The sequence below is a fragment of the Mesoplodon mirus genome (genome assembly GCF_964341445.2).
Source record: "Mesoplodon mirus genome assembly, chromosome: 7".
NCBI lineage: Eukaryota > Metazoa > Chordata > Mammalia > Artiodactyla > Ziphiidae > Mesoplodon > Mesoplodon mirus.
This window is the reverse complement of record NC_138983.1, coordinates 71,079,536-71,150,716: the sequence shown is the minus strand read 5'-3', so window position 1 is coordinate 71,150,716 and position 71,181 is coordinate 71,079,536. Positions and strand designations below refer to the sequence as shown.

Here is a 71,181-nt window from a genome sequence, read left to right as displayed (position 1 = left end):
AATGGACATTTAGGTTTTTTCCATGTCCTGGCTATCGTAAATAGTGCTGCAATGAACACTGGGGTGCATGCGTCTTTCTGATGAATTGTACACTTTGTATCACACATTAATGCCCACCAGAGGGCTTCTACTGCAGGAAAGGCATGAAAAAACCAAGTGGACAGGATCCAGTAGATGTTAGCCAGCCTCTGTCCTTGGCCACCCTAGTGTTGGTGAAATGGGATCATGAGTGGAACAGCCATGGTGACAGAGATGGAGGTTATGCACAGGCCCTACAGCACCATCTCTCTCTCCCCAAGGTTGATCTGGCTACTGCTGCTGCTGATATCCAACCTGTCAGCAACAAAGACCAACACTCAGGCCCCCAGTATGGTATCATCCTTCAAGGAGGCCAACCAGCCACCTATGGCCATGTGGGCCATAGCTGGAACCATCCATCCTGGAAACGGCAGCAATTCACCTTGACTAGGATTGGCACATATTCTGGGTATGTCATTTGCCTTTCCTGCCTGGAGTGTCTCCATTAACACCATTATTTGAAGGCTCACAGAGTCAGGGCCTGCACCAAGGTGAAGCAGTACAAAAGAGAACAAAAGAGTGAGTTTGGTACACTTCAGGTACTCATCTTAAGGTTTGCACCCTAGGCACCTCACTCTCCTCACTGTAGTCCCATTCCTGCGGATTATCTGATTTACCATCATGAAACCATAGACAATTCTGCCTTGGACCAAGGGACCCTATCAATGGTCAAAGAAGAAAGCAGTGGGCACATGGAATCCAGTGGTCTTATCACATACCACATCATCCAAAAGAGGCTAATCTGATACTGGTTAAATGACCTCTTCAAGATGCATGCAAGGTGCCAGGTATCCTTAAACCAATGGCCAGTATAAGTGGAATGTACTCCAGGGGTAGAATAATCCATCTAGGAACCAAGAGATGAAAATAGGAGAGGCCCCCGCTCACCTTTATTCCCTGTGACCCCCTTAGGGAATTTGTGCTTCCCATGCCTGCAACTCTGGACTCTGGGCGTCTAGAGGTCCTGGTCCCCAGAGGGAGCTTGCTTACAACAGGGAACAAAATAAGAGTCTCATTGAACTTAAAAGTATGGCTGCCTCCTGGACACTTTGTGCTCCTTGTGGCAGTACACCAGCAGTCCAAGCAAGGCCTCACCTTACTTCCAGCAGTGATTGACCCTTACCACCATAAGAAGGTAGGATGCTGCCAAGAGAGTGGGGGCAGGGAGGAACATGTTCGCCACTGGGTGTCTCTTCTTGCTCTCATGCCAAGTTTAACTGTAAATGGGCAAAAGAGAGCAACCATGGCCCGATAAGGACATGATAATAAGGGGTTCAGACCCCCTGAGGGTCTAGGTTGCTCCACCCGTCAAGCCACCTAGACCAGCAGAAATGCTAAATGGAGGTGAAGAGAATCTCTAACGGGTGAGAGAGAAAGGAGAAGATAAGTGGCAATGGCAGCCCGAGGGCCAGCTACAGAACTGAGGGCTGTGACTCATCCCATTCCTCTCTTGTAACTTTCACTGTAAGTTACAGCTATCCAGAATCCTGGAGAACCTGAGACAAGATGAAGTGAATTCCATCTGAGATGCAGGTGGATCTAAGTGGTGGCAGAGGTAGACTATAGCAGACGTTATTGGCGTCCCTGAGATCTTCTTGTCCAGTTCGGTACACTTATGCCCCAGCTACCAACTGAATTCCTACTAAGAGCTTACCAACCTCTGCCCAAAAATTGTCTTTGGGTGATTGCAGGCACCTCACAGTTTACATTTCCCCCAACCCAGGCTGCCCCTAGCCAATGACTATCCAGTGCAGGGGCTATGCAGAAGCCCAGCTTCCTTGACCCCAAATGGGGCAAGCTCTGTGGTACAACTTGCAATTCCAAGCAATCTGCAAAATCATGCTGAGGCTAGACTTGGCTGAAATCATATTCTTGCTCAGCTTCTTCCCCTCCCCTTCCTGGCTTGCCCCATTCCCTTACAGGCTTCTCCTGAGAGCACACCTTAATAAATCACATGCACACGAATCCCCATCTTGGACTCTGCTTTTAAAGAACCTGACCTGAATTTACAAAAGTGATTTCAGTTTTCATGTGAATACAAAATTTAAATGAAGCTTAATTTTAAGTAATGACAAATTCAATTTGAAAGTCATCCTCTAGACCAGCGATTCCCAGACTTGTGACTGAAATCACATGGCAGATTTCTTAAAATGCCATTTCTAGGTCCTATCCTGGACCTCCTTAACCAAAACTCCAGAAGTGTGACTTAGGAGTCTCAATTTTTTTTAAGTTCTGCTGGTATTTCAGCTCACCAAAGTTTTGGAACCCATTGGTTTAGACCAGCGGTCTCCCACCTTTTTGGTACCAGGGACCGGTTTTGTGGAAGACAATTTATCCACAGGGGGTGGGATGTAGGGTTGGTTCAGGCAGTAATGCGACCAGTGGTTCAGGCGGTAATACGACCGATGGGGGGGATGCGAAGTGGCAGATGAAGCTTCGCTCACTCACCGGCCACTCACCTCCTGCAGTGCGGCCTGGTTCCTAACAGGCCGCAGACCACTACCAGTCCGAGGCCCGGAGTTGGGAACCCCTGGTTTACACAACTTAACTTGTATTGGATGGTTGCTATATACCTCTCTATATACGAACTTGTGAAATGTGCAAGATAAAACTTTGAGGTCCCTCCCAATACCACATGTCTGTGATTCAGCTAACCATTAATTACAAACCAATATCCCTTAACTGAAAAAAAAAAAGTGATCTTGATTTTAAATTGTTTTTTTTTCTCTTTTGCGGTACGCGGGCCTCTCACTGTTGTGGCCTCTCCCATTGCGGAGCACAGGCTCCGGACGCGCAGGCTCAGCGGCCATGGCTCACGGGCCCAGCCGCTCCGCAGCATGTGGGATCTTCCCAGACCGGGGCACGAACCCGTGTCCCCTGCATCGGCAGGCGGATTCTCAACCACTGCGCCACCAGGGAAGCCCGATCTTGATTTTAAATCAATCTTAGTTGATTAGTCTTTAAAATATAATTTAATATAAAATTGGACATAAACATTTCTGATTATGGTACAGGTTTGATTATGTTTCATGAAATGGTAATACTTCTTTTTAATATATAAGTTATATATAGTATATAAATTATACATGTTATTGTATTAGTCGGAATAGACTAGGTAATTCTGGGGCAACAAACACCACCAAAATCTCAGTGGCATAACCCAGAAAAGTTTATTTCCTTTTAACACAAAGTCCACAGCATGTCTGAGCACCTCTTCAGGGCAGCTGTCCTCCTGGTCCACCGCTCAGTGGTGCAGGAAGCTTCCATCTTAAGACACCTCAATCTCAGTACAAGACTTGGAATTCTCTGGTGCTAGAAAGACTTGCACTGGAAATTAAATGCAGTGGCCCTGAGGCAATCCTGGCCATTTCCTCTGATCACATGGGTCACCACTTATTGGCCAGAATTGGTCATATGATCCTATAATAAGTGCAAGAGCCAAGGAAGGGTAATCCTGCTTGTTGCATGCCCAGAGGAGAGGAGAACTGCATACAGGGAAGACTAGCAATCTCTACAACAGTTATTTTTTAAATGTGGAAGATTCACTAAAGTGGAAAAAAAAATGTGTGTGTGTGTGTTCTATCACTGCTATTGGGTTTTGGTTTATCTCCTTTGAGTCACTGAAAATACAAGTTCTTTTGAATAATGGTTTTTTTTACAATTATGCATCCTCACTGTAGAATATTTTTAAATACATCAATGCGTACCAAAGAAAATTTAAAACCCTTGCAATCTCATCTCCAAAAGATAGTCACATATGACTTCTAATCAAAATTAGAATCACATTATCCACACTAATTTGTAATATGTTTGTTCTCCTATCAATACATACAAATTCAATTTTTAATTCCCATTTGCTAATGATCATTGATTGTGACTTCAGGAAAGGCATTTCTCTCTGGGTCTCAGTTACTCTGCCTCTAAAATGAGGGTGTTATCGCTAATTCACCTATCGCTAATTTATACTAAGATTGATTTAAAATCAAGATCACTTTTTTGTTTTTTTCAGTTAAGGGATATTGGTTTGTAATGAGTGGTTAGCTGAATCACAGACATGTGGTATTGGGAGGGACCTCAAAGTTTTGAGAAATGCAAACAAAAACTACAATGAGGTGCCACTCACGCTGGTCAGAATGGCCATGATTAAAAAGTCTACAAATAACAAATGCTGGAGAGGGTGTGGACAAAAGGGATCCCTCCTACACTGTTGGTAGGAATGTAAGTTGGTGCAGCCACTGTGGAAAACAATACAGAGGTTCCTCAGAAAACTAAGAATAGAATTACCATATGATCCAGCAATCCCACTCCTGGGCATATATCCAGACAAAACTATAATTCAAAAAGATACATGTACCCCTATGTTCAAGCAGTACTATTCACAATAGCCAAAACATGGAAACAACCTAAATGCCCATCGACAAATGAATGGATAAAAAGGTGTGGTATATATATATATATATATATATATATATATATATATATATATATATAATGGAATACTACTCAGCCATTAAAAAGAACGAAATAATGCCATTTGCAGTGACATGGATGCAACTAGAGATTATCATATTAAGTGAAGTAAGTCAGGAAGAGAAAGACAAATATTATACGATATCACTTGTATGTGGAATCAAAAATATGACACAAATGAACCTAGCTACGAAACAGAAACAGAATCACGGACATAGAGAACAGACTGGTGGTTGCCAAGGGGGAGGGGGCTGGGGGAGGGATGGAGTGGGAGGTTGGGGTTAGCAGATGTAAGCCTTTATATATAGAATGGATAAACAACAAGGTCTTACTGTATAGCACAGAGAACTATGTTCAATATCCTATGATAAACCATAATGGAAAGGAATATTTTAAAAAGAACATAAATTAACACAACACTGTAAATCAACTATACTTCAATTTAAAAAATAAAATAAAATAAATAAAATGAGGATGTTTGAAGAGATCATCTCGAAGATGTCTTCCAGCTCTGGTGACTTGTGAATATATGCAACTCCTGATGCCTATACATGTTCCTCTTTCACCTCTCCTCCCATCCACAGGCTACACCCAGGACTAATTGTACCTTGGAGAACAAAAGCCTTGAACCAGCCTCTCCACTTTCAGAACTCAGAACGGCACCTAGTGGTTGGGCTCCTGTCTGTCAGGGTGATGTCCAGAGGTCTCAACTGCTCTCACTCTGATATACAAAATCTCCTTAGGTCCCTGAGCCCCTGGCCAAAATCTGTTACCAATGTTTGCCAAGCAAGACTACCATTACTTGGAATTGCTGAATCTGAGAATCTCTGATTAGAAAATAACATTGGAGGTTATTTCCCCCATTAAAATGTAAGCTCATAAAACAAGGACTTTGTTTTGTTCACAACTTGTACATCTGTCTTTTAGGAAGTTTCTGAGATATAGTCGGTACTCAATAAATATTCGCTCATTTGAATCAGTGAATCTAAACTTATACCTAGCCTTTTCTAACATTCCCAAGAAGGACGCCTGCAACATCTGCTTCTACATCTCCAACAACAGAAAGCTGATTATCTCCTGGAATAATTGATTCCACTGTTTCACCGAGAGACAGGTGTAACTAAAGGATGGCCGTGTCAAACTCAATATATCCTCTACCCCAATTACAGAAGGGTGGACACGCCAAATGGGCAAAAGTTGGTTCTGCGAGTGTAAATACAAGCTTCACATATATAACCTTCCCATTTGTAAACTATATAGTACTTTACAGGACATATATGTCCATTTTTTTAATCCTGCCTTGAAGGTTAGGCAGAGGCAGGATTTAAGTTCAGTATTTGTTGAATGGCTGAGCCTTTCTGCAATTTTTACATAGATCACCAGGGGGCGCACTTGTTGCTTAAATCGTCACTTAATCATCCCTGCAGCTGGAGACCGGCAGAGTCTGAAGGGCAACACTGGACTTGAAAAATAATTAACCAGAGACATTTAGATCCTGTCACTGGCCCTTTATATAATAAAGGAACGATGCTAAAATGCTGATAGCCGGGGCACGTCACATCTACTGAGAAGAGTGGATAGAAATCCTTCCTTTACCATTGATTAAATAGCCAGAGGAGAGAAAGCCAAAGACCTACAGCTGAATATTATGGCTTCAAGGTGAAGGGGTCCCAGAGCCTTGCTGACCTGGAAGGAGAGTCGTAGAGACATTACCTGCTGGTGCTACCTTGTTCTCTAAATCCCTGGCAGTCTCCTTCTAAAATATTAGGGCTAGAAGGAACTACAAGAGCATCCAAGCATTTCCTCCAACCTGTTTTACAGAGGGGGAACTGGGGCCCAGAGAAAAAAATTATTTGTCCAAGGTCAAATGACAATCGAGTGGTGGAACCAGAATTAAAACCCCGAAGGTCATTTCACTGAGTATTTAATAGTTTGGCTGGTGGGGGGTGGTCTTTAGGAATTACCCTTTGGATTCAGGACAACCTAAACTCTATTGGTGATTAAGATTGGTCTTTCTAGAAGAGGTTATTGATTATGATATCTTTGCTCAAAAGAGAAAAAGAGAGAGAGAGAGAATGAAGGAAGGAGGGAGGGAGGGAAGGAAGAGAAGGGAAAGAGGGAAGGGAGACAAGAGTTTTCTGATGGCCTTGTCTCCAGGCAGCCTCTGTGGCTGCTCTTCCTTCCTAGCAACTGCATCTATGCTGCATTGTTTGAAGTACGCATTTTTTTTCCCCAAAATCAAAAGATGAAGGATAAACTCCCAAAACAAAAGGCATTTTTCTTCCAAGGGCTTAGATAAACCATAATTCAAGGACAAAAGAGTCAAGGGTGAGCAATCCCTCAAAAACCATCTGCAGAACAATTAAGCATTGTCAATAGCACAACTCATTTCTGAAGTGCAGACTTGGAGAAGCTTGCAAGCCAGAACTAGAAAGGATCTTGGAATCATCATATTCAAATACCTCACTTTACAAATGAGGAATGTGTGGTTCACAGAGGGGAAGCGATAGGGTCATAATTCAAATGCTTACAGAGACCAGGGAAAGCAAGCTGGGGTCAGATAAGAGGTCTCTTAGGTTCCAGGAAATATATGACTTTCCCCTTTAAGAAAAACAACAGAGCAAGCATCCTGACAAATGGCAAATAACACAGGCCCTCAGTAAAGGCGGTAAGAGTGGAGACCATGGCAAACTGGACATGGTCTGCCTCAAGGGAGCAACGGCTACCCAGATTCATTGGTCGCTGTCACGTAGGCATGTGAGCCTGAACTTACCAGATCTTCTGTTATTTTTATATGGATTTGTACTTGCAACGTCCTAATTTTTTTTAACGATGGCAACTGATTTGAATTAGCTGTAGGTCAAACAGAGCCCTTCTGGAGTCTAGACTGAGCTGCAAGTTTCCTGTGTGCACCCTCGGGACCAGGGTACTGGTAGTGGTAGGGAGAGGGCCTTCAGCTCAGACATCTACTCACTTTGTGACCTTCCAGAAACCACTTTTCTCTGGCGTCTCTTTTCTCATCTGTAATGTGAGGGGATCTCTCAAGTTAGATCTGACAGTCTGTGGTTTCTGAGTGTTCTTGACAGATCGAGATTCTAAATTAGCAAGGCACTGTGGGTACAGCATAGGAACTGGAGGCAGAAGGCCCACAAACTCCTGTCTCTCCATGTCCTTGTCCCCTGGAACTTCCAACACCACTTGTCCAAAAGTGAGCGTATCATCTCCCTACCCAAATGGCCCCTCAGCCAGCCTTTACCCACAGTATATGGCACCACTCCTCACCTAGTTGCCCAGGTCAAAAACCTTGCCCTCATCTTAAACCCCTCCCTCCCCCACCACCCTCATCCAATCAGCAAGTCCTGTCAATTCCACTTCTCTCTCTCGACTGTTCACTTCCTTCCACCTCAAGGGCCATCATCCTAATCCAGGCAACCACGATTTTTTTCACCTGAATCACTGCATCAGCCCCCTAACTATCTCCCTACCTTTATTCTTACCCCCCTCCAGTCCATTCTTCATACTGCAGTCAGAGTTGTCTTCATAAAACACAAACTCCCGGTTTAAAGTCCTTCCGTGGTTGCCCTCAGGATGAAGTCCAAACTCTTTAACATGAGTCCCCTGGTTTGGTTTGGTTTGGGGAGGGGGCGTCACTCCATAGTAAGTGATTTCAACCTACCCATAGGCCTCTTTGCTAGAATCCATCTTGCTTAGAGATGCCCATGCACACAGGGAAGGATCCTGAGATACAACAAATCTGGACTCAGAACCAGGCAAAGCAAGATGATTGGCCAAGAGAAACCTGGAAGAAATGCCCCATATAAGTGATTCAAACTACCACGAGGGCACGACTCTCTCTCTGAGTCCGCCCATGTGTCTATCCACATGTACCCTTTTTCCTCCTAATAAACACTTTACTTGTTTCACTACTTTCTGTCTCTTTGTGGAAATTCACTTCTACAAAGCCGATGGGCCAGGGCCTTGTCACTGGCCACTGGCCCTGATGGTCTAGTGGCTAGGATTCAGCACACTCACTGCCGCAGCCTGACCTCAGTCTCTGGCCAGGGAACCAAAATCCTGCTTCAAGCCACTGCAGGCTGAGGCCGCCTGAATCAGCTCCTTCTTGTAACTCAAGTCCTGTTCAAATGTTATCTCCCCTGAGAGGCCTTCCCTGAACCCCCAATCCAAAGTGTCTCCTCTCCAACTACACTCCCCATCACCCACGCTCTGTTTTCTTTTTCTTCATTGCCCTTACCACTGTCTGAAATGATGCTTTTATTCATTGTTTTCACCCAGTTCCTTGGCAGTGTGTTCCCACTAGAATGTAAGTTTCGTGAGAGCAGAGAAGCTGACTATCCTGTTCTCTAACGTGTACTCAGCCTCTGGAACAATGGCTAACTCAGAGGAGGTGCTCCATAAAATACTCGTTGAATAAATGTGCTTTGCAGGAGCCCACAGCAGTGACCACAGGAGAGACAAAGTTCTGACTCCCACTCCTCCTGAGGCAGCCACGTGCCCTTGGCCTTCACCTTGAGCTGACAGGCTGGCGTCTGCGGCTCCCGGAGGCTTGGCCAGGATCTGTGGGCAGCTCCTAAGCAAGCTCACATCACACCCACACCCACACACACCCCAGCAGTTGGTCTCAGCTCAGGTTCTCCTCTGATAAACCTCGCTAACGACCTTGGCTTTTCAATCTTCAGGCTTGCAGACAGGAAACACAACTCGGGGAGGTGAGCTCTTAGGAACACAAGGATGTCCTCCCTTTAAATCAATCGTTTCACACAAAAGCTCTGCTTTTTTTGTTTTCCCATCTCCATCTCCATAGCATCTGCTATAAAACCCAAATCTTGGGAATGGTACTTGGACACTATTCTTAGACCACTGAAAGGATTACCTTTGCCAACTTAAGTGTGGGGACAAGGTCCAGCTTTCACTGAGAGACTCCACCAAAACCAGCATCATGAATCCCATTTATGCATTTGCTGTAACAATGACACAAAGGTCACTGGCCATAGGGACCCTGAGGGTCTACCATCAGAAAACCCTCAGAAGACTTGCTCTGAGAGCGAAGTGCTAGAGCTGCCTAAATTCATCAAGGAAATGAGTAGAGAAAAAGAAAAGGAGAAAAGAAAGTGGGAAGGGAAGGAAAATATGAGCTGGCAAAAAAGAATGACCTACTTTGCCACTTTAGGTATATTGTTCTGTCCTTCCTCTCTGAAATTATCATTCACGTATTCAGCAAAAATGTATTGAATACCTGCTATATATCAGGCATCGTCCGTGACACTTGGGATCCAACGGCAATCCAAAGAGACCATGATGCTCCCCCAAGCGGCCTGGTATTCTAGTGGAAGAAGACAGACAACAAAACAGTGAACAGATTAAACAGATAAAGTATCTAATTTGTAATTCATAAGGATATGTATTACTATAAAATATATAAGAGAACCTCTTATGTGCTATATAAAGCATATAACATATTTGAAATATATAACATAGTTTATAAATCACCCAGTACTTTGGAAGGTAAGATGTGCCATCATAAAAGCAAAGACAAAGGGAGATTGGAACTGCTGAAGAGGCAGGCAGGCTCCAGTATAGGTTAAGAAGAGTGGTCAGGGTAGGTCTCATTGAGAAAGTGACATTGAGCAAAGACTTGAAGAATGTGAGGGCATTCGTTCTCTGTAACTTGTTGTGGCCTTCCTTTTTGATATCCAAGAAAATTAGAACCAAATTTGAGACTCAAACCCAGTACTCTAGAGGCCCCTGTGGTCTGCAAATGTGTGGTCTTCTGTCCCCTGGAGAGGCAGGACGGGACAGTGGTTAAGGGCATGCGTTCCAAAATCAAACTAGATTTAAATACTGGCTCTACCACTGACTAGTTACATGACTTTGGGCATCGTATTTAATCTCTCTGAGCCTTGGTTCCCTATATCCCGAAATAAAGGTAATAATAGCACCCACCTCGTAGGACTCTTTTAAGGATTAAATGAAATAATGTACACAAATTCCTTTGCATGCCGGAAGAACTCAATAAACACCGGCTGTAATGATTAAGCCTTGGTCTTGTCTCTCAAAGTGTATTTACATTTTCCTTGGTGCTGATTCTCCATCTTTATTGATATTTTAACATTGTTTTATGGTTTCTACTCCTGTGGTAAGCAACCTCAATTCCTTTGTTGATTGGGGTGGGTTATAAATAAGTTAAGTAAATAAATAAAAATCTGGATGGGGGACATTTTCACTGAAGCAAAACATTTCGTTACCGATAGAGTGAATTGCAAGTGAGGTCAAAAGCGAGAAATACTGACTCCAACAGTGCATCAGAAACCACCAGCAAGCCACGCTCTGGTTACTCAGACCATCTTTCTCTCTCCCAAAGCCTTCTTCCTCCCCTCATCAAGAGAGGGTAAATGAGTCACACAAAATGACTCAAGAAGCCTAAATCCTCCCAACCTCACAATTACTTCATTGCCGTGGACCTCACAGAACACTCTTTCTTCCCCATCAGAGAAGAGAAAGGAAATCGATGGGGTTGCTTTCCATGGTGATGGGGTTAAGGAAGAGGGGTGCTTGCTGAGTGCAGAGTCAGACGTAGGTTAGAATCTCATTACTGCTATTAATTAGTGAGCGCTGTGGCCATAGGGAAGTCCCTTGCCCTCTCTGTGCCTCAGTTTCCTCATCAGTAATAACAGAACCTCCCTTTTAAGGGGCTTGTGAAGAAGAAAGAAGAGAGTCCATGGAAGCAATGTGAATAGCTTATTTGTAAAGCCCTCAATAAATGTCAGACTTTCTTTCCTTATCTGTACCCGAGGGGAACACTCAATGGACTACAGGAATCTGGAACATTTAAATAAGAGGGTGTACAGGGCAGAAACGGGATGAGAAGACAAGTTTGGGTATATCTCTATGTGATAGAAACTCCCTACAAGAATCAAAGGAGAAAGATCATTTTTGATCCCCTACTATTTTCTAGGTATATTATCATTCTCCTTCCTCACCATAACCCTTTGAGATGGGCATTGTTATCCACACCTGACAGCTGGGGCTGGGCTTTGAACCCAGAGCACACAGGTAGGAATGCTTAGGAGGCAGTGCTGGCCTTCCAAAGTTGACTTTATGAAGGACAGCAACTAGCTTCCACCATAGGACATCACAGGCACCACTGACAGAAATCTGCCAGCTCCCACCCTCCCTGGAGAGCCACGCCCTTGTGACTCCCAAGCTGGCTTCAGCAAAAATCTGGGCCAGGGCTTCCCTGGTGGCGCAGTGGTTAAGAATCCGACTGCCAACGCAGGGGACACGGGTTTGAGCCCTGGGTTGGGAAGATGCCACGTGCCGCGGAGCAACTAAGCCCGTGCGCCACAACTACTGAACCTGCACTCTAGAGCCCGCGAGCCACTACTACTGAGGCCCGCGTGCCTAGAGCCCGTGCTCCGCAAAAAGAGAAGCCACCACAATGAGAAGCCTGCACACCACAACAAAGAGTAGCCCCCGCTCACCGCAAGTAGGAAGAGCCCACATGCAGCAACGAGGACCCAACACGGCCAAAAATAAATTAATAAAAAAAAAAAATCTGGGCCAGGGTGACCTTGCTGAGGCTCCCTCACTTCATCAGTCACCAGGGTCTCTGCCCTATGAGCTTGGGCTTTGGAATTAGCTAGATCTTAATTTGAAACAGGTACCCCTCACATATCAACTGTAGGGCTGTAAATAAGTCACTTCTTTCTGGTTCCTCTTCTGAAAATGGTGACACCAAAATGCCTGCCTCGCAAAATTGCCATGAAGATTAAATAGTGCATTGAAAACATACAAAACAGGGCCCAGCACATACCAAACGCTCATTTATGGTAGCTGCTCTTGTTACACTGACACTGTCTGGGGAACATCAGCCTTATGCTGAGTGACGGAGATGATACTTTCAGGGAGGGAGAGTGGGCCCTTGAGCACTGGCTGACACATCTACCCACACTTTCCCCATTATCTGACATTTGACCCTTCACCTTGTTCCACAAGAAACAATTTGAGGATAACAAGACCCAGCTGGGCTCTGTGCCCCTCCTAGAAAAAAAAAAAAAAGATGAATCAAGGCCCAGCCCAGGGCCTCCCATTCATTGCCCTTGATCCACCAACATGGACTGATGGTCCCTTCTGTGCTGGGAACTGGAGAGAGAGGAGACTCAGGGCTTCATAGGGCACTTGGGGTAAAAGACAAGGAACCGTTACTATAGCAAAGAGAAAGGAATGAGGGCTGAGTGTCCTTGGGAATATGAGAGAAGCCTCCATGGAGAAAGAGGTATTTGAACTGGAACTTAAAAATTAGGTAAGACATGGCAGGGGATGGTATCCCAGGCTGAAAGCACAGCAAGAACAAAGGCTAGAAATGGGAAAATGCAGTTTGTTTAGAGAACAGAGCAGTGTGGTAAGGCTGGAGAACTAGGATGTCAAAGGACTAAGGTGGGAGCTGGAAGTGAAGGGCCGGTGAACCTTACAGGCAAGGAACACAAAATAAAGGTCATGACTACCATGGAGAGAATGGGGGGAGTGGGTCTGCATTTAAAATAGGGTGGTCACAGAAGGCCTCTTTGAGGTGACACACTTAAGAAGTAAAGGAGCAAGCCATTTGACTATCTGGGGGAAGTTTCCAGGCAGAGAAAATAGCAGTGCAAAGGTCCTGAGGCCACAGGGTGGCTGCCATGTTGGTGATGCATTAAAAAGGCCCGTGTGACTGGAGTGGTAGGAAGTGAGGCTACAGAGTTAAATAAAAGGGAGTCAGCGCATGAGAGGCCTTGCAAGCCATTACAGGGGCTTTAGCTTTCACTTGAACGAATGCAGAGCCATTGTAGGATTTCCAGTAAAGGAGCAACGCGATCTGACTTACGTTTTAAAAGGATAGCTCTGACTGCTTCGTAGAGAATCAACTGCAGGGGGCCAAGGGTGGCAACGAGGAGACCAGTAAGGAGGCTATTGCAGAGATCCAGGCGAAAGAGGACGGCGGCTGGAACCAGGGTGGTAGCCCTGTGATGGTGCGCCTCGGTTTCCCCATGTGAAAACGAAGCTTAGGATGCCGGCCCTGTATGCCTCCCAACGTCTCAAAAAGCCCCCATCGGGATGGAATGCCAGGAACCTCCGGCCAGCGGGGTGCCAGCCTGGGTAAAGTGGGACTGTGGGGCGCGTGGGCAGCTCCTTGCGCGTCCAGGCCGCCGGTGCCCACGAGAAAGCCTAGACAGGTACACGTCCCGTGATGCGCGTCAGGAGGGTGAGAACTGGCGGAGGAAGGTCTTGCTCCTCAGAGACTGAACAGGGAAGGGTGGGAAGGCGAGTGCCTCTCCCGAGTCCTGGAGCGGGTCCTGGGCATCCGGCACTGTGCGCGCCGCTGTACGCAACCACTCTGCTTGTGCAGGTGCGGCAACGGCATCGTGCGGGCATCATGCGGGGAGCGCCACAGCACCCCCTCCATGCAATTCCCCCCCATCCCCCGGCTATGACCCCTTTGTCTCACTTTCCCCTACCCCCAGCTGTCTGCCTGGCGGTCCTGCGCCGGGTTCGGCGCGCACGGCCCCGCCGGGGTCCCTCTGGCGGCCGCCGTAGCAGCGCAACCCGGGCCTGGGGCTCCCGAGAGGAGAAAATCATGAATGAAGTAGATGCGGTGCTCCCGCTCCCCCCGCCCTCCGGGTCCAGGCAACCTCGGCGTGGGGGCGGTGCCTGAGGGGACTCCGAGCGGAGCTGCGGGGTGGGGGCGCCCGAGATCCGGGTCAGGGAATAAGGGTCCGCGACCCGGCCCCACCTGGGCCCTGGGCGCCACCGGAGCTCCCCGCCCCCGCGCTCGCCAGCCCCGCGAGTCCTGCGCAATTCCCGGGAAGCGGCGCAAGCCCGCCCGGGGGCGGGGCGGAGCCGGGACTAGGGGCGAGGAGCCGACCTGGCAGCTGCGCCCGAGACTCCGCAGCCGAAGCGCATTTGGTGAGGCGATCTGAAGAGGGAGCGCGCACGGAGCGCGGGACTGAGCGCCGGGCAGACGGACCGACGGACGGACGCCCCCGCACACGCAGACGCACAGAGCTCGGCGAAGTCCCCGTCACACACACACACTCACACACTCGCGCAGACACACACAGGAACACACGCACCACTCGCGCGCGCACATCCTCCCGCCAGCCTACCCGCCCGCTCGTCGGCGCCCGGAGCCCGCTCTGGCCGGTAAGTGCGGCGCCTCCGTCGGCGCCTTTGTGTGGGGAAGCTGGAAGGTGGAGGGCGCGGGGTCCCTCCCAGGGAGCCCCGGCAACTGAGACCTCCTCCAGACCCCCAGGCGTAGAAGCCAGCGCCCGCCCCCGCCACGCCCCCATGGGGCTCCCGGCGCCCCGGGACTGGGGGAGGGGTCCCCCACGCCTGGGAGGGGACCCGGCGCTGGGTAGAGGGGAGAGAGCAGCGGCCACTCCCCACGAAGCTCGTGCGCGGTTCCGGAGAGGGAGAGGAGGGATCGGTAAGGTGGTCCGGGGTGCGAGCCTCTCTGCTGCTGTGGCTGGTGCGCGGCCCTGGCTGCATTACCTACCTCTCCAGGGTCTGAAGCTCCGGAGGAAGGTTGGAGATCGCCGCTAGCCTGCTGGCCTGTAAACCGGGGCTCCCAGCCTTCGCTTCGCTTCGCCTCGCCTCGCCTCCCCCGGACTGTGTAGCTTAAACCACCAGTTCCCCACCCGCCCCCAAAATAAAAGCCCAGCGTGTTCCCCTCCCCCAGCATGCCCCTTTTTCCTGGATGAGGCCCAGGCTCCTGCAAAACCTGGAGATTGCTCGGGTCAGACTTCTGAGGGATTTACCTTACCAAGGATCATGTACCTTAGAGGGTCAAGACCAGGTGAATCTTGGGAACTCATTCAACGCCCTCATTCTACAGACGGAGAAACTGAGACCCAGTGAGGTGGCTTGACCAAGGTCACAGGAGAGTTAGTGGCAAAGCCTGCATTAGAATCTAGCATCCCTGGCTTTCATACTCATGTCCTCTCCTATACAATTCCATCCTTATCCTTGTTGAAGCTCCAGATCCCAAAATTTTACCTGAGCGTATCAGGAAAGTCTTTGTAATTCCAGCCCTGCCCCCTTTTGGAGTGTCAGGTGCCATTCATTTGCTACCATACTTACTGTTTAAAAAACAAAAAAAAAGGCTGGCCTTTAATTTGCCTCTTTCAGCCTCAAAGGAGATCTTGAGATTTAGTTTGGGAGAACGAAGCAGTCCTGAACAGGAGATCAGATTCCGGGGTGTTAGTCCTGGTTCTCCCAGGAGTCACTGAACCAGTGTCCTTAGTTGGACCAGGTAATGTCATGGTCAAGGAGTCATCCCCCTTCCCCCACCCTTGACCTGACTGTGTGCCTTCCCCCTCACTCTACCCCCCCTCCTTAAGGGTCTAGGTCTTCTAATCCAACCAGGCTCCCTTCATCATTCCTTTGTAGAGGTCTCTGAGTCTTTCCTGTTCGGCCACCTCTCCCTCCTTGATGTTTGTTGAGTGTGGCCTCTTGGTGTTGCTGACAGAGCTGCTGGGGAAGCTTGAGTTACAGCCTCACCAGGCTCAGGTGATGGCTCAGGCAAGGCTCCCTCAAAGGCAGCTGGGTATCCCCAGAGCCGAACCCGATGTCTGGTGCAGAGAGGGTGCCCCGAGAGGTATGTTGATGGAGTGCAAGCTGGATGGCGAATGGATAAAGTCAGTCATCTTTGAGAAGATTCTGTTGGATGAGGGAGTTGGCAGGAGGACAGTGTCCAGTCTCTAGGGGCCTGAGGCTCTTGTCTCAAGAACTTCCTTCTTGGGTGAGCAATCTGGCATGGAGCAGAGACAGGGTGACCAGCTGGCATAACTCCAGGGCCACCACTCACATTATTGTGCCTGTAAATGGCGTTGTGCTCCAGAAGCACCATTTACATAGACTTCATAATGAGCGGTGGCCCGTGGATTATTGTAGTGCCATGGCTCTCATCCTCAGAGTGAAGAGATCTGGCTGGACAGTTGCAGTGAATGCTTATAACCTTTCTGGGTCTCAAAATAAGATCATTGGATTGGTGTCAGGATATCTTTCAGGTCTGAACTGTTGGGGGGGGTTGGGGAAGGGAGGGGAGCACTTATAGTTTTCCTCTTCTGTTACTCTGTGATGAAATCATTTATGTAGGGTACTTAGCACAGGGCCTGGGGCATAGAAAAAGCTCCGAATAGGTAGCTGTTAATACCATTAAGGCCCCAGCCTTATGGATATACCCTCCACTTCTTTCTTTCTTTCTTTCTTTCTTTCTTTCATTTATTTATGTATGTATGTATGTACATACGTATTATTTTGGCTGTGTTGGGTCTTCGTTGCTGCATGGGCTTTCTCTAGTTGCGGCAAGTGGGGGCTCCTCTTCGTTGTGGTGCACGGGCTTCTCATTGTGGTGGCTTCTCTTGTTGCAGAGCACGGGCTCTAGAGTGCAGGCTCAGTAGTTGTGGCACGTGGGCTCAGTAGTTGTGGCACACGGACTCAGTAGTTGTGGCTTGCAGGCTCTAGAGCGCAGGCCCAGTAGTTGTGGCACACGGGCTTAGTTGCTCCGTGGCATGTGGGATCTTCCCAGACCAGGGCTCGAACCCGTGTTCCCTGCATTGGCAGGCGGATTCTTAACCACTGTGCCACCAGGGAAGTCCACCCTCCACTTCTTCCCTTCTTCAGATTGCCCAAGGACATGAGATTTTGAATCCTGAAAGTCCCTCTCCCTCAAAAAATCCCTCCTCCACTGATCTATTCCTGGACTTAGGGCTCAGCCAGCATAGGGCATCCATGAAGTTCCCTGGGAGAAGTTACTTTTGTTTATCAGTTATTTCTCACCTAAGGGTGATTGAATTTGATAGTTTATATACAGTCAAAGCTTTTCTTACACACTGTCACTTATATTTAATCTTCATAACACACCCACGATATCAATAGCATTATTATTCCCATTTTATAGATGCGGAAGTTAAGACTCAGAGTTTAACTTATCTAAGGATTTGTACTGTAAAAGTCTCAGAGCCAGAGAGCTGTGCCTCCAGCTCAGAGCTTTTGACCCCAGATTCTGAACTCTTTCTTCTATGTCACGTTGCCTGTCCTTTCCTGAAACCTGTCCGAAAAGAGAGACAGATGACCCCTTGGATAGAATTGAGAAGGAGGGGTTTATTCTTCTGGAGGACAAGGAATGGCTTCTTGGAGAAGCGAGGAAGCATTTGAGCTGGGTCTAAATGATTTGTACAACGGAAGGAAGGAGGAAAATATTATTAGTGGAAATAACATGAGCAGAGAGCCGGCGGTGAGGGCTTCTAGGACGTGTGTAGAAACTGGAAAGCAATTCATTCCAACTGGGCAAAAAGGATAAGAGAGGAGCCGTGAGAAGGAAGCCTGGGTAGGAAGGTGGAGGCAGTTGCTGGGAGCATTGAGTGCCAAGCCACGTGATCGTCGGCCTTTAGTTTTTTTTTTTTTCTTTTTGCGGTATGCGGGCCTCTCACTGTTGTGGCCTCTTCCGTTGCGGAGCACAGGCTCCGGATGCGCAGGCCCAGCGGCCATGGCTCACGGGCCCAGCCGCTCCGCGGCATATGGGATCCTCCCAGACCGGGGCACGAACCCGTATCCCCTGCATCGGCAGGCGGACTCTCAACCACTGCGCCACCAGGGAGGCCCCGGCCTTTAGTTTTTGAGTGGGGGAGAGACATGATCAAACGTGGCCATTAGGAAGCTCACTCTGGCTGCCCCGTGGAGAACAGATTGGAGGGGGAGAGCCTGCTGGCAGGGAGCCCAGGTAGCAAACAATGACAGCGGTATAGGTAAGAGTTAAGGAGGGTTTGGATAGGGGAGGTGGGGGGCAGGGAGTTGTAAGAATGAAGAGAAAGAGGAGTTGATACAGGAGGCCACAGTGTCACCAGAACTGGCAGCGGATTGGATGTGGGAGTGGAGGGAGGGAGGAATGAGAAGTGATGGCAAGGTTTGGAGCCTGAGTGGCTGGGCATCCATTCACAGACAGAGCCCAGCAGGAGGGGGAAGGGGAGGCTCAGGAGTGGGGGCCATGATCTGACAGGGTACCAGAATGACTCCTGCAAAGCTGGCTCACCGAGCACCCCAAAGTGTCCAGAGCCAGCTGCTTTCTTCCTCCTTCATTCATTCACTTATTATCCAAATACACAGAAACATCTGTTACGTGTGAGGTTGTTCTAGGCTCTAGGGATACATTGCTGAAAAAGATGAACTTCCTGTCCGAGCTTTACCAAGGGAGACAGAAAAGAAAACGTAAGCAAAGTATAACATTTCAAGAGGTGAGCAATGCTCTGGAGACAAATAAAGCAGGATGAGGGCTGACTGGGGGGGAAGAGATTTACCTTTAAAAAGAATTGTCTTCAAGGAAGTGGTATTTGAACAAAGACCTGAATGAAGTGAGGAAGTGACCTTGGGGAAGAGCATTCTGGGAAAAGGAGAGACCGCAAGTGCAAAGGCCCTGGGGGTAAGAATAGCTTGGTGTTTTCAGGGAACAGCAAGTGTGGCCGTAAAACATAGGTCAAGAGGGAGGGTGGAAAGGAAAACGGTAGGAGAGAGGGGCAGGCCCAGATCACATAGGTGCTTACAGGCCTGAGGAATAAGAGATTGTATGATGTTAATGAGTACAAGAGAACTGGAGTCCTATTCCCCTTGTGTTCGTCATGCCTAGAAAACCAAGCCCGACACTCAGCAGCGGCTCACTAAATAGTTGTCTAATGAATGAATGTTGGAAACCACCATTTATGTACGAAGCCTCCTATCTTGGACTAAATAAAGATGTTGTAACATAGTAAGGGCATAGTAAGCTATATATGATCAAAATGATAAAGCTCAGATGATTTGAATCTCTGTGATGTCATTCAAGTATGCAAATGTGAGTCACGTCTGTATATTCAGTATGGCTGTTGACTAAGGCGAAGTAGTAAAACATACCCGAAATGACTGTAAAAAAATTAAAATGGTAACATTTTTTGGTCTTCCCTCATCCCCTTTCCAGTGCAAATATACAACCTTCTGGCTTCATTTCAAATTTTCCCTTGTGCAACTCTTATGCCCTCAGCCATTTCCCTTGTAGAGATTTTAAAGAAACTCATCTCTAGCACACAGACCCACATTTGCAGGACAAGGAATTATCATCTTCAATAAATTGACAGATTCCCAAAAAAGGCAGATAGGGCAGTGGGGAAAGAGAAACTATTTATAGAAGTATAAATTCTTTAAGCACCCAATTAATTGTTTAAATGGATCTATAAGTGCAAATGGAAAAATTCCAGAAGATGGTTAATCGTTTAAAGCTTTTTGTCTGCATTCAGTTGAACACAGGGTATGTGTGAACATTTCAAAAATATATGACACCCTTTACCAAAAATTTAACTCACACACCAGGAAATATGTTCTTACCAGTGTGGGTCAGCACAGCTATCTGTGTGTAAGTACCTGTGTTCAGTCCAAAGTTTACTCATGATTAAGTGACCTGGGGCAAGGTCCTTCCCCTCTCCCAAACTGTTTCCCCATCTCTAGGAGGTAGGGCTTGGGTTTCTAGGGCCCCTATGGCACTAAGCACTATGGTCTGTGATATCTGTAGGCCCACACTGTTGTCTTCCTGGAGGACAGTGACCACTGTCACAGTGTGGGACTGTGGCTCCCTGTGGCACTCAGACAATTTGGTGGATGGGAGGTAGACGGGCGGTCCTGTCACAGAGGAGACGGGATGCTTCCATCAAGCAGACAGAGCCAGATACTAGGCTGGACCTTCTGAGAGGGCAAGTTGACAGGTAGTCTAAGTCTTCTTAGAATCATAGTCTCTTTAGGTGCCCTGGTCCAAATTCCATCTGATTCTGCATGTTTTGTCACCTCTAGGAACTGGAAACTCAGGTCAGCTGAAGAAAAAAACTAAAAACCCTTTTAGTTTTTGAGCAGTACCATCACCAACAAGCTCTTCCTTACCTTAAACCATGGCATTACGGAAAATATGGTCTTCCCCCATTCTTCAGTATCATCCCCATCTTTTTTGCATCTGGTGAGATGTGGGACAAGCACCTTGGCCACCAATATCTGACAAAGCTCCAGAATTCCTGACTCTTAGACAGAAGAAAGCTTTTCCCACTCAGCTGCGGCACATAAAGTAAAAGCCACCCTCCTTGCTGTGTCCCCCTTGAAGCAGCCTTGACGCAAGTTTCCATACCTGGGGTGCGGCATGCTGAGTTGGGAAGGGGTCTCCTTGAGCTAGATGCAGGGGATCCACAATTTGTAAGCGAGCAAGCATCTTGGTGAGAATTCCTAACTTTGAGCTAATGTAGGGGATAAACTGTTCTTGGCCAAGTCTGGTTACTGTTACTGTGATAGCAGAATACAGACCCTAAATTGCCCTTCCTTTGCATGGTGAGATGGTTGGTTGATGTCATTAGAGAGACATACCAAGGTTTGATATGTCTTTCTTAAGAGTGGAAATGTTCCCTTTCTCCCCCAACTCTCTGGAAGCCACTCAGGAGGGATTCAGTAGACTTCAGTGGTGGGTGGCATGTGGCTGTCTGAAGTGGACTCCAAAGATTGTACATTTCATCATCTGCCTAAGGGTGTGACCCAGCCTTTGAAAAATAAATTACACTGTAAAAATAACACAACCTACTATAGAACAACTGTAAGATGAACCATGATTTTATATGTCCCATTCTGTTTCTTCTACAGGTCTGTATCTTTTATAGTTGAAATGAGTCCACATCTAGTTTTGTACCTAGCATTTTTCACTTAACATTTTCTCATAACTTCTGTACTCATACATGACCTTCTTCTATCCTCAATGGGTTCCATACTTTACTTAATCATTTCTTAATTGGTGGACATAGTCAGCAGTGAACATCTTCAAGCACACAGCTTTTCCATCTCAGATTCTCAAGGCATCTGATTTAAGCATCCCCATTAGGGTATGACAGGACCCGGGGGAGGGGGAAAGAAGAGCACAAGGTTAAAGTACATGTCGTCTGTGGACAGATGCAGGTTGATTTCATGGATACAAATGACGTGGTCCTGGGTCCTGGGGTAGAAAGAAAACAATGGACACCAGAGCTGGAGCCATGGAGAGGATGGAGAGGGACATTATGGGCCGGGAGGCCAAAGTCACAGAGCGCTGAGGGTGTGATGGAGGGGTGTCAGATTTCAGATGGAGTCCCTCCAACATTTTATTGATTTGTTTTGCGGTACGCGGGCCTCTCACCGCTGTGACCTCTCCCGTTGCGGAGCACAGGCTCCGGACGCGCAGGCTCAGCCGCCATGGCTCACGGGCCCAGCAGCTCCGCGGCACGTGGGATCTTCCCGGACCAGGGCACGAACCCGTGTCCCCTGCATCGGCAGGCGGACTCTCAACCACTGCGCCACCAGGGAAGCCCTATTGATTTGTTTTGGTGTGCCTTTTAAAAATTATGGTGCAATACATAAAATTTACTATTTTAACCATTTTAAGTATATAGTTCTGTAGCACTAAATACATTCACATTGTTGTGCAACCGTCATCACCATCTACCCATAGAGCTCTTTTCATCTTGCAGAACTGAAACCCTGTACCCATTAAACAATAACTCCTTCATTCTCCCCTCCCCCCAGCCTCTGGTAAACTCTCTTCTACCTTCTGTCTATGAATTCACATGTTCTAGGTACCTCATGTAAGTGGAATCATATACCATTTGTCCTTTTGTGTCTAGCTTATTTCACTTAGCATAATGTTTTCAAGCTTCATCCGTGTTATAGCGTGTGTCAGAATTTCCTTCCTTTTTAAGGCTGAATAATAGTCCGTTGTACGTATATAACACATTTGCTTATCCGTTCATCTGTTGATGGACACTTGGGTTGCTTCCACCTTTTGACTGTTGTGAATAATGGAATAATGCTGTTATGAACGTTGATATACAGGTATCTGCTTGAGCCCCTGCTTCCAGTTATTTGGGGTATATACCTAGAAGTGGAATTGCTGGATCAAATGATAAATGTGTATTTAATTTTTTGAGGAACCACAGGGTGCTTTTTTTTTTTTTTTGCGGTACGCGGGCCTCTCACTGTTGTGGCCTCTCCCGCCGCGGAGCACAGGCTCCGGACACACAGGCTCAGCGGCCATGGCTCACGGGCCCAGCAGCTCTGCGGCATGTGGGATCCTCCCAGACCGGGGCACGAACCCGCATCCCCTGCATCAGCAGGCGGACTCTCAACCACTGCGCCACCAGGGAAGCCCCACAGGGTGCTTTTTATTAAGGATTTTTGTGTACTCATCAAAAAAGACCACTAAGTGAAGTCTTAGGACTGGAGGGTCCAGGAAGAAACCATTAATTTTTTAAAGCAAATTTTGTGTAGGTTTCTGCATGGCATGAGGGAGAAGACAGACAAGGGAACAGAATACAAATGAATCCACCCTCCATTTCTGAAGAATTATTATGATTTAGAGGCATCGTGAGTGGGAAAAGAAAGCTCTCAGGAGAGATCTTAGGGATGGAATTCATTCATGCAGGCAGGTATTCACTGTGCCAGGAAATCCACATGCCATGAGGACCTTGCCCACAACGAGCTTGTGTGTGTCCATTGGGGGCACCAGAGAGTAACTGGGCAGCAGTGATCTGTACTGACACTCACTACAGTAATCCGAAATACTAGCTTTTCTGAGTGCCTACTACGTTATCTCATCTAATCTTTATCACAGTTCATTGCACAAGGTTTTTATTATCCTCAGCTTATAGATAAGGAAATAGACTCAGAGAGCTTAAGTAACTTGCCAGGAGCACACAGCAAGTAAGTGGCAGAGCCAGAATTCACACCTAGGTAGTAATTGTGCTTTGGTGATGAACTGAGGGCTGTGGGGACACAGCAGAGGCACCTGCCCAGCGTGGTGGTCAGGGAAGGCTTCCTGAAGGAAGGGGTCAGGCAAGCGTTTTAGTGTAAGTTGGCTGTGTTCGTCTTTTGCCCATGATTTCAGAGCATGGCTTTTGGTAGCAGCAGCAGCAATATCCAGCCCTGCTTCCCGTGACTCTGGTCCCCCAGGGTGCCCCGCCTCCTTGAGACTGCATTTCAGAGGAAGGCGATCACAGTCAGCATCCCTGGTGCTTATCGTGAGGCAGGGAGGCCAGAGGTGGGATGTGTCCTTTTCCCTCTTACATTTGCCGCCTCTGACTTCCTTAGCTGGCCTCCTTCTGGGATGCCTTAGAGGGACATCCCAGGGCACCTCCTGGGCCCGGGCAGCTTCGGGCCAGTGGGCTGGAGTTGGCCAAATATAAGGCCCAGGAGTGGCAGTGGAGGTCATATGTCCACCTCTGTGTCACTTCACACCCAAGATACCTGGACCTTGTGGGCTCTCATCACCTCAAAAGCCCCGTCTTCCCAGAACCCAGATGTAGCCAATTCTTTCTGCTCTTTGAACCCCTTGTAGCTCCCCGTGGCCTACAGCAATGTTTCTCAACAGGGACCCTGCTGGCCTTTGGGTGGGGGAGTTCTATGTTATGACAGCATCCCTGGCCACTCCCCTGAATATTTCCCAGGAGGACCCTTCAATCATTGTGACAAGCAAGAACGCTCACACGCATTTTTAAGGTCTGTTTTACGAATGAGAAGATGTACAGACCTTCAGCGTTCCATTCAGTGAGTTTCAACGATTGTATGAAGTTGAATAACCGTCACCGGGCTTGACATGTGGAACATTTCCATCATCCCGCCAAGTTCCTTCTTTCTCCTTCCCAGTCAGTACCTGCCCTCAGAGGTAACCGTTGTTGCTGTTTCTGTCACTGAAGATGAGTTTTGTCTGTTCTCGATCTTGGTATAAGTGGACTCATGTGGCATGCGGTCTTTTGTGTCATAAAGTAGTTTTTGAGATTCATCTGTGTTGTTGCACCCTCACCCTCCCTGACACACACACAGATCTCTAAATGCCAACTAGAATGGCGGTCCCTGCCTTAATCTAACTGAGGAGAAGTGGGCTGTGAGTTAAAGTCAGTGTGTGTTCGCCAGATGCGCGAAGCCCTCTGCCGTGTGATGTGAGGCCCCTCACCTGCCCGCTGTCCAGTCACACTGAGGTGCCCGCCTTCTCCCAGCTCGCCTTGCCCTCTCACCTCTTCCTGGCCTTTGCCCCCGCAGTGTTCTCTGCCTGGAACATCCTCCCCACTGTCTGGTGAACTCTGCTTGTCCTTGAGATGCTCAGACATCACCTCCCTGTGCAGCTTCCCGGACTCTCCGTTTTGCCCTCCCAGGCACTAGCGTTACACAGCCTCTGTTGACAGTTAGCACAAATTTGACTCTGTTCACAAGACTGCAAGCTGGTTGAGGGCAGGGACTACGGCTTAGTCATCTGAGGATCCTCGCAAGCCCAACATACAGAGCCTGATGGTAAAGACACGGATCTAAGATTACAGCAGGTCTTGTCTCAAGGTTACTTAGAGGTAGGTTGGGTCTAAAATAACTGTGCAAAATATATCCCCAAAATACTCTCTGAAATTGTCCAAAGAAAGGTGATGAAAAAAGACAGTGTAATCTTTGACTACAGATGATAAAGGTAGCATTAAACTCACTGCCAGTGAGGCAGAGACCTCCAGCCCTTCCCCCACAGGACCTGGCATCATGGGAAATGGATGGCCATTGATGAGTGCGAAGTAGTACGGCTCAGGGAGCCAAGGGGATGGGCAAAAGAGTAGAGTAGAGTCAGTCACGGGAGGCTGCCTGGAGGAGGTGAGTTCCAAAGGTTTTTCAAAGAGGAGTCTGTTGAGCCAGAGAGTTACATAATCGGGAAATGTATAGAGAGCCTTAAAGCATGATCCAAGGCAGCCTGGATCATGGTCTGATCTGTCCTCTTGTGACTGTGGTCCTGAGTCTCACGTAGCTGCCCTTTCCTCCCCTTTCACTCCTTTTAACTCACTTCTTCCTTCCTTCTTTCTTCTGTTTAGTCGCTCCTTCCCATCTTCCTTCCAAACTTGAATGTGCAGAAAGAGCTGGATGTACATTGCCCGGCCTTCCATCCCTCCTTCTCTGCACTGGACTCCCTGTCTTGGGGGTTATAGAAGGAGGCTCATCCCGTGCCCCCTCCCAGCCTGGGCAGCTCACAGAAGCCAAGTTCATGGAGAGGAGAGGGAGGGAGCAGCCCAGGGTGGAGTGTGGTCCAATTTGAGGTGCCGAGTTACAAACGGTGGGGGAAGAATTCAGCCAGAAGAGAGGTCAACGTGCACTAGACTCCCCGGGGAGGCTTCCTGGAGGCAGCATGAGCTGAGGCAGGCCCTGGAGGAGCAGCGGGCCACAGCTCAGAGGAGAGGAGCAGGGAGCCCCGTCCAGGAAGGAGGAATGGGGGAAACGAGCTGAGAAGCAAGAGTGAGCGTGGCTGGGAGGCAGGGCTACATGCATGGCGGAGGAGGATTTGGGGAATCCTACGATTGGGTTTCAGTTCTTTGCGCCCCACCTTCCTGAGGGCTCTGGGTCTGACCCAGGGGACCTGGAAACAGCCCAGGGCTCTCCAGAGGGGAGGGGATGGTTCTCCCCGAGAGGCCCTGCTCATCCTCCAGCTAATCTCTCCTGCGTCGTTCTCATTAGCTCCAGAACACCTGGCAGAGCTTGAGGAAAAAGGAAACAGAGCTTTGTAGCTGATGGCACTGCCTGGTACAAAGGGCAGGAGTGGCTCCCGTGCTGGGTTGACTTAGAGGGCACCAGGAGATGCAGCTTTAAGCCAGGTCAGCTGTGGTGACAAGGAGGATGTCAGCCCTGGGTCTCCTCGTACTTTCTGTGCTTCAGTCTCTTCCTCGGTCATTACCACAACCCTGCGGCCAGCAGCTCCTATTGCATCCATGGCCCAGAGGAAGAAACCGAGGCTCAGAGAAGTTAGGACACTGGTCCAGGGCCCCGTGGGGAGAGGGTGGCAGAGCACAGCGTTTCAGCCACGTCTCTTGGCCTCCAAATCCATGTTTTTTTGCAGAGGACCGTGGCTGCCTTAGGGTATGCAGCCCCAGAATGGCCAGTCTGTTGTGTTTTGAGGCATTCCACCAAGGACGGAAGAGTCTTGACAGCCCACCCCAGGCCCCAGGTTTCCAGACCCTTTTCAACCTTGATTCCTGGTCCTCTCTGCTTTTTTTTTTTTTTTTCCTCTTTCCCATTCCATTCAGCTTCCTGGTTCACACTCTATTCTCTCTCCTGGCAAAGGTGCCCCAGACCTAGCTAAAGTTTCCAAACAGCCTCTGCCTCCCAGGCCCTGCCTCTGACTGTTTGCCTGATTCTTTTACCAAACCCTGAAGTGCCAGGATCTTCCCAACCTGAGCACAGAAGGGTTAAATCAGAGGCTGAGTGTGAAGGCCCTGATAGAGGACTAGACCCCCCAGTGAGGTATGGCAGGAGCTAGAGGTTTCCCTAGCTGCAGGTGGGAGCAGACCTAGCTCTGTACCCCAGCTCTCCCCTCTGTAAGCGCCTACAAGCCCTATGAGAAGTGGTTTTGTAAGCGACGAAGAGCAGAGCAGATGCCAGACAGGATCTTCATGGACGATCCGGACCAAGGCACAAGCAGCCCTGGCATCGAGGCCCAGGGTTGGCATCAGGGATGTCTAGGGCTAAAACCAGAGACAGGTAGAGACCAGAAGCACAGGATCATTTGGGATCAGGGTGGGTCTATAACCAGCACTGCCCCCTCCCAAGTGGAGGGGCCAGAGCTGTAAGAGTGGACAAGGCCTCTGTCCTAGAAGGCAGATGACCAAGACAGAGACTCTGCCTGCCAGAGCATCAGGCGGAAAGCCAGGGGCTGGGATGGGGCCAGTGTCTGAGCCAGACAAGCAGCAGTGAGACCGAGTGTTGTGAAAACTCTTGACAGTGATATTAGTTACCACTTACATGGCACGCTCTGTGCTACGAACTCTTAGAAGAGTTTTATGTTTTCTCATCTCAATAATATTTCAAGTTAGGTACTACTACTGTGTACCTATAATATTTTGAGTTAGGTCCATTTTACAGATGAGAAAACTGAGGCACAGAGACTTTGAGCAAAACTCCTGATCTCCTCCAAGACTGGCAGCATGAGCCTTCACATTCATAGCTTGAAATCAGCCATAGTGGGAGCATTTACACCCGGGAAATCAGCAAATGCCACAAATCATGGCTTTTTAATTTTTTATTTATTTTAAAAGATTCTCTTTTCTGAGAACCAGTTTACTAGCACACCACCAAACTCACCCCAGAGCCTCCGTGGACCTCACCTATGGGACAGAAGTCCTGTATTAACTGAGAAGCAGTTACGCCTGACACACTAGACGACAGCATTCTTAGGAGCTTACTGGGCCCTATCTAAGCATTTTGCATGCATCTCATGTAAAAACTTCATGTGAGGATCAAACTTCATTTAATCTCCGTAAGAACCCTCTGAAGTGTAGACACTGCTTTCCTTATTTCACAGATGAGGAACCTGAGGCACGGAGAAGTCAAGTATCTTGCCCAAGATCAGGCAGCCAGTGAGGGAGCCTTGATTCAGACTCAGGCAGCCCAATCCCAAAGCCTGTGTTTTGTGGCGTTTTTAATGAGCCATTTATAAATGCTCAAACCCTAGCTTACTTTTCATTTATTTTTTCAAGAGTAGGACTTGAATATCTGCCTGCTGGGTAATAGGGTATTAAATACAGGAAACAGGAACGTCCACATCAGAGGCCATATGCCTAGTGGTTTCAATAAAGCCTGGGCCTGGGGTTGAGGCAAACGGAGTTTGAAGCCTGCTTCTGCAGCCTACCAACTGGGTGACCTTGAGCAAGTGACTCAGTCTCTCCAAGTCCTCATCTCCACATGTGTAGGAGGGGGCTAATGGTGTTTTAGTTCGTAGGGTTTTGGTGAAGGATGAGTGATGTAATACATGTACAGCACTTGGCAAGGTATCCAGCACTCAGTAAGCACTCAGTAAAAGGAGGCTGCCGTGATTATAATCCACAGGTTTGTGTTCCGGTAGCTCCATGTGAGGTGGGGATACAGGCATCAAAGATAATCACTGAGGGACTTCCCTGGCAGTCCAGTGGTTAAGACTCTGAACTTCCATGGCAGGGGGCACGGGTTCGATCCTGGGTTGGGGAACTAAGATCCCGCATGCCACGTGGCATGGCCAAAAATAAAATGAAAAAATAAAATAAGTTTTTAAAACAACAGATGATCACCGAATAGTGTGAGAACAGAAGGCAGGTACCCAGTTCTTCCTAAGGGAGTCAAGGAGGGTTCTGCTGAAGGGGTCACATTTGAACAGGGTCTTGAAAGGGTCTTAAAGAGTTTTCCAAGCAGAGAAGGGAAAAGGGGGCTTTTCCCTGAAGGGAAAAGTGCATTCCAAGGCATCATAAGTAGGAGCAAGCATCTAACAGAATGGAAATACCAGAACACCCCCCTCCCGAGAGGTGTGATCACGCCTTCACATTTGTAATTGTTTCCTCTTTGCAAATTAAACTGTATACCTGGAGTATGGGGGGTGTAGAAAGAGGAAGCAGAAGGGGGATGTTTTCAGAATCTTGCAGAGCAGATGGTTAAACCAGATGACCTTTGAACTCTGAAATCCCGCTGTTCAATTGATCATCTCTGGGCTCCTGTCCACCACACGGATAGGACTGTCCTCAGTACATACTGATCCACACAGCTGAGCTGGGCCTCCATGAGTAACTGGCTGGGGTGGGAACACCTTCCCCACTTGAAGGTTGGGCAGCCTCTGCCCCAGGCTGCATGGACCAAGGGCTTGTTTCCCTGGTGCTGGGAGCACCCTCTGCTGCTTCCCTGCCACTCCACCACCTCCGCCTCATCAAACCTTGATAGCCCCAGAATTGAAACTTGACCTTAAGGAAAGACCCTTAAAAGTCATAAAATTCAATTCCTTTGATTTTCATTTGTGGCTGCTGGGTCCTTGGCCATGGAGCACATTTGTTCCTCCAGTAATGGAGCACAGCTGCCACCATTATGCACACTCTCCACTCCAGCCAGTCTCCCAAGGAGGGCTTCCAGGGCCGCTGCTTCAGGTGGAGAAACCTGAGGTCGGGGTCCAGGGCAGCACTTCCTGTCGTTCTGTTCCTAGGGAGGACACACAAGGTAATGGCCCCGCAGCAGTGAGCTCCTTCAGAGCCCTAGGGACTGGAGTCTCCCTCAGGCTCCTTCACTGACTCACCCACTGTGAGAGTCTAGCACAGTCACTTCACCCCCTGAGCCTCAGTTTCTTCATCTGTAAAATGGGGATGATGCCCCAAAGACCTATGGTGAGGATTTTTCAAAGAACATCTATAACGCAACTGCTGTAGTCTGCTGTTACGTTCATGTTCACTGTCTTCCTATTTTCAGAGTGTTGTTAACAACGAAGGCTGAAAGCCAAAAGAGAAGAGAGCTGAGGAGTATGGGCGGCGAGAAGCAGATCTGTCATTACTAGCTTTGTGGCCTTGGGCAGGTCACTGCACTTCTCTGGATCTCTATTTTCTCATCTAGAAACTACAGGTAATGATAGTATGTTCCTTCTAGGGCTGTTGTGAGAATTATGTCTGCCTTATGTCTCTGGGAAAAAGGGGAGGGAGGAGGAAGACACGAAGAAAGAACATCACAAATGAGCACCTCGGTAAATCTCCCTGTCCGTACTCCCTTCCCACATGCCCCTGTCAGACTGAATTTCTTTCCGTTCCTTGAGTGTGCCCTGCTTCCTCTCAACTCCAGGCCCATTCATGGGCCCTCCTTCTGCCTGGAGCACCCCAGCTGCTCCTGTCTCACTCCGCAGCTTCTGACCGCCACTCCTCCTGCATGTCTCATCAGAGATCCCTTCCTGGGAATCTTCCCTGACTCCTCTTCCTCACAGGGGGCCTCACCAGCATCCCCATAGCACTCTGCATTTCTCCCATCAAACGGGCCACCTGTGTTCCATTGCCTTTTGCTTACCTGCACTCCCCCACTGTGCCGTGAGAGCGTGTACTTCATTGTATCCCACCCTGTGGCCTGCACATAGTAGGTGTTTGGTAAACACTAGCTGAACACATGAATGTTCCAGTCCCTGAATCGGACTCACAAGAGAGATGGAAAACTCTGTTGCCGAGCCCTCCCCACCCCTTTGGAAGCTGGGCCTCTCCAGCACCCTTCCATCTTCCCTTCCCTGGGGTGCCTGCCAGGCCCACGCCCCAGTCTCCCACCAACAGAGCAAGTTGGAGAAGTCATCATTCATCTGGGCATATCCCAAGCAGAGAACACTCAGACCCTGTGTTTGGGATCCAGAACACTCTGAGTTTGCAGTCTGCTCAGACGTGGGGACAGATGGCTGGACAGTGGACAGCTGGGCAGGGAGGGTAGGCAGCTTGGCAGGATGGAAATAGCAGTGAACTAAGCATTGGGAGTCCTGGGCTCGGAGCCTATTTGTTCCACGAGTTTGCAGCATGCATCAGTCTGAGCTCTGTGGTTGCCAGCAACAGAAACTGCCTGAGTAACTTAGGCAGGAAAGCTGCTTGTTAGAAGGCTTTGGGGTGTGACACAGAATGACCTCTGGTCTTGGACCCTCCCTGTAGCAAGGGACAAGTAGAGCACCTGGGGAAGAGAGAGGCAACTCCCAAAAGGGAATCTGGATTTTTAACCACCTGAAAACAATTGTTCACACCTTGTGTGACCTGAGGCAAGTCACTTAACCTCTCTTGCCTCAGTTTCCCTATTTGGATGTTCTAAAGCCGGCCTCTCTCCTCCATTCACGTCTCCAGTGTGCGTTGTGCTGAGAAGACTTCCTGCCCTGGCCCCAGATGGTGCCTTTCCCCATCCAGACACCGTAGGGGTGATGATGAGTGAGCGCGGTGAGCAAGCGTGTGTGTGCTTCACTGCCGCTGCCCCAGGGAGGAGGGGCAAGGCCTCTCCACCTGCCCACTTTGGGACACGTGACTCATTTGCATGAGGCGGTCAGCTGGTTTTCCATGAAGCCAGAATGTCCTCTGCCTCTGTACACTGAACGTGCTGAGGAAAATCTGGATGGCTTTTTATGGGTTTCTTTCCGGCCGTGGTCTGGCCATCTTCTCCAGGTTGGGAAGCTCCTGGCTAGATTCTGCCCTCCCAGAACCCCAAAACCATTAACCCTAAGACCCTGCCACTGCCCTCCATTTGACCTTTAACATGTACATCAACAGGCTCGGGCCCTGAACACCTGGGCTGCAGGAGGTGGCTGAGGGGGTGGGGATGCTCCTAAGTCACTGGCTGCCTGGTGGGGGAGACAGACAGCTAACTAAGCAGCAGAACAAAGTCAGAGGCAGAGAGGAGTGTGAGCCAGTGGTGCGGGGGCGTGGCCCAGGGATGGGAGAGCGTGATTCTTCCCGGGAGATCAGGGGGTGCTTCATGGAAGAGGTAATGCTGCAAATGAGTCAGATTTGGCAGGAGGAGGAAAGGAAACATCAGGCTGAGGGAACAGCACAAACAAAGGCCTGGAAGTGGGAGTGGACAGGTTTGAATTCAGAGACTAGGGATGTCTGGTGGGACGGGAGCTTCAGGCTCACAGGCAGAGGCTTCAGGCAGAGGCTCTGAGTTGACAGTTCGGGGTGTCTAGAGGGCCCCGGGAGCCCCAGGAGCATGAAGCCCAAGGTAGAGGGCATGTCTGCCTGGGGTTGGGTCAGGAGGTTCCTGGGGGCTCAGCCTCCCACCCAGGAATCTGGCTTCAGCATCCCAGTTCCTCCTCACCCCTCACCCACCTGGGAAGCGGGCGCAAGCTCCTCTGCCTCCCTCCCCAAACCTGTCAGCTCTTTCTCTGCATACGACCTGGGCAAAGCTGGCATCCCCTCCAGGATGCCTCCTGACAGCACCCACCCATCCACCATTCCACCGCCCAGGCAGAGGTGAGCTGCTCCCAGCCCATCCTCGACAGGCCTCTGTTAGCACACTTCTCCCAGGCCACAGCGTTAGCTGTCGTGTCTCCCCCACCAGCCATGAGCTCCAGGAAGGTAGGTGGGCTGGTCCAGGCCAGGTCTCCAGTACCCAGCCAGGTACACATTACCTGCACACACGAATGGACAAATGACGGTGATGACGTTCAAGCTTCAAGGAGGATCTTACCACCTGAGTTTATAGATGAGGCCTCAGGGGCCCAGGGTGAGAGAGGATTGCCCAAAGTCGTAAGCATGTTGGGAGCAGAGTTTAAAAGAGAAGTTCGGTTCATAGCAGTAATACTCACAGTAGCCAAAAGGTGGGAACAACCCAGATGTCCGTCAGCTGATGAATGGATGAAATATAGTTTACCCATGGAGTAGAATATTTTCCAGCCGTGAAAAAGAACTAAGTACTGGTACGTGCTACAACTGGGATGAACCTAGAAAATGTTATGCTAAGTGAAAGGAGCCAGACACAAAAGGCCACATATTGTATGATTCCATTTATATGAAATATGCAGAATAGGCAAACCTCTGAGAGACGGGAAGCAGATTAGTGGTTGCCAGAGGCTGAGGGAGGGGAGAATGGGAGTGACTTCTTAATGGGTACGGGGTTTCCTTTTGGGGTGATGAAACTCTTCTGGAACTAGATAATGGTGGTGGTTGCACGGCGTTGTGAATGTATTGTATGTTCTAAAATGGTTAAAATGGTGAATTTTAGGTTATGTGAATTTCACCCCAGTTTCAGAAAAGGAGTAGATTGGGACCAGATCAGATGCCACCAGCTGGGCCTAATGTTTATTCCTCAGACACATGCCACTGAGCGCCCTTCCTATGACAGAGCTCCTCAGCCCAGGGATGGGGCTTGGTTCAGAGGAAGCTCCATGGGCAACTGGAAGAGGACAGGATTCCTGATCAGGTGCCTCTGCTGGTGCCTGGCCTCCATCACTTCCCCATCCCACTGACCAACCTGCTTCCAGTTAATGCCAAATATTCCGTACATCTCAGGCCTCCGAGATGCTCTGCTCTTGCTGTTTGCACTGTGAAGGAAGTTCTTTCCTTTGTGACCCTCTCATCCACCTAGAAACATCCTTTAAGGACCAGGTCCTATCTTCCCCTTGCAGAAGACATCCACTCTCCGCCCCCTCACCACGAGCCAAGCTGAGCTCCCCAAGGTATCACGTGCATACAGCCTATTAAAGCAGGTGTGGGAACGATCATGTTTGCCTGTGTGTCTCCCCTGGAAGACTGGGAGCTTCGTGGGGGAAGGGCCTGGCTTGTTCACCACTGTGTTCCTAGGATAGCCCTGGTGCCTTGCTCACAGGAGGTGCTCAGTAAACGCTTGTTGAATGGGGCAATGGCTTTGGAAAAGTCCTCTTCCCTCCCAGATATTCTCCAGCGGTGAGGGAAGGACAGGCAGGGTGATCTCCAAGTCCCTTTATGTCTGGGGTTCTCTGGTTCTAAGAGCAGCAGTGAGGGGCCAGCGCAGCAAGTTGCTGCCTGTTGTCACAGGCCAGTTTTCTGCTCCTGTTGCCCGGCTGGTAGAAGTGGAGAAGGAGCCTGCAGTAATCCACTGCAAGCAGCTATTTCTGCTCTTGGCAGGGAGGAAGGAGGGCAGTTCCCAGAGACTGGGCTTCTCCATTCAGCCTGAATGGGCCAGCTCTTCTCTTTGGAAATCTAATTAAAACCCTCCCCTGAACAGCCTAGACATGCAGGTTTTGGCAAGGTTGCCTGGAGTTCTTCAACTGCAGGGCCGAGAGCAGGCTCTAGCTCCATTTTCCTCTACAGACGAGAGGTGCTACTCTTTCTGCTTTCCTGATTATGAAATTAGTCATTTTCTAGGAAGCTTATTTATAGAGTCCGCTGCACACATGCAGCACTGAGCTATTCTGAACACGGCTTGGGGCCTGGGAAGCTTAAGGTGTGAAAGCAGCTGTGAGTCACACATGGGTCCCCCTCCAGAGGTATCTGGATACCTCAGTTACCTTTTTGCACTGAGCCAGGGGCCAGGCCTTTGGGGCTGCCCTCCAGCTGGGGTGCTCTTCAAGATAAATAAAGAAAAAGCTTCAGATCAGGAGGTAGGGGGTAGGTGTTCTCCATCCCAATCCACATGGCCACCCACTCGATATATCACCTGGGGCAAGTCAGACCTCTGTTTTGTGCCTCCGTTTCCTCCTCTGCTAAATGAGGGGCCTTCCCGATGTGTGATTCTTGGCCTGCTGTGGACAGCAGCTGTGGAGGAAGGTTCCAAGTGACTTCACAAAGGCAGCTCAGATAATGGCCATGTTTCAGGTTCCTGATGTTTTTCCAAGAAGGTCAGGGCAACATTCACTTATTCCACAAGTGTTTGTTTATTTATTGAACACCTGCTGTGAACCAGGGACTATGCGAGGCTTTCAAGATACAATGGTAAATGAAACAGAAATGGTGGTCCCTGCCCTCGTGTCACTTATAATCTAATGTTAGTCAAATAATGGCCTGAGTTAAAATGAAATTTCAAACTCTGTCAAGTGCTGTGAGTAAAAAGTACTGGGAAGAAAATAGATAGCTAGTGGGAAGCAGCCGCATAGCACAGGGAGGTCAGCTGGGTGTTTTGTGACCACCTAGAGGGGTGGGATAGGGAGGGTGGGAGGGAGACGCAAGAGGGAGGAGATATGGGGATAGATGTATACGTATAGCTGATTCACTTTGTTATAAAGCAGAAACTAATACACCATTGTAAAGCAATTATACTCCAATAAAGATGTTTAAAAAAAAAAAGTACTGGGAAGTAGAGCTCGGGGAGCGGTGGGGGGCTCTCCAGGCAGGGAGAAAAACACGTGCAAAGGCATCATGAAAGAAAGAGCCTGTCCCAGTGTAGCTAGAGTGCAGAGGTTAAAGGGGAAAGGCACAGGAAATAAAGTTGGAGGGATGAACAAGGGTTAGACCATTCAAAATCTGATAAACCATGTCAAAGGTTGCCATTGCCTTTGTTCCAAGTGTAATAGGATGCCATTCAAGTATTTTTTTAAGGAAAGTTATATGATAAATGTTGAGTTGTGAAAAAGTTGATTCTAGCTCAGGCCTGCCCCATCCAGATGTACAGGTTGTAAACTACACAACCTATGAAGCCGTATGTATTAGAGCCAATTGGAGAATGTTTTGGAGGCCAGGCTGAGTGGATGCCAGAGACCAGTTAAAAGACTGCCACAGTAATCTAGGCAAGAGATGCTGCCCTGGGCCAAGATGTAGGTAGTGAAGAGGGAGAAAAGTGGAGAGACTCAGGAGACATTTAAAGGGCCTTGAAGGGGCTTCCCTGGTGGCGCAGTGGTTGAGAGTCCGCCTGCCGATGCAGGGGACACAGGTTCGTGCCCCAGTCCGGGAAGATCCCACATGCCGCGGAGCGGCTGGGCCCGTGAGCCATGGCCACTCAGCCTGCGCATCCGGAGCCTGTGCTCCGCAATGGGAGAGGCCACAACAGTGAGAGGCCTGCGTACCGCAAAAAAAAAAAAAAAAAAAGGGCCTTGAAGATAGCAGCCCTCTCTCCATAGGAGAGCTGGGCCCTGGGATTTGGGATTCTCAGAGACCCTGCCAATGGAGTGAGGAAAAAATAAAACAATTGCCAGTTGAGAGCAGAAGATGTCAGAATGAAAATGGTCACCATCCTTAACCCGGCCTGTGTGCCCTTCATTGATTCCGATCTGCAGTGCAGCTGGGCCTGAAATCAGCCTCAGGACCAGTCCGGGAGGCAGGACTGCAGGACTGGTGGGTGGAGAGGCAGCTGACCTCTTGAACTTCTTGGAAGTATGATGCTATCAAGGCTGTATTAAAGTTTCTTCTGGTTGCCAATTTCAGAAATCAGATTCCGCTGGTTTGAGCTAAAATGTTGGCATTTATTGGAAGGATACTGGGGCATCTTATGGCCTTAACAGAAATTTTGCCCAATCAAGACTCAAGATGGGCCGGAATGAAGTAGCTCCAAGACCCTTGGCAGCAGATGTTTTTGGACCTTCTCTCCATGACACTGTGGCTACCGTGATTCAGCCCCCAGAATGCACTTGAAAAGCGCAGAGGAGAGGATCTGATTGGCCCAGCCTAGTTGGTTTGTCCAGCCCTGGATCAGTCAGCTACTGCCAGGGGTCAGACACAAAGGGCAGGCAGAGCCACTGGAGCCCACACCTGCACAGCAGGCTATTACCAAAGCAGGGGAAGCCCTGAGAGCAACGCAGTTACCCTCAGGATATGTCAAAGTGCAGACACTGTCTGGGGTCTGACTAATTCCAGCAACCTTTTCCCCAGCTTACTGGGTAAAGGAGAAAAGCTAGTCCCCAGTATAGTCCTGGAAGGTGCCCTGATGAGCTAGAAAGAGGGTTTTCTGAGTTCAAAAAGAAATAGAACATTTAGAATATTCACGTACATATACAGCTACTTTTTCTAGCTATTTCCAGAGAAGAGTCTTTTTTTTTAAATTTATTTTATTTATTTTTGGCTGCGTTGGGTCTTCATTGCGGTGCGCGGGCTTCTCACTGCGGTGGCTTCTCTTGTTGCAAAGCACGGGCTCTAGGCGCAGGGGATTCAGTAGTTGTGGTTCGCGGGCTCTAGAGCGCAGGCTCTGTAGTTGTGGCGCACAGGCTTAGTTGCTCCGCAGCATGTGGGATCTTCCCAAACTGGGGCACGAACCCGCGTTCCCTGCATCGGCAGGCGGACTCTCAACCACTGCGCCACCAGGGAAGCCCCAGAGAAGAGTTTTGCATACCACTTTTTTACTGCCTGAGGCACAGAGAATGTGCAGATGTGGGGAGCTGGACACACACTGTATGTTACCTAGATCCCTCTTGCTCACCCATGGTTCAAACCCACAGGAACTAGGAGGCAGAATGGCACAGCAGTGAAAGTGTGAGCCTGGAGTCCTAGACTGTAATTTCGTACCCAGCTCTACCCTAATGAGCTGTGTGACCGGAGGCAGGTTACTTGACTTCTCTGAGCCAGTGAAATGATCCCTAATTCATGGGGCCCTGATGAAGATTCAGTGTGATAAAGTTTGTAAAGTGCTTTGAACGTAGTAAGCCCTCCTTCTGTGGCAGAGATGATGGTGCTGATGGTGGTTTTAGAGATGTTGCTGGTGGTTATTCCACCTGGAAGACACCTGTAAAATTCTGCTTCTGCCTCTGCAGCTTGACCCCTCTGTAGGTTGGTCTTTTCCTCCGGTCCCCCTAATGGGGCAGGGTTATTCCAAGGGACACAGTGCAAGAAAGGAAGGCTTTTTCTCTTTGCTCAGGGTTTTTTGTCTTGATCCCAGCTCAACGGCCTCATCTCACATTTTTCATTCTGCTGCAGGAGTGAGAGAGAGAGAGAACCACACTGCTGATGACTCCGAGGGAGGGGCCCTGGACATGTGCTGCAGCGAGAGGCTGCCGGGTGAGTCTTCCCAGCACCAGGTCCCCCAGAGCTGCAAGTGGAGGGAGAGAGCTCCGGATGGCACTGGGGCTGGAGGAAAGCCTGGGTGGCTGTGAATTTGCTTTAGAGGAGTGACTCAGCTGGTCTGTAGGTCTTCGTTTCACTGAGGATTTGTTTTTCTAATCCCTGATGACTTTCTGACCTGTTACCATTTGGAGCTGCTCTAGACTCAGTTGGAGGGAAGAAGAGGCAGCTGAGGGTGTGCAGGGAGGGTGGAGAGAAGGGTGAAGAGCCGGGGAGTCCAGGCTTGATCAGGACATGACCACTGGCCGGTGGTGTGCTGGGCAGATTTCGAAAGGTAAGATTAGGAAACACAGCCTGACTGTGCCATGAGCCAAGGGTGGGGTGGATGAAGTGGAGAAAATCCCTGACAGCCCTGAGGAGAAGCCTGGCTGTGAATGTCAGATTGTGCTGCTTGAGTCTGGTTGACCACACTTGAACCACGGGCCATTGCTGTCGCCACAGAAACATTACCAAGGCACTCCTGCCCGTGGAGAAGCAGCACGTCCAGTTGTAGGCCAAATACCCAAGTCATGATTAACAGCCTTGGAAGGAATGAAGGAAGGAAGGTGGGGGAAACTTTTTTGTGTTTTTTCCTTTGATAAAAGTTTTTATTGTTTTCTTTTCCTCCTTATAACAAATATCCATTGTAGAAATATTAGAAAATAAAGACAAGAGAAAAAGAAAAATCACCATAATCCTGTAACACTACACACATTTTCACATCTCCCTTTCCAAACCTTTTTGTTAAGAAATAACCGATTCTGAATTCTAATTTTGAACTCTCAAACCTGTAGCTTGTCAGAAACCTCATGATTGGCAAGGAACCTTAGAGTGTCGAGTCTTCAGTGACCCTCTTTAAGACAGACATGGAAAACAACTCGGTGTGACTCTAAAGCCATGACTCTTTAAAATAAGTGGTTGGGGGCTTCCTTGGTGGTGCAGTGGTTGAGAGTCCGCCTGCCGATGCAGGGGACAGGGGTTCGTGCCCCGGTCCGGGAAGATCCCACATGCCACGGAGCAGTTAGGCCCATGAGCCATGGCCACTGAGCCTGCGCGTCTGGAGCCTGTGCTCCGCAACGGGAGAGGCCACAACAGTGAGAGGCCCGCGTACCACAGAAAAAAAAAAAAAAAAAAAGGTTGTTTTTTCACCCCATGAGCAGTTGCCCCATCTACTGATGAAGTTCCTCCAGCCTCCCACTGAGCATTGAGCCCTTCAGTATAATTCTCACCTTATCCAGTAGGGGGTGCCATTGCTCAAAACACTTCGGACGGCCCGTTGAGATGGGCTAGGATGGATGCCATTGCACCAGTGTCGTTGTGGGACCCAAAACAGCTAGCTTGAGGACTAGACTTCTCCAAAGGGATGTAAGAGCTATCTGCAAACATCTGAAAGGCTGTCTTGTGAAGGGGACGGCATATTCATTCTGTGTGTGTCTTATGAAGAGGGCATAAATCCAATACATAGAAATTTAAAAGAGGCCTGTTGGCCCACGGGATGCAGAACTTTCTTTCTGACTCTAAAAATAGTCCAGTCATTGAACTTGATAATGCAGGAGAAAATGAGTGTTCCATCACTGGAGGTATTCAAGTATTGTCTGGATAGACATTGGAGAGGAAATTTCCACAGTGGGTGGGAGGTCGAGGTGACAACACAAGTCCCTTTCAGCTATTAAACAGTTCTGTGATTCAGATATGAGTCATAGGATTCAGAGATGATTCTACAACCGGGGATGGCCCCAGTGGCTAGAAAAAAATCCACAGAAAATAGGGCACCGTGTATAGGAATCCAGAGAGTAGCATGGTGTGGAGGAAAGAGCATGGGGTCTGGTCTTGGAGTCTGGCTGTTCTGCACACAGGCTGTGTGTTTACGGACAAGTCACGTAACCTGCTGGTCCTCCAGTCCTTTATTTGCAAATGGAAACAACAACAGTATGAACATTTATCCTCACAAGGAAAATAAATGTAATCACACAAGCATTCATTCAACAAATACTTACTGAGCATGTACTATGTGTCAGGTGCTGTACTAGGTGCTAGGGATATAGTGGTGAGTATAACAGACAAGGTCCCTGCCCTGCTTTGAGCTGCTTCTGGAAAATGGGATGAAGCCACCGCAGAGGCTACAGTGATAAGCGTGATTTGTTTAATTCCAACATTCTCTCCCATTCCTCCCCAAAAGCCAACAACCAGAATAGAATCAAAGAGGAGTATTGGTCATCTCCACTGGACCTGGCACATTGCCTACCTTGTGCCAGGCACTGTACTAAATGCTTTCACATGTATGCAAAGGTGCAGGATCACCAGCAGGTTATCTGAGAATTCAGCTCATTTCTGACACTGTCTACCAGGAGATAGCATCAGATTCCACAGGTAAAGGGCTCAATCCCACAAGTCTGCCCTCTACTTCAGATGCCAGTTGCAAGCCCAGGTTGTTACCTGTAGTTCTGACCGACTGGCTATATATCAGAGGTTCCCACAACCCTCTCCTCAGGTTCAATTAATGTGCCAGAAAGGCTCACAAAACTCAGAGAAACATTTTAGTTACTAGATTACCAGTTTATTGTAAAAGAATATTAAAGGACATAGGTGACCATCCAGATGGAAGAGATGCGTAGGGCAAGGCATGGGGAAAGGGCACGGAGCTCCCATACCCTCTCCCAGCACCACTCTCCCCACCTCTCCATGTGCTCACCCGGAAGCTCTCCAGGTCCCGTCCTTTGGGATGTTTCTGGAGGCTTTATTACATAAACATCGTGGATTAAATCATTGGCCATTGGCGAATGATTCAACCCCCTGCCCCTCTCCCTGGAGGTCGGGTCTGGGACTGGAAAGTTCCAGTGCTCTCATCACATGGTTGGTTCTCCTGGCAACCAGCCCTTGGGTGGGATCCAAAAGTCACCTTCCCTGAAGCATTTTCAGGAACTAAAGACAAGAGACCAAATATGATCCCACTGCTCTAGTAGCTCAGGAAATTCCAAAGACTTTGGGAGCTGTGAGTTAGGAACTGTGGTCGAAGACCAGATATATATGAGAGATACGTATTTTGGTCATCTGAATGACGAATTATATATTTCTGATAAATCATAATATCACAACCTATATCTCATGCAATCCTCTCTGCTGCCCTAGGAAGTCGGTATTATTTGCTATCACCATCTCATAGAAGAAAGGACCAAGGTCCAGGGAGGTTAGAGGGTCTGTCCACGTTCATCCAGTGTTTAGTAGAGTGAGGAGTCCCTTCAGGCAGTTTCCTTCCAGAGCCCAGGCTCCTGGCCACTACCCCATTCTGCCTTCTTTGTTGCCATTGAGCCATCCTGATCTTCTGGCACCCTGTGGATTGAGGCAGGAAGAACTAAGGTATGTCTGTCCCCAGGGAGGAGTTTGGAGGAGTTGGGTGATGTCACTGTGCCTGTCCCTACCTGTTTCCTTCCTCTGGAAAGCCTGCCTGCCAGGGGCCAGGCACGTTATATGCCCTTCTAGGCACCCATGACGCCATCTTCATATGATATTGAAATAACTTTTTGTCTGTTTCCTCCATGGGACCGTGAGCTCTTTGAAGGCAACTACCTCTCTATTCCATCCTCCATGGCAACATTCATTCACTCATTTCTTCATCCATTTACTCAGTATTCACTGACCACTTCCATGTGTTGGGTACTCTGTAAGCACTGGAGTTTCAACAATGAAGCAACCTGAGAAAATTTCCCACCCTTGCAGGACAGTGTTGTGCCCTAGTTAAGAGCAGGCATTCTGGACCCAGGCGTAGCTCCACCATTTACCACTGGGGTGATCCTGGGCAAGGTACTTAACCTCTCTGCCTTCCATTTACAAAGTGGCAAGAATAACATTCACTACCATGTACAGTTGTTGGAGGATTAAATGGAGCTCCGAACAGTGCCTGGAATGTGGCAAGTGACATAGGCATTTGCTATTAAGGGAAAGATAGACAATAAATAAGTAAAATATATAGTATAGCAGATGGTGATAAGTGCTGTGGAGAAAATTAAAGCCAAAAAGGGAGGGGTGGGAAAGGACCGGGACTGAGTGGCCAGGGGCGGGGGCAGGGGGATGGTTGGCATTCTAAATAGGGTGGTCCTGGAACCTGGTAAGGAGTAGACTTCCACAGTGTTCGTCAGCCAAAACCACCAACCTAAGCTGCACCTTGGACATAAAAGGAGATGGAGGCATACAGGCCCAGAGACTTGGGGCGTTGGGCCTTTAAAATGAGCCCGTGGACACTGCAAGCAGTTGCATAATGATGATGTAAAAATACAGCCCTCGAGTAATCTCTCCCCCTCCCAGCTGTCTTCCCCGCTGGGCAAGACTAAGAGGCAAGGCAGAGTGAGGGCCAGCCATGCCTGGGTGACTCACTCATTCCCACAGGAGCTGCCAGGCGGGGGGCGGCGTGGCCAACACTCCCGGGGCCGCGGTCACCCAGACCCTAGCCAGCGCCAAGCAGGTCATCCGGTCCTCCCAGATTGAGATTTCTGGGTGAAAGCATCCTCAGGCATCGCCGACACCTGCAGGCAGCCCACAGCTGCCCCCGGGGCAGGCACGCTCACTCGCACCCCCGGAGGCGTTCCACACAGGCGCACACACACTCGTGTTTGCTGTCACTTGTCACAGCCTCGTGCTCGCGTATGCACGTGCACATACCCACACGCAGTCCCCTGGGCATGTGCGGTTCCCGAACCTATGAGTCTTCTTCCTCTTGCACACCCAGGACCTCTTAACTCCATCACCCTGTCATCCACCCCTTTCCGCGAAAGATGCTTTTTAGAGATGGACACGCTTGTTCTCTGTTTCCTCTTTAGGTCTCATTCTTTCCTGCAACGACACCCCCTTGTCCTGCACATGCAGATAAGCAGGCACATTCCTGCCCTCCCTCACTGCACGCAGTTCCTAGGTACTGTGGTGGGCACCGGTGTATCTCCAGGTCCGTGCACGGGCATACACAGGTTTCTCCTGTCTCGCGTGCGCACGCGCTTTTTCACGTGCTCACCCTCCTTTTCTCTTGCACTCCCCCTCACTTGCTCACTTCCTCCCTCATTTTCTTGCTCACAGTCACCCAAACACATTTAAACATTCAAACTCACACTCTCTCCCCTTCTGTGTGTAGGTGTTCACACTTGCGAGAAAGCAAGCAACCCTGCTGATGCTGGGACCTCTGCTCCTGCCCGAATAGCACCAGTGCAGGCGTAGACTGGGACCAGCAGCTTCCTCAGGGATACAGGGCAGGGGAAGGAGGTGAATAAGGCAACAGTAGGTGCTGGTGATGGCATGACGTCACCACATGTTGCTCACAGCGTCTCCAGCGGGCAGGTTCATGAGCAGGCCTGCTCCTAATGTTTGCGGGGACCAAGGTCAGACTGCCGTTGGGGCCCCTCGTGGGGCACCACTCCCTGCTCAGTCCTGCACTGGGAGGGCCCTCATCGGAATGCATGGGGGCACGTCAGTCTGTGCGTGCAAGTATGGGTCACACTCCACCCTGCTAGCTGACACTTGGCCACCCCCTCAGACCTAAAGATACCCCCAGGGAAGGCCATGTCCCTGCTCAGAAGGGTGTACGTGCATTCATGAAGGCTTCAGGCCATTCGGGCAGAGAGTTCTGGAGTCCTCGTAACCAGAGCATGGCCTGGAAAGCAGGGCATGGGCACGCCTCCTGGGCCCTGTGGACCTTTTGCTCCATGGGGAGTGGCATGGCCAGAGGAGAGGGATCCCAGGGGCCAGATCTAAGGACCACACTGCTTTGGGGAACAAGGTGCTCCCAAAGGCTCCTACAGCCGGCAGCTGGTTGGAGCCATGGCAGTCCCCGCCACCCTGAGATTTAAGTGTGTTATGATCAGCTGGGTCTATGCAAGGCTGTGAGTAGCCACTGAAGGCCTGAGTAGGTCATTGCCCCTTTGATAGGAACAGCTGACTTCTCCACACCTTAAGTCCTGGTTCTTTGAAGGCTACCCCCAGCCCAGCCCTAGGCTCTGTACTGTCATGGATATCAGATGGACCCTCCTCTGAGGAGGTCAAAGTCTAGGTCTCAGCAAGAGACCACTGTCCATCCTGGGTGGTCTTTTATAAAGTAAAGAGAAGGCCTGTATTGAGGAAACCTTTGTTATCCTAATCATGCAGTGACTACCCCTGGTCATCAGGGAGAGTCAGGCCATAGATTTCACAGCCATCCCACCATGACATGGATGAGGTCTTCGCCAGAAGCCAACAAGGGCTGACTGAAACGGCAACCTGACCCTGTTATTCATTCAGCAAGCGTTTATTGAACGTCCACTTTGTGCCCAGTACTGATGATACAATGAAGAGCAAGAGAGACCTGGTCCCTGCTCTCAGGAGGACAGGGTACCGTGGAAGTGTGCAACAATAATATTACGTTATCTTGGGCGGGTGGGGGGGCAGTCAGGGAAGGCTTCCTGGAAGAAGTGGCCTTTAAACTGTGACCTAAAGGATGAGTAGGGTCCTGGCTCATGTCTTGAGGAACCAGCTATCAAAGCATCTTAAGAACAGGTTAACCTCAGAATGGGCCTTATCCCCCACCTGCTAATGCTTGTTCTCACAGAGCCCCCTGATCTGGTGCCTGGTACTGGTTCAAATGGTCTGGGACCAGGTGCAGGAGCCCAGATGGACAAACGTAGAGAAGACAGACTTGGAAATAGTATCATTGCTGAGATGTCACTTGTGCCCATCAACGCTCAGCAGCTTAGGTGCTGCTGACTTTTAGTTCTTTAATTGATGGCTCTGTTTTCATTCGGGACTTTTAATGCATTTAGGGGTGTTTATATGGCCAATGGTACTATGAATTGTCTTTGAGACTTTAGGATAGAAATTAAAGAAAGGCAAACAACACCATCCAGATGTGCTGAGAACCCTAATTTAGAGAGTAGTCCGTAACGATACCACTGTATTGAGAAGAAATGTACCAACCCAGGTACTCACTGATCAGCGATGGTAGAGGTTAACTGTCCTCAGACACCAGGACAGATATGGAGGCAGGAGCCCATCTAGCTGGGTCTTGGGGTCCTGGGGGGGGGCAGTCAGACCTGGGTTCCAATCTCAGCTCTGCTGCTGACCAACAGCTTGATCTCAGGTGAATAATCTGACCACTTTGAGCTCCAAATTCTTCACTCCAAAATGAGGGTGATAATAAGATCTTCACAGACATTTTGGGAGGTTTCAATAAGCTGATGTGTGTGAAATGCTTGTTACACAGTGCTCCATAAATGGTAGCTAATAATGATGGTGATGATTTTGCCAGGATGTGGAGTATAAACAACAACCAAAAAAACCTGTGCATGTTCCCAGGCATTAAGTCCCAGGCCAGACCTTCAGACGTGGAGTGGATAATATGGGTCTGTGGATCTTTCATGACTCCCCACCACGTGCCACCACAGACACATAGAGGAGTGCTGTTTACTTGCAAAGTCAGGTGGGAAGAGGAGCCAGACTTGCTGGAGAGGCCAATCATCCATTTTCCTGTATAGAAACAGTTCTGACATTCCTGGGAGTTGCCTGGATGTATGATGAAACTACAAAGAGAGTCTTTGCAACTGGAAAAAAGAGGCCATCTGGTTCAGTCCCGTGCCTCCACCCAGGTTGATGCTCAAGCCCTTTCAGACAAATGGGCATCGTTGTATAACTAAGATATGCAGTGACAGATGCTGTCTCCTTTCTCCTTGACTTGGCCCAGGGACTAAATATCCCAACTCCCAGGAACTTCTTTATACCTTAAAAACAAACAAACAAAAACAACAACCTCTTTCCTTCCATTTAAGCTCATTTCTTCTTTTCAAGTCTCAGGATGTGCTTTGTTTATCTATTGCTGCCTAACTGTCTCAAAACTTACTGACTTAAAACAACCACCATTTTATTTGTTTATGATTCAGAGGGTCATGAGGGGCTCAGCTGGGGGGTTCTTCTGTTCCCTGTGGCTTCAACTGAGGTCATTCACTCAGCTGTATTCACCTGGTGCTGGGCTGGAATAGAAGGTCCAAGAAAGCTTTTCTTACATGTCTGGCCCGTTGGTGTGAATACCAGGAAAGGGGAACACTAGGGCACCCTGGAGGCTGTCTACCATACTGCTTAAGAGTTGAATCCTTGAAATTCGAAAAGGCATATTCTCAGGATATGCCTGTACCGTTGTCCCTCCGTATCTGCAGGGGATTAATTGCAGGATTCCCCACGGATACTAAAATCCACCGATGCTCAAGTCCCTTGTATGAAATGGCATAGTACAGTTGGCCCTCCATATCCACAGCTGTGGAACCCGCAGATACAGAGAGCCAACTGTATACAGAACGGTGGGGAAAAAAATCCACCCACAGAGAGAGAAAAAAATACCAGAAAATATATCTAAAGGAAACCAATGCCTTTCTCAGTGTGGTAGGATCATGGATGACTTGGGGTTCATTTATGCTTTTATGGGGGGTTTTCCCTCATATTTTCCAAAATCATTTTTAAAAGATTGGCCACCTGGGACTTCCCTGGCGATCTGGTGGTTAAGACTTCGCACTTCCACTGCAGGGGTGTGGGTTCGATCCCTGGTCGGGGAACTGCATGCTGTGCAGTGTGGCCAAAAAAAAAAAAAAAAAAAGATTGGCCACCGGAAAATATTTATTAATCCTCGCCAGGCAAGAGTGGTCGCTGGGGATCATGGGGGCCCCCTGGGGTGAGTCACCTCCCTCCAGGTTGGGTTGGTCAGCCTGGCAGGCACAGAGTCGGGGGCTGACCCAACCCCAGGGATCTTAATGGGGGCTGGTTAATCCTTTGGGGGCATCGGTGGAGATAGTCACCAAGGCACGGAATCCCTCCCCCACCCCATAGAAAGCCAACGAAATGACTCACGTCATGTCATGTTGGTGAACCAGTTCAGAGAACGGGAGACTCGGGTCCTTGACAGGCAGCTCTGTTTCACTAAGTCCATGAGCCCTTCAGTGGGTGTCCGTTCCCAGGGCAGGAGGAACAAGTTCTCGCTCTGTAATCCTCCCAGTTCCAGGACACAGACGGGATGAAGGGCCCTCTGCTCTCGTTCATTCTTTCCCCATTGGACCTTGGCCCCCCCCCTCCAACTCAGCTGGTTTTGTTTTTACCTGGGGGAGGAGGGGGTAGTGACAGGTGGTAGGTTCAGGGCTGTCAGTCATACTCCTCTGTGGCCCTGCTTTCTTCACGGGTCCCTGCAGTGCCCCTCTCTGGTTTCATTCACTGATTTTTTCTCTTTTGTCTCCCACCGCCAGGTCCCTTCTCCCCACAGTTTGTGTGTTCTAACGTATTTAAGGTGTATTTTGTGCGTTTCTATGTGCTCTAGCAGAATGAGTGGCAATATGTCGTGTATATATATTTTTAAAATTTGTGTCTATTGTGTTGTGTTCAGTCTCATTCTTTTCGCTCAGCCATGTTTCTGAGGTCCTTCCATGGTGCCTTATGTCCTCTGATCCTTTGCTTCTAAGGGCTGCAGAGTATTCCCCAGTGTGTCCCTGGACACGGCCTACCAGCTTCCCCAAGTGATGGGAATGTAGGTGCCCCACTCCTCCCACCCCACCGCAGATAGCACAGGAGGGAGCTTCGGCTTACGGCTTATGTGTTTCCTAGGACTAGGTAAGAATTTTTTGGAGCAGAAGCATGCATTTCCAGAGTTTTCTACTTCCCAGATTGGTTCCAACAGAGGATCTGGAACACAGAGAACCAGGAGGAAATGGTGTGGGTGGTAGCTGGGGAGACACGCAGGGGACAGAGCATGCTGGGCCTTTATTGATGGCCATGGCAGGGATTTTGGTCTTTATTCTAAGAACAAGGGGAAGCCACTGAACGAAACTAAAGCAGGGGCTCAGATTTGTTTTTTTTAAAAAGGCAACTGTGGATTTTTAGCACTAGAAGGGCCCTTAAAGACCCCTAGGCACACTCTTTGAATTTACAGAAGGCCTCTGAGGCCCATAAAGGCAGTGAGATGCCCAGGGTCACACAGCCCACTCCTCACAGAGCTAGAACTGCTACCCAGGCCTCTTGACACTGCCAATGTTGTGAGCCTCCCCAGTTACTGAGGACAACAGCCCCTGGAGGGTTGGAATTTGCCAGCACATCTGTCCCTGGGGGGTCTTGTTTGGCTCTTGCTCACCTCCTATCCCCTGGACTTTCCTAGACCTCTGAGAGCATTTACCAGGACCCACCAAGGAACCCCAAATCAGGACCCAGCCTTCTGCTGTCAGGGAGGGAGGCCTCAGACCTTCAGATACCCACAGGCAGCCCCTGTGAAACATCCCATGCTGGCTTAATGAGTGAAAACTGAACCAGAGGGTTAAACACATGTGTGCCAATCCTGATTCTGCCTCTTACTCTCTGGACCTCAGTTTCCTCATCTGTAAAATGGGAGGGTGGAGCAAGAGGCTCTCCCAATTCTGTCCCTCCCTCCCCACATGTTTGGGCTTAAGTCTCAGGCACTAGGGACCTCTGGTACCTACTGCCCAGGGCCTCTCCATTGGTTATTTTAGTTCTCACTGTGGGCTGGAGGGAGGGGGTAGCTGCACCCTCAGAGTTTCATTGACCCTTTTCACCCTTGTACTTCTGGGCCTCCGCTCCAGAGAGGCACAAAGAACTGAGCCTTTGTTTGCAGCAACAAAGCTGTTTGCAATTTCAGATAGAACCATTTTATTATATCCCATCCAAAGAGTACTTGAGTTGCCTTTTGTTTTGAAAGCTTGTTAGCATTTCAGATTTAATTAACTGACAGAGCAAACCTGCCCCACTTCCGCCACCCCCAGCCCATGCCCACTCCATCCACCGACCCCAGGTGCCAGTCGGCAGCCTCAAAGCCCCCGCCCACGTGGGGGCGGGGCACCCACTGTCCTCCTGAGGGGCTCACCTGGCAGAGGAAAGGGAGGTCCTGTTGCCTGTCCCTCATGCTCCCCTCCCCTCTTCCCCCTCCTCTCTAAATTCTGCTGCTGTTTACTGAGTGTTCACCGTGTGCCAGGCACCAGGCTAAGCACTGAGCGTTTTTTACCTTATGGCATCCTCAGACCCCAGCCAGCAAGGCTTAGTGGATCTGTTGTCCAGAGGAGAGATTGAGTCACTTCCCCAAGGTCACACAGGTAGTAAATGGCATAGTCGGGCTTCAAAGCTAAGTCTGGGTGACTCCAGAGCTTTGGCTAGGAGCCCCCCCAAGGAGCTTCCTCCCCAGAAACAAGGCACTTGTAGGGACAGCAAGAGCTGCAGTGCTGACTGGATAGGGCCAGGTCCTAGAGGTAGTTCTTGTTACAGATGTACCTCCTTTTATTGTGCTTTGCTTGATCGCGCTTCACAGATACTGCGGTTTTCACAAACTGAAGGTTTGTGGCAACCCCGTGTTGAGCAAGTCTGTCGGCACCATTTTTCCAATAGTGTTTTTTTAAATTCAGATGTGTACGTTGTTCTTTTAGACATAACGCTACTGCATACTTAATAGACTACAGTACAGTACAGACGTAACTTTTGTATGGACTGGGAAACTGAAAAATTCGTGTGACTTGCTTTATTGCGGTATTTGCTTTATTGCAGCGGCCTGGAACCAAACCAATAGTGTCTCTGAGGTACTTGGAAACCTGCCTCCCGAGAGCATCCACACACTGGTCCCATTCTCAGCTCTTGACGTGCCCCCTTCCCTAGCACAGCCCCCTCGGGTGTCTGCAGACAGGCCCCCCGCCACCTCCACTTCCCTCCATCCCCACAGTGAGGTAAGAGCAGTAATCCTATAAACAAGTGTCCGTGTCTAAGGGTGGGGTTTCAGACACAGTGATGGGCTGTAGAGCCCAGCACCATCTCCCACAGAGATGACACTGTACTTGTGAACACATGGAGGGTCAGGAGTGTTGGAGATTTCTTCAAGATGCTGTGGTGTGGAGCGCGGATCACCTGAGCTAGTCTCATCTGGTGGGTTGGTTAACGGTATGGGCTCTGGCCGCAGGCTGCCTGGGTTCTAGTCTTAGCTTCTGCCTATTGTTGGCTGACTTGGCCAAGTGACTTAATGCCCGTGTGCCTCAGTTTCTTCATCTGTAAAATGGGAGTAAGAGCAGTACCTTCTAGCATTGTTGTGAGGATTAAATGGGTTAATATATGTGAAGCACTCAGAGCAGCATCAGCATGTGGTGAGCGCTCAGTAAGTGTTAGCCCTCAGTGGTCCTGGCTCTGCGTTTGGCTGACTGTTGACCTACAGCAAGCCACTTTCCGTCTCGGCCTCAGTTTCCCCATCTGAGAAAATAGCAGACTAGACCAGATACCCCTCAAGGCTGGTCTGGTTCTGCCCATCAGTGGTTCTAGAAGCCCGGGCAGAGCTGAGTGTGATGTTCTGTTGGTCAGCGCCCCCATGGCTATGTGGGCATGGTGGGGAGGTCCCTCCTGGCCACGTTTGGGAAGAGAAGAAAAGCTGAATGGGACAAGAGCTCCCTCCTCATGTAAACAGAAACAGGCCGAGCCAGCCTTCGGCTCCAGTTCCGTGGCTGGCAGCTCCAAGGATGAGTCACCAACAGGAACAGCCATGTTCTCGGGCTCGGGCGGGGCCAGCCCCAGGGCGCACCATGGCTGCAGAGTTGAATGGTGGGATTTGGGTGCCAGGTGACGGGAGAGGGATCATGGCGTTTCCAGATGCCCAGGGTAACCCCTCAAGGCCATCTGCCTACGTGCCTTACCCAGGGCCCCTAGAGCTTTGGCCCAGGATGCAGAGCTCCCGCCTTCCAGTGCTCCTTCCTTTCATAAGATACGGCCTTTGAGGAGCCGGCATTTGGCACAAAAGCTGCACCGCCACCCCCATGCAGCTGGTTAGGGTTCAAGGATCCCCAGACACAGGGACTCCCTCCTTCCCAGGTTCTCATCATCTCCCTGCCTTTGCTGCAGTGACCTCTCCCGAGAAACAGTTTGGCAAAGCGGAAAGCTCGCTTGGCATCAGGAAGGCCCGGGTTTGCATCTCGGGTCCGCATGTACTTGGGCAAGCCACCGAACCTCGCTCAGCCCGATTTCCATGCCTGGAAAATCCCTTTCACCCCGTGCAGGAAGCAGGCCCGAGAGGAGCCCAGCGTTCTGTCACTGTCAGCAAGCTGCCTCTGAGTCAGGGCTTCGTGCATGGCAAAGCAGCTACCTTGCTGTGAACTATTGAAAAGCCAGTCCTTGACACAAGCAGCCGCCTCTCACCGGCAAAACGGGGCTGATGATGCCAATGTCTACCTCACAGAGAAGCAAAAGGAACTGCGTGCGCACAAGCGCTGTGGGAGCTGCATAGAGCCTACCCAAGAGATCTGGCATTCTCATTCCAGAGCAAGATAGGGAGGGACCTCTGTGGTCCATGAGGGCGGGCACTGTGTTGTTCACTGCTGTATCCACAGAGCCTAGCCTGGTGCTTGGCAAAGTATTGATATATAATTGGTGCTCAATAAATGTGTGTCAGACTCACACATGAATGAGCAGAGACTAAAATCAGCCCAGTTCTCTACCTCCGCACTTCTACTACCTGATCACAGACCTCTGCTCCCCACCCCTGAGATCAGGGGTTCTTAACCTGAGGACTGTGGATCCCCTCCAGAATTACATGCAGGATATAGTGTGTGTGAGAAGATGTATCTTCCTGAGTAAAGAAATGTTAGATTTCTGCCCAGAAAAGCTTTTAAATAAACCCTGCTCTGAAACGTAGGCATGTACCAGGCACTCAGTTGGATTCATCCAGCCTCCAGGGCTGCCAGGTACCCTGTGGGTTTAAAAACAAAAAACAGCTTCCACCCTTGTCTCTGAGAGGTACAGCCTGCAGTTTTTATTCTGCCCCCTTAAGGTGCCAGGCTGTTAACCTGCCATCTTTCATATGCAAAAGTGATGTCAGGGGGCCTGTCTTCTGAGTGGCTGCTCTCTGGCTGGGTGGGTCTCACAGAGACTTCCACTCACTCTCAATCTCTCCCAGTCCCCCCACATGCCATTTAGGTGTGACAGGTGAAAGTCGGGGTCCTGAACCTGGGAATATTAAGCAGGCCTCATAATATCTGAACTCAGAACAGTGCCCTCTTTTTAAAAATATTTTTCCTCACTACAAATAAATATATGTATATGTATATACATATATATTTATCTCTATACATATGTGCCTGTTTACTTATTGGAGGAAATTTAGAATATATGAACAGGGACTTCTCTGGTGGTGCAGTGATTAAGAATCTGCCTGCCAATGCAGGGGACATAGGTTCAATCCCTGGTCCGGGAAGATCCCACATGCCGTGGAGCAACTAAGCCCGTGCGCCACAACTACTGCATCTGCGCTCTAGAGCCTGTGCTCTAGAGCCTGCGAGCCACAACTACTGAGCCTGAACACCACAACTACTGAAGCCCGCGCGCCTAAAGCCCGTGCTCCTCAACAAGAGAAGCCACTGCAATGAGAAGCCCGTGCATGGCAACAAAGAGTAGCCCCGCTCGCCGCAACTAGAGAAAGCCTGTGCACAGCAATGAAGACCCAACACAGCCAAAAATAAAAATAATATGTAAACAATGAAAAAAATCACTCTACTCTTACCCTCCTCCAAAGAACTATTGTTACTACTGCCTGTCTTCTGTTCTTCCCATTTACCGTGTATGATGTTCATTAAACACTTCCTGTGTGCCCAGTGTCCCGTGTGCTGCACACTCTCCAAGCACCACTTGAGTTAGCCTCTCATCTTTCATCAGGGATTCTCCACCTTTTTATATACTTTCTGAATTTCTAAGGCCAAGGAGAGAAGACTGTTTTGTAACCTTGCCTTTCTCACTCCACACCATCGAGATTTCTTTCCCCATTATTAAATATCTACAGAGTCATTACTAATGGCAGCATGATGACGTTTTATTGCAGGCAGGTTCCAGGCTTCTCAGACTGGGGTGCATGTACCCCTGAGGCCAAAGCCACAGGATAAATGTAGAACATTTTCCTGAACTATAAATTTGATTCCAAGCTTTGGGAGGAAAACAAAAACATTATTTTAAGATCAAAACAAGCACAGATATGCCATAGAATAGAATAAAGAACACCCATGAATTTTAAAACAAAGCAGCAAAGTCCAGGATCATGTGACTTGCTGTTTTTCCCCAAAGACCCATATCCCCTCTGCTCTAAGGATGGGAGAAACATCTAAGAAGCACTGTGTTCTCCCTCTTCTTACAGATAAGGAAACTGAGACCCAGCGGGGAGAAAGGACTGCCCAAAGTCCACAGTGTGTGTTACGAGCCAAGCCAGGTGGCCCCTGAGCTGTACTCCTCCTACCTGTCTGTATTTGCCTTCACACATCGACTGCTTTTTCTGAAGGTGTGGGTGGAGAACTTGCCACTTGGGTAATCAACCCTCTGCTTGTCAATAGTGGAAACTCTTGGCTTCCTACGTGATCCATCTCTTAGCAGCAGCTGGATCTGAGATATCTGCTCTTGTGGTTAGTAACTATAGCCTCCCTGGGCAAAGGTAGAGGCCCTTAGTCTCCACCAGCACTTAGATTTTTCATGTAATGCACTGTATTGTAAACACTCATCCACTGGTCTGTTTTACCCAGCTGACTCGAGCCTTTTGAAGGCAGGAGTTACGTGTTGTCATTATTATTATAATCTGATGTTTCTTGAGCAACTACTCGATGCCAGGTGCCAAGTTGGATGTTTCATCTATAGGATCTACCGTCTTCATCGCAGCTTTTCAAAGAATGTATTATTATCCTTGTTTATCACTTACCCATCATCATTCACTCATTTAGGAAATATTGATTGTAGACTTACGTGCCAGGACTAGCGCTGTATGTTGTGGACAATCAGGATGAGCAAAACCAATACTGCTCCTGCCCTCATGGAACTTACAGAGACTGGGGGAGATGATATTCAACAAATAATTTTGACAGACTGGAGTGAGTGTACTGTAGCTCAGAGACTGTCCAAGTGCCTCAGTTCAAACCCACCTCAACCACTTATTAGCCTCTCTGCTTTCTCTTCTGTAAAATGAGGATAATAGTAGTGCCAAGGGGGCTTCCCTGGTGGCGCAGTGGTTGAGAGTCCGCCTGCCGATGCAGGGGATACGGGTTCGTGCCCCGGTCCGGGAGGATCCCATATGCCGCGGAGCGGCTGGGCCCGTGAGCCATGGCCGCTGAGCCTGAGCGTCCGGAGCCTGTGCTCCACAATGGGAGAGGCCACAACAGTGAGAGGCCCGCGTACCGCAAAAAAAAAAAAAAAAAAAAAAATAGTAGTGCCAACTTCATAGGGTACCATGAAGAGTGAATAGATTAACATGTGCAAAGCACTCAAAGCAGGGCTGTGTGCTCGCCAGGTGTATTGTTGCTGCTGGTCATAAGAAGGAGAGATGTGGGTTGCTGGGTGTGTGTGGTAGGGGAGCCCCTACTTTAGGAGGCAGCTGATTGAATTCTACAAGATGAATAGGAGTTAACTTGGCAAAGTGTTTTGGGGACAGTTGAGGGGAGCAGGATGTTGGGATGTTCCTGGCAGAGGGGACAGGATATGCAAAACATGGGGTGTGGGCTCACCCGAGGAACTGCCAAAGAGTGTGGCTGGACCACAGCAGGTAGGGAGCTATACAGGGTCAGGTCTGGGAAGGAGGAGCCTGGGAGAGAAATACAGGTATCCCCAGGATCACCGCCAGGATCCAGGCCATGCGAGATGCTCAGCAAATACTTGTCACGTAACCAAGCGAGCATGCAGACAACTATGTTGGCCTCACATGGTCTTGGCTGTGGGTGTTCCCTTGTCTCCCAACCAGAAAAGGAGCCCATTGTCCCATATACACAGTGATATGTGGACCATCCCATCCCCACCATCAAGCCATACACATCCGTCTTGCTGGTGCCTCTCTTCTTGGCAGTAGATTGGACGGTGTGGGTTTAGATGGGGAGCTCCAACCTCTGGGGCTCACTGCGGTGGTGCTGCTGGAATCCCCACACTCCACCAGGGTATCAGATCCAAGCCAGTGCTGTTCAGACTTGTTTAGTAGTGGAACCTTGTGTTGAAATCATCTTAGAAGAAACCCAGTATATGGAACGGTATTGAACAGCTTCCATGGCTGAGGCCCAAGCATAGGGACCCAGAGCACTTGGTCATAGCTGGTGCACCTGAGAAAACACCAGGGCTCCTTAAAGCACAGTTAGAAAACCAGGGGACTTCCCTGGCGGTCCAGTGGTTAAGACTTCACCTTCCAATGCAGGGGCCGCAGGTTCGAACCCTAGTCGGGAAGCAAGATCCCACATGCCTTGCGCCAAAAAAAACAAAACGTAAAACAGAAGCAATATTGTAAAAAATTCAATAAAGATTTTTAAAACGGCCCACATCAAAAACAGCAACAACAACAACTTTAAAAAAGAAAACCAAGGGAGGACCCCCAGCCCCCATTTTCGAGGTATGGAAATTGAGGTCCAGAAAGGAGAGGGTGACTTTCCCAAGGTCACACAACCAGGGATAGACCCAGAACTGGATCTTAGACGTTTAACATCAATTCTGCTGCACCGAGATTTTCCTCCACACCATCCTGACCACCCCCATCCCCCCTCAGTGTGGGGTCTTGAGGTGGGGAAGGGGCACCGTGCTGTGACTTTGTCAGGTGTCCAGCATTTCCCCCCAGGCACACACACCGAGTCAGGGGGCAGAGCATGAGCGACAAAAACCCAGAGGGCAGGCATGGGTGGGCTGTTCAGGGTCACGGCCTGGTCATGCCGTACCGTTTTTTCCCTCTCTCTTTTAATTGAGTTTGAGGTGGTGGTTTTTCGTTTCCTTAAGGAATGGGAAAAGAATGAAGCTGTGTAAACACCACGATGTTAACTCCCTGAAAAACCTCCTGCCATTTTAACTCTCTTACTGGAGAAATCAAAGAGAAATAATTTGTCCACCCACACTTAGCTCTTTCTGACGAAGGTAGGTGAGTATTGCTTTGCTAATCGAGGGTGACTGCTGGAAGCGGAGCCAGGCTGACTGATCCCGGATTGAGAGGAAGCCACAGCAGCCCCAGAAGGAGCGGTCCACCGGGGTCGGCAGGGCCCGGATCACCAGCCGTGCGTCCGCCTTCCGCAGGTGTCCCCCAGCCGGTAGGGATGCAGGCGCTGGACCAGGCTGAGGGGCCCACGGCCTTGCAGAGAGAGATGCCACTGCCCCCGCCTCCTTCACCGCCCTCAGAGACAGCTCAGAAGCCACCACCTCGAGGCGCCAGGAGCCCCTCCCTCGCTGTCAGGAGCAGCCTGTGCCTGCTGGCTGCCTCCCAGTTCCTGGTAAGGACATCACAGGCCTTGCGGGGCCTGGAGGGAGGGTGGGTTGAGGGACGGCCTCCACTTCCTCCCCGAGATGGCCGCCTGGAGACACAGAAGGATGAGGGGCCTCCGTGGCGTCCCTTGTGACTCCAGGCCTCGGGCTGGTGTGAGGAGAAGGCTGGAGTTCTGAGCCACAGCCTTGATGGATAAGCCCCTCACGCCCTGACCTCAGAAGCAGGAACACAGGCCCACTCCCAACCCCCTGGCCCCACAGAGGTCCTTCTGAGGACTTCCTGTCTCTGGAGGCATCTCTGGGAGACTCTCCTTGTTATGTGTGTACCTGATGGGGTGGGAGGGTCCCCTCTGGAAGGGCTTTCTCTTGGCTCCCTTGAGTCAGCTTTTCTCCAGAGAGAAGTCCCGGGCCCTTGCCCCAGCTGCACAGTCTAGACCTTGGGGGGCCAGGTTGAAGCTGAAGGGGGGCTCTTGAGAGTGGGGAGATGGGGGTATATGGGAACAAGGAACCCAGGCTCCGGACTCAGTGTGCTCCCCCCGGCCGCCCCAGCTCGCCTGCGGGATGCTCTGGCTCAGCGGCTACGGCCCCATCTGGTCGCAAAATGCCACAGACCTCATCTCCTCCGTGCTCACACTCCTGGAGCAGCTGGGACCCTCGGTGAGTAAGCTCCACAGAGCCCCAGGGTAGGAGAGAATGCTTGGGGGGCCTCCAGTCCCACCAACCCCTGCCTGGGGCTTCTTTGAGTTCAGGAGATATTTACTGGCCCCTGAAGTGCTTCTCCCTGTCCCCAACCCAGACCGGGTCCAAAGTTTTCAGAGCCTTGATTTTATCCCTGTTGAAACATGAGAACTCTGCCCACCACCCCCCCAATCACCCTGACCTGTTTGTCTGATGTTTCCCAGGCCTGGCTGGCTGTTGGGACCTGGGACGTCCCTAATCTGCTGGTGGTCTCCCTGTCCGTGGTCCTCGTCACCACCTTGGTAAGGCTCCTCCTGAACCAGCCTCTGTGCTCCCCTCCCGTGACCCTGAGGCCCGATCCCCACCTTCTCCCATTTGACCTACAGACTAGACCTTCTGGGTAGGGCTGAGGATGGGGTACCCGTCTCCTTCCACCAATGCGCCCAGCCTGGGGGGAGAGGTGCCGTCTTTCTCAAATTTGGTTTGCAGCGTTCTTGGCTGGGGAAAGGGGCTGAGGCAAGGGGCTGAGGCAGGAAGAAGACTGGAGTAGGAACCCTACCCCCACCCCACGAAGAAGGCTTCAATCCACAAGAACCTGAGGGTTGGAGATGGAGGGGGCCGGGAGGACATGACGGGGGTGGAGCCTCCCATCTAGGTGAGGGGTGGTGCGATGCAGACAGCTCCCAGGAGAGTAGGGCTGCTCCAGACACATGGAGGGGCAGGGGCCTCAACTCCATGGGCACCCCCTCACCCAGGGGGGCTGCCGGAATGGTCCTCGGTCCATGATGCCATATGCCCCCAACTAGGTGTGGCACCTCCTGAGGACTCCCCCAGAGCCACCCAGCCCGCTGCCCCCCGAGGACAGGCGCCCGTCGGTGAGCCGTCAGCCCTCTTTCACCTACTCTGAGTGGATGGAGGACAAGGTCGAGGATGACTTCCTGGACCTGGACCCTGTCCCTGAGACACCTGTGTTTGACTGCGTGATGGACATCAAGCTGGAGGCCGACCCTGCCTCGCTGACTGTCAAGTCCATGGGTCTGCAGGAGAGGTGGGTGCAGTGGAGAGGTGGGCTCTGTGGGCCCTGGAGCTCTCAGCTCCCGATCGGAAGGGCAGTTGCCTGACTGCCTCCCAGTGCCCAGGGAAGAGCTGAGCTCATAAGCCCACCAGGGGAGACACATCCTCTTCAGGTCTGATTCACATAGATCAGGATGCCCCAAGGTGAATGCTAAGAGATGCTGTTACTACACACAAACACATGGGCATACACAAGTGTACATACGTGCACGCTCACACATACACTTGTGGTTTGGATAGGTTTCTTTACTGCAGGACTTGTCGGGACCTTTAACATGCTTGTAGTCATTGTAGACTGACTAAGGGGAGTGTGTGGCATTCCTCAAAGTCATCTAACCACAGAACCCTACTTTTTTTTTTTTTTTTTTGGTTTGAACTCAATTTTTTTTTAATTTTTTTATTGGAGTATAGTTGCTTTACAATGTTGTGTTAGTTTCTGCTGTACAACGAAGTGAATCAGCTATATGTATACCTATATCCCCTCCCTCTTGGACCTCCCTCCCACCCCCACCCCCATCCCACCCATCTAGGGCCTCACAGAGCACCGAGCTGAGCTCCCTGTGCTGTACAGGTTCCCACTAGCTCTCTTTTATAGTGTCTCATAGTGTTCCACAGAGCACACCTTGGGAGGTGTCAGCACTCTCTTTTGGGGGCCTGGCTGGGTAAGCCAGACCACACCAAGGTTGAGTGGCCCACATGATGTCATGGAAAGAGCACTGTTCGAGGACTCGGAAAACCTAGCTCTTTGTTTCAGCTCTGCCACCCCCTCACTGTGTGCTTGGGCCCTTCTTGTCCCCACTGTGGGACTCAGATTCCCTTCCTGTGTAACGAGGGCTTTCGTGTTCTGTGCCCTGAACACAGTAGGGTTTGTTCCGTCTGCTCATCCTCCCTGCCTCTGTGCTGCCCCTGGGACCCCATCTTTCCCGGGCCTCTCCTGTGTTCTGCGTCCTTGCAGACTGCCGGTCCGGGGCTGGCAATATAGAAGATCAAGCCCTGCTTCTCTGCTCCAGGCAGGCACCCTCTCTGTGAGCTTCCTAGGGCCACAGGGCTGGGAACTACCTCCAGCAGTGGCAGAGGAGAGTGCTCAGGGGCCTTGCGTTGAACCTTGGGAACCGGGCTGAGGCCACACTCAGCTGCTCCACCACAGGCAGCCTAAGCCTCGGGGCTGAGCCTCACCCTCCCTGTGTCAGGGGTGATGGCACACCCACTCCTCTCTCTGGAGCCCACCTGGTTCCCAACCCTATCTCTCCCTCCCTCATCCTCCTGCTCCAAGGCCCCCAGCTGATGGCCGTCCCTGACCCTGATACTCACCCCTCCTTACCCGGTCCTTCCAGGAGGGGCTCCAACGTCTCCCTGACCCTGGACATGTGCACCCCGGGCTGCAATGAGGAGGGGTTCGGCTATCTCATGTCCCCACGCGAGGAGTCGGCCTGCGAGTACCTGCTCAGCGCCTCCCGCGTCCTCCAGGCTGAAGAGCTTCACGAGAAGGCCCTGGACCCTTTCCTGCTTCAGGCAGAATTCTTTGTGAGTCCCCTTGAGGCGGCTACCCTGCAGGGGGCAGCCCGTTCTGCTCAGGTTGATCCCCCCAGCAAGGCTTTGGAGCGGGGTACCCCAAACTCAGCATCTGATAGATGAGCATCATTTCATTCTCACCTCTCCTACTGTCTTGTTTTCTCTCTGGGCCTCAGTTTCTCATCCGGAAAATGGGAGTAAAAATAACAGGGGTGTTGCAAGGATTCAAGAGATGCAGAACGTGTGCAAAGCGCCCATGGGGTGATTGGTGTTTGTGGCGGTCCCAAGTCTTTATCATCCAGGACTGTTCTCTGAAAGCCTGAGAAAGCCTTAGAAAGCTTTCTCTTCTTTTTTTCTTCTTTGGCCACGCCGCGAGGCACCAGGTATCGAACCTGGGCCCCAGCAGTGAAAGCACTGACTCCTAACCACTGGACTGCCAGGGAATTCCTGAAAGCCTTCTCTTCTGACTCTCCCGTTTTCCCACCCTCCCCCTGCCCGACATCACCTAATATTGTTCGTCCTCCTTTGAAATCTCTCCAGTTCTGTGATTCAGGCTTAGGGTGGTCCTGACCACCTCCCCTCTAGACTTATGCAGCAGCCTCCAGCTGCCTCCTGTTGGACTTTGAGGGGCCCATAAAGGACACCCCTGTTTTACCTGCCTGAGCACTCAACCAGTTAAGAGCCAAGACATGGAAAATCACAAAACCACCTTTATTTTTGCTGATAAAGGCTAGGTTTAACATGAGGATTAGGTGTGTAGCAGTAGGGAACTTCCTAATACCAACCACCAGAGTGAACAAACTTTCCACCCACCCGGGCGGTGTTGGCACATCGCCGGCCTCACCTCATAGGGGTGCCCTATAATTCTTTCTTGGCAGGAGGGCCAGGAAAGAAGGAGAAAGGAAGGGGCTGGGGCCCAAAAGCCCGGTTCCTCAATCAAACACACTCGGGTAACTCGCCCACCTCTGTGGGTAGGAACGGGCAAGAGGCCATGAGCATTTGGGGAGAGTCCCTCTTGGGAGAAGCCAGAGGGATGGAGAATCCGTGTGCCTCCCTCACAGCTCCCCTCGCCCCAGGCCACCCTGCTCCCTACCTGGACCGGATGGCTCTCCCCTCTGAGAAGCCCTCCATCACCCTCTGACCCGTTGCTCCAGATTCTCCAGAATGTGGCACAGCCTGCCTTACCTGAGTTCAATGAGCCCCAGACTCCTTTTCCGGACTTATATCCCCATCCCTGCAGGGACTGTCCACTTCAAACTGGGCCCCGCACCACGGCCCCACTCTGGTGCCTTCCCTGTCATCATCCCCAACCCTGGAGGCCCCTAGGAGGCCTTCCTCAACCACTCAGCCTCAGCTGCCATTCCCACGGCCACACCTCCCCTTGAGGGAAGGGTTTGCATCCCCTTGTCATCTCCGGTTCAGTAGATCATTGTCAGTTTTGCTCAGAGAGTAAGAAAGAGGGGGTGCCCACACACCCACTCCATGGGCGCTTCTGTACATGCTTTTTATTCTTTTGATTCTCACAACTACCCTAGAAGGTAAGTATTATGATCCTCATCATACAAAGCACATACTTAGTGTGTCCACAAACAATGAACACTGTAAACCATGTGAAGTCAGGTGCTAAAGCGTGTGGACAGAGGGAAGGGGCGTGAAGAGAAGACAGACACTGGGGAGTCATCCCAGAGAACATAGGTTGGGGGGAAAGAGGTGAACCTTAAAGGCTGGGAAGGATTTGGGGTGATGAAGAGGAGTGGGACCGGTGCTCCCCACAAGCTGGGTGCCGTGAGCTCAGACCTGGAGGCTAGCTGGATACTGACAAATTAGCCACAGGAAGAGATGGGCACAACTGGAGGGTGGGTCTCTTCAGAGCAGCCGGTGGTAAAGAAAGGCCAGATTGGAAAAGACCTCACATTCCAGGCAGAGAAGTTGGAACTCTTGGCATAGAGAGTGATCGGGAGGTGCAAATACAACTCTGGGAGGCCCAGAAGGAGGCTCCTTTCCTGCTGGAGAATCAGGGAAGGCTTCTTGGAGGAGGTGGCTTTATGATGGACAGGAGGACATGAGAAGATGAGGATGGGGTGGATGTTACTACAGAGTGAGCAGCACTATCCAGGGTCCTGAAGTAGAGACACCCAGGGTAGGAACACGGGTCAGTAAAACCACTCAGTGTGGCCACAGCACAGGGTGCAGAAGAAGGCAGTGATTCGCCAGGTCACTTTTTCTTCTGTTCTTCTTTGAGTGTCTACTACGTGCCAGGCTGGCCCCCAATAAACAATGGTGATAATAACATTTATTATGCACTCAGCGTGTGCCAGGTCTGTTCTAGATGCTTTTTATGTGCAACAACTCATTTAATAGTCAGTGTTTGTTGAATGAATGCATGCACTTAAGTCAACCCACCTCTGCTCACACCCCCATGTCCTCCTCCCTCAGGAAATTCCCATGAACTTTGTGGATCCGAAAGAGTATAACATCCCTGGGCTGGTGCGGAAGAACCGGTACAAAACCATCCTTCCCAGTGAGTACTCACTGCCCCAGGGGGTGGGGGCAGGCTCCCCCTCACCTGGGTGCCACTTCACCCTGAGGAAGGCCTTAACCCCAGAGTGGGCCTCCACAGTCACGAGGAGAGGGGACGGAGGGTGCAGGTACCCAGTGAAGGGAAACACCCCCTTTAGAGGGTAGAGGGCTCCTTGTTCCTTCACACAGCACTTTCCAGACCCTTGCCCTGTGGAAGCCCAGAGAGAAAGAGGAACAATAACAGCAGCTCCTAGACAGTTCGTGGTGGCTGAAAAGTCTTATCACATCCTTGGTCTCTTCAGCATGGGCAGATTTTAAAGAGAGGACACTAAGGCTCAGAGAGGGTAAGTGGCTCATCCACTGTCACACAGCTAAGACATACAGAACTGAACTTCAAACGGGCCTGTGACCCCAGAATTGGGCTCTTTTGTCTACCTTGAGTTCAGTTTGGCCAGATTGTGAGTCCTCTAACAGGCAGAGCCACCCCATAAGGGAATGAGCTGCCTGTCCGGTAGTAAGCTCCCCATCAGTCAGGGTATTCAAGCTAGACTGCACGAGCAGTCCCCTGGGAGGTCTGATAGGGATTTTCCCCCTTTGGGGGCAGTTAGACCAGGCGACCTGATATTCCTCTTTTAGCCCTGGAGTGTCATTTTCAGGTAACTTTCATCAAGCCCCTATCTGCCTGTCACCCCTGCCAAGTTCTGGCCCCAGGCCCCAGGGCTAGCTTAGGGGGTGATATATTGAAAGCAAATCCACAAACCTACTCCACTCAGTTTATGGAGTAACGAGGCTTTAAAAAAGCAGTTTTGCCATTAGCATCTCCAACAACATGTAAGATGTCATGACTTATTTTTAACTTTTAAAATATCGACTTGTGGTTGCTATGGTTACACAGTGTCTAGGTAGTTCCGGTTAAACAAAGCACCATTTAAGGCCAGGATGCAATATTCAGGGCTGCTCACCTCTTCCCTCCTCTTGCCACCCTCCACCCACCCAGCCCAACCTGGAGGGAGGGGTTCGGCTACCCCACAATCTAGGGCTTTGCTGGCCACTCAGAATAGCCACTGGGGGAGTATGGGAGCCAGGCCATTACTCCATTTGGTCCCCACTGGATTCCTGAGAAGAATCCAGCCTCCAGCCATGCCCTGAGCCTCCAGGTCCCCTAGCCCAACAGAGAACCTTCTCTGTGGCCAGCAAGAATTGACCCTGTGCCTTCAGAGACCGGGCTGGGGTGGATGGCAAAGCCCCCTCTCAGATCCAGGACACCCAAAGGTTTGCTTTCTCATTCATTCTACACCATGACCAGGGCCTGAGAATTCAGACATGAATGAGACACAGACTCTGTGCACAGGGAGCTCGCAGTCTAGTGAGAGAGACAGATCCATGGACAGTTCCAGTACAGAGTGACCCAGCAAGCAGCATTGAGGACAGGATGCAGGGGAGCTGCACCTATATGAATGAGTGAATGAATATCCCTCAAATCTAGCTCGCCCTCTCCAACTTCACTGCCAAATTACTTTTTTGGGGTGAGGGCTTCCATGTTTCCCAGTGGTTTTGGGGGGTCGGACTTGCATGTTGCACAATTCCAGGGGTGCCATTTACATGGACTGCATTGACATAGTGCCCCCTGGAGTTGTGCAGGGCAGGGCAGCCCTCTGACCCTGACACTTCTTATGTGGATCATTACAGTAATCAAACTGGTCTCCTGAGTCCCACATTCTCTCCTTCTGTCCATCTTCTACCATTGTCACCAAAATGACACAAAACAGAAAACTAATCATGTCACTCTCCTCTTTAAACACTGTCACTGTTACCCCGTAATCCTCGGGTTGAGGTCCAGCCTTATGAGCATGGTTTATTGGACCCTTTGTCAGCTGGTTGCTCTCCAGCCTCATCTCTCCCCAACTCCCACCTGGCCCTGTACACTTGAATTGGACAGAGCAGTGCTCCCTCCTCCGCTTTGGGTCCTTCAAACCCAACCCAGGTGCCCCCTCTTCCGTCTGAGCCAACTCAAGTCCCCTCTGTTCCCTCGTCCCCGGTGCTCACAGGCCGTACACTGCTCGACTGCCTGCCCAGCAGTAGGGGACAGGGACCGGGCCTGGCTGATCTAGGAGCCCCCGTGCTCAGGCACAGTGTCAGGCTCAGAGTCCACGCTCGGTAGGGTCAATAGAACCATCACCATTCTCACGGTGGTTCTTTAATATCAAAGGCCCCGGTGTCTAGTGCCCACTTCTGAGTCCTAATCTGGGCAGGCACCACGAGGACAAGGGAGGTGGCCCACACAGTGCTGCCCCTCCTCTCTCCCGCTCATCACCCAGAGCCTCCTTCCATTTACCCTCGCTCTCCCCCATACCTGACGCCCCTCCACAGGAGCTGCCCTGTCCCCACCTCCCCCCCCATCACCTGCCCAAACCTCAAGCACTGGGGCCAGGGCATGAAAGGGCCAGAGAGGGGAGACTTTGTGGGTGTCATGTCCCATTTCATCTACCGGGTTTGGAATCCTTTTTTTTTTTTTTTTTTTTTTAACGTCTTTATTGGAGTATAATTGCTTTACAATGGTGTGTTAGTTTCTGCTGTATAACAAAGTGAATCAGCTATACGTATACATATGTCCCCATATCCCCTCCCTCTTGCGTCTCCCTCGCACCCTCCCTATCCTACCCCTCTAGGTGGTCACAGAACACCGAGCTGATCTCCCTGTGCTATGCGGCTGCTTCCCACTAGCTAGCTATTTTACATTTGGTAGTGTATATATGTCCATGCCACTCTCTCACTGCGTAGGATCCTTCTTTTGACCTGTTAGCTTATAGTGGAACTTGTAATGATGGCAGTAATATCAGCAGACACGTGCCCTATAGTGTTCACCTTACGCTGGGCCGAGTTACGGGTCTGAGGACTCATTAACATCTACTCTTGAACGTTTACAAGATGAGTGAGGTTGTGATGGAAGGAATGTCCCTAGTTTACAGAGAAGGCACAGGGGGGACTAAGTAAATGGCCTACACTGATGCTGCCAGGACTTGAACCCAGCCTTACTGGTCGGTGGTATAGGCTCCTGACTGCTCCTCACACAGCCTCTGAGGGTCCCATATGGGGCACACTGGCAGGGCCTTTGGTCCAGCCCTCCCTCCACAGAAGAGAACCTGGGGCCCAGAGAAGGGAGAAGACAGCCAGTTGGTGACAAATCCGGAGCAGAGCCCCGGGCCCCGGGCCCCGGGCCCCAGCTTCCTGCCCACCCCACAATCTGCCGGCTCAATCCCAGCTTCTGCAGGCTCGCAGAGCAGACTAGTCAATACAGGGAGGCTCTAGCTGGAACAAAACAAACCCAGGAAGAATAGCAGGACGTTGTGAGAATCTGCTGCTATGGGATTTGACATGTGAATAGATGGGGGTAGGGGGGAACCCTTGTGCACGTGTGTGCCACCTCATCTCAGATGTGGAAGACTTTACTCCTTTCATAGTAATATTCTCCCTCAGCGTCCTACCCAAATCTTAGCTATAAAGTGCTTTACAGTTTAACATTGCACTTTCACATCTGTTTTCTTGTTTATCTTCCCAACAATCCTAGGAAGTAGGCATCTTTACCCCCATATTACAGATCAGAAAACTGAGGCTTAGAAAGGCCATGTGCTTTACAAGCTTACATGACACATTGGGGACAGTGTATACTTGAACTCAGCCCTGCTGTCCAGGATTCATCCTCTAGGGAATTTCTGACTGATTTAGCTTTCTCCTCCCCCGAACACGAAGCACAGTGAGGACAGGGCAGCTTAAGGGACACATGGCAAGGGGCGGCATGGATCCTACAGAGGGAGAGACCTAAGGCCTCTCTCTGTACTGTCCTCTTCAGCCTGGGCCTCACCTGCCTGAGTGGGCCACAGGGATGGGTCAGTGTTTTGCTTCTGGGCAAGGGAAGAAGGAACTTCAAGTTCCAGAAGAAATGTGGGTGCCCTGAAATGGGCCAGACAAAGTGGGCTCTGCACTGGGGAACTACATATGTTAAATCCCAGCCTCACCTGTCTCCCCCACCCCAGACCCTCACAGCAGAGTGTGTCTGACCTCACCAGACCCTGACGATCCTCTGAGTTCCTACATCAACGCCAACTACATCCGGGTATGTAGCCCCATCCCGATGGCCTCTCCCTGAAAAGGAGGCCCGAGTCAATGGGATCCATCCTCTAGGCTTGTCCCTAAGCCCATGTGGCTCCTGCCAGCCCCCGGGAAGAGCCTGAGTGTGGGGACTGGGCCCCAGGAGCCCGGCCTCTGACCCTGATGGCCTGGCCTTGGCTGGCCGCAGGGCTATGGTGGGGAAGAGAAGGTGTATATCGCCACTCAGGGACCCATCGTCAGCACAGTTGGCGACTTCTGGCGCATGGTGTGGCAGGAGCACACGCCCATCATTGTCATGATCACCAACATCGAGGAGATGAACGAGGTAGGCACCCCTGTACCTTACCAGGTGTCTGCTGCTTTGTGCCCTGAGCTAAGCGTCTTGTTTCCATATTCACCTTACAGCAGTTTTGTAAGGTTGGTATGTTCACCTCACTGCCTGCCAAGAGGAGGAAATGTGAGGCTCAGCGAAGTTAAGTTAGTTGCTCAGAGCCACACAGAGAGTCAGAGGCAGAGCCTGGAGCTGGCCTCTCCACCTCCAGGGCTCGGGATCTTAAGCACGATGCTCTCTGCTGCTGCTCAGCCTGCCGGGGCTGATGCTGGCTACTTCTGTACTCATCACGGCCCATTTAACTGAACTCCCACAGAAGTCCTTCAAAAGGGGTTTTACTTCCATGTTCCAGATGAGGAAACTCAGGCTCAGAAAAGGGAAGTAACTTACAGGTTATGAAGCTGAGATTTGAACTCTCTAACTGCAAACCTACTGCTCTGTTACCTCTCTTCCCGCTGGCCTGGGAGGGGTATTGGGGAGAGTATGGCTGGGGTGCTGGGAGTATCACAGCCTGATCTGGGCCCCTGCAGAAGTGCACCGAGTATTGGCCGGAGGAGCAGGTGGTGTACGACGGCGTGGAGATCACTGTGCAGAAAGTCATCCACACTGAGGATTACCGGCTCCGACTCATTGCTCTCAGGGTGAGGCCTGGGGTTGGACTGGGCTGGGCAGATGGGGGACTCCGCAGCCAACAGGGTCCCAGAGGCCATGATAGCTGAAGTTAAGGCGTGTGTCACTCCCAGGATTTACTGATAAGCAGGGATGAGGGAGTGTGTGGTGAATAGATTTGGAGGCCAGAAGAAGGACCAAACCCTCAGCGCGTTTCATACTGTTAGGTTCTCTCCATCCACACTGTCATTCATAACGTCTTCCAGCTCTGCTTCAAATGTACCCAAGGCCAGGACTGTCTGTAAAAGGGGGCTTCAGCAGCTTCCAGCACTGTCCTTTGAGATCCTGCCTAGAAGCGTCCCTTTACCTGAGCTTCCAGCCTGTAGTATGACAATGTCCACCAGAGGGCAGGCACTCCTTGCTGCATTTGGGTTGCACAGGGAGGTTGTGGTTGCACAGAAAAAGGAAAAAAAAAAAAAGAGAGAGAAGAAGACATACAAAATATGAGCAATTACAGAACAGCCCAGAAGAGTGGGGGGAGGTATCCTCCCACCCTGAAGTTGTGCTTCTTCCAGGCTCAGCATAAGAGAGGAGATTGTTCCTTTGGAGTCAGGAGAATTAGTGCATTCTGTTTTTGAGAAATCTTACGACCCATGTTTGGGGAAATTGGTGCCACTGTAATAACCCAAAGTCTGGAATAAGTGAGCTGGATGCCAGTAAGCTGACATCCTATCCAGAAACAGTCTAGGAGGTCCACTGATGCTGGCAGCCACAGGGTCTGGATAGGATGTCAAGGGCCTGAGACTTGTTCCTCTGAGCTGCCCCCTCCCACTGGAGAAGGTGAAAGAGGGGGTGACAAGGAGAACTCAGCCCCTGGAGGACAGTGCCCAACTCAGCATCTCCAAGCTTGCTTGCTTGCGGGTGGAAAGGGCCGGGAGGTAGAGGGCAGAGGCCATGGTAGCTGCCACAGCCAGATAATGCAGGGGTGCAAGGAACCAGCTTCCTTTTCCCCCCCGAAAGATATGCTGGGGGTGTCTCACCTTCTCAGTGCTGCTGGACTGGTTAGGGAAGAATTGGGACAGCTTGGGGCTTGGGGGTATTTACTTCTGTCCATAAACCTTTACAAGCACCTGCTCTGAGCCTGGTTCTGGGTTGGGTACTGGGAACACAGAGCTGTCCAAAGCCTGGACTCTCTCCTCAAGGAGCACCTATAAAATGGTAAGTACTGACATAGAAATAGGTAAGAGCACAGAAGAAGGACCCTTTGTCAGCTAGGGTGCTTAGGGAGGGCTTCCTGGAAGTGGTGGTGCTGAATGGGGTTCTGAAGGATGAGTAAGAGTTGGCTAGGGGGCAAAGAAGTGGAGAGAGCATTCCAGGCAGAGAGAAAGTAAAAGTAAGGGCGTGGAAGATAGAATAGCTCTATGTGTGTATACGTGGAGGAGTTGAGGGAAGCAGAGGTTTGATCTGCAAACCATTTGGAGTGCAAGAGAATCAAGTGCAAGTTCCCAGGAGCAGGAGTTGGGCCTGGAGGGTAGATACTGAACCATGTGTCTTATTTGCCTGGCTGAAGACTGGGGAGTGTGGGTTTGATTCTAAGAGCAATGAGAGGCATCAAAGGGTTCTGAGCAGGAAAGCAGCCTGTGCTGTAGACAGACCGTTTTGACCACTGTGGAGCTGGGGCCGTCAGGGAGGAGGAGGGAGGGTCTCACACAGTCGAGAGATGATAAAGACCAAAGTGGAGGCAGTGGTGGTGGAGAGGATAGCACAGAGTGGGGAACACTTGCTGGGGTTGGAGGTGGGCAGGGAAGTATACTGAGGCAAGAGGAAGGATCCCAGGGCTCTTGCGGGGTGACTGGGCTGTTAAGGGGTGACCAGGAGACAGGAGTGAATTGGAGAAGGGACTCTTCGCCTCTCTTGGATGATCTTGGAGTTGCTGGGGCAGAACCCACGTGCAGACCAGTGTTGACGCTGCTGACCAGCCCCTGCTGCCCACCTGGCTTCCGGTCTGTGTCTGGTGCCGCTGGGTGATGTGGTCTAGCTGTCAGAGGCCCGAGGCCCCACTCCCTGTGGCCTCCCTCCTGTGTGTCTCCTCCTTCCCTCCCATCTCCATCTCTGGGCTGACCTGTGGGCTCAAAGAGTTCACGTGTATCTGGGGTGGGCCTCTGTGTCCTGGACAGAGTGGCACAGAAGAGCGAGGCCTGAAGCATTACTGGTACACATCCTGGCCCGACCAGAAGACCCCAGACCGGGCCCCCCCACTCCTGCACCTGGTGCAGGAGGTGGAGGAGGCAGCCCAGCAGGAGGGGCCCCGCTGTGCCCCCATCGTCGTCCACTGCAGGTGGGTCCTCCCAGACACCCACGAGGGCAGGGCAGCTTCCCCCAGCCCTAGGCTGCCCTGCCCCTCACCCACCCACGCCCTCGGCCCTCAGTGCAGGGATTGGGAGGACGGGCTGCTTCATCGCCACTAGCATCTGCTGCCAGCAGCTGCGGCACGAGGGCGTGGTGGACATCCTGAAGACCACGTGCCAGCTCCGTCAGGACAGGTCAGCCCATGGGCGGGGGGCTGAGCACGTGGGGAGCTAGAGCCCTGGGGGCAGCAGAGAGAGACTGACGTGTGCATAGGGTGAGGGTTAGGGGGACACATCCCGCGGGGACTGACCAGCGGACAGGAAGTAGGGAGGACAGATGGGTAGAGGAACCGGATCCAGACAGTTGGTGGCTGGATTAAGAGGGGAGAGAAACAGAGCTGGTGGACACAGGGCCAGGGGCTGAGTGTGGTGGGACATGTCACCTGTGTCCCTGCTGTCTATGCCAGAGCTGGGAGGGACAGGAAGGGGCAGGGGGAGTGGCTGGCCAGGGTTGGCCTCTCTAAGCTGCACAAAGGCAGAGTCCCTGATGTGCCTCAGATGACTGGCACTCTGTGGGTCTGGGGGCAGGTCCCTCCATGACCCCGTCCCCACTGTGCGTCTGCCGGGCAGGGGCGGCATGATCCAGACGTGTGAGCAGTACCAGTTCGTGCACCACGTCATGAGCCTCTACGAGAAGCAGCTGTCCCGCCAGTCCCCCGAGTGACCACACTCCTCCCCGAGGTCCTCTGGGTACCACCCAGCCTGAGTCTGGGCCCTCATCCCGGCCACACCCAGGGCCCTGCCTCGGGTCCAGCCTGCCCCCTGTCCCTCCCGCTTCCTTCTCCTCAGTCTGCTTCCCAGCCCGGGCCTGGCCCCTGCCCGCCCCCCAACGTAGCTCTTCCTACTGTACATATTGGGGAGTGGGGGAGGGTGGGGGAGGGGTGTGCCAGGCCAGGCCTGGGGCCCCAGGGCCTGACCCACGCTGCGCGACCTGGGGCCTCAGTTTTTAATGATGGTTCCATTGCTACTTGATCCAAAACATTTCCGTGCCGCACTCCACGTGTCCTGCTGCAGCGTGTTCTGTCTGTCCATCCATCTCTGCTGTCTGTACCGGACACTGTGTCTCCTCAGCCTGGGAGAGGGGTAATGAGCTCCAGCCCCCAAGTGGCCCCGGCAGAGGTGCCTGCCCCCGGCCCCCAGCCCCACTTCTCCCAACAGGCAGATTGCACTTTGCCCCTAGTTACTGGGACCAGGATAAGGACGGGGGGCCTGAGGAGCTGGAGGTCAGGCACAGGGAGCTCCTGAGGGGGTGGCAGAAAGATCTCAGCTGGGGGAGAGGTCTCTGGGTGGTGGTGGGGGGAGAAGTATCGCAGCCAGGGTGGCCTCTGGGTGTCAGATGCCCGCAGGAGGCAGTGAGCAACCCGCGAGGCATCAGGGAGGAAGGGGACAGATGGGGACAGTAAACAGAGGACCTGGGCCACGGTGGGAGAGGGGGAGCTCTGAGGGTGGGGTGGGGACTCGGCCCCAGATGTGTGTGAAACATTTTTCGGTGTCACTGTGGGAAATCCCTCCCAGAAGTCTCACCGTGTGTAGCTCTGCGTGTGTCCCATGTCCATGCGTGTGTTGAGAGCCCGTCAGCAGGGCGTGCATGACTCTGGCAACGTGTTATCTTGGAGCCACGTGTTTTTAATGCTGACTTTAAATACTTATTCCACGGCAGACAGAGACATTTGGTGTCTTTTTATAATTTGCTCATGGTCATTGAATAGAGCAATAAATGGAGCATTTTGAGCAAAACTGGGTCTGTGTGATTGCCTCTCCCCTCCACTCCCTGTACCCCTGTCTTTGTGTACACACACACACACACACACACACACACACCCTGGCCCTCGAGATCCCTAGCAACACACACACACAGGCCCTCAAGATCCGTGGGACCCCCTTGTGGATGCTGGGAGTGTGGCATGAATCCAGATGTGAA

General features: G+C 50.7%; 1 protein-coding gene across 2 annotated transcripts; it reads left to right on the top strand.

The window, feature by feature from the left end:
- Window positions 1-34,138: 34,138 nt before the first annotated feature.
- Window positions 34,139-69,924, top strand: PTPN5 (protein tyrosine phosphatase non-receptor type 5; the record flags this gene model as incomplete). 2 transcript variants are annotated; one of them, XM_082628169.1, is made up of 14 exons in its annotated part: window positions 34,139-34,164; window positions 37,693-37,766; window positions 55,812-56,026; window positions 56,568-56,675; window positions 56,921-56,998; window positions 57,503-57,744; window positions 59,105-59,294; window positions 61,719-61,803; window positions 65,837-65,916; window positions 66,100-66,237; window positions 66,774-66,884; window positions 69,030-69,190; window positions 69,282-69,395; window positions 69,831-69,924. In XM_082628169.1, exons 2-14 carry the CDS (start codon window positions 37,742-37,744, stop codon window positions 69,922-69,924), a joined length of 1,641 nt encoding a protein of 546 aa, XP_082484295.1. In that variant the 5' UTR covers window positions 34,139-34,164; window positions 37,693-37,741. The 2 variants fall into 2 exon arrangements, with proteins under 2 accessions (XP_082484295.1, XP_082484296.1); XM_082628170.1 differs by lacking the exon at window positions 34,139-34,164 and having other exon boundaries at window positions 37,700-37,766; window positions 55,833-56,026.
- Window positions 69,925-71,181: the final 1,257 nt, after the last annotated feature.